This window comes from Hibiscus syriacus, unplaced genomic scaffold (assembly GCF_006381635.1).
Source record: "Hibiscus syriacus cultivar Baekdansim isolate YM2019G1 unplaced genomic scaffold, ASM638163v2 tig00110160_pilon, whole genome shotgun sequence".
NCBI lineage: Eukaryota > Viridiplantae > Streptophyta > Magnoliopsida > Malvales > Malvaceae > Hibiscus > Hibiscus syriacus.
Window position 1 is genome coordinate 196,397 of NW_024062608.1, and position 72,089 is coordinate 268,485.

A 72,089-nucleotide genomic window follows, 5' to 3' on the forward strand; every position below is an offset into this window, starting at 1 on the left:
ATATTTAGAAGGCATGTACTATTTGTAGACCATTTGTATTCAATCGTAACTTTGTTTTGTTTTAAACACTATATATTATTGGGTTGTATTTTTGGGACCTCTTCAGTATGTAAACTCTGATTATTTTTTATTCATATTATTATGGATGGTTTTTATATGATGTTTTACAATTAATTTTAAAGAAAATTTTGGGTTAGCCACTTCGGTGGTCCCGTGTGACACTTTAATCCTTCAATCTTCGTGTCGGACTGGATTAGGGTGTTACATGATGTTTCAATAATCCCCACCCTAAAAGTAATGCAATTTAGCCATTAGGGCCATTGACTTGTCTCTACTTGCTCTTCCTTCATGAATCCTTTATAATGCCCAATTTATGGTGATGGGGACTTGTTCCTTTTTCATCAACGCATTCCCATTCCCCCCCCCCAAAAAAAAAAAAACTTGTGTCGGGGTCAATTATTTTACCCCCATGGTTAATGGGCTTATAACTATTTAATTAAAAGGTTTAGACAACATGTTAATTATATTTATATTTGATATAAATAATGTATCGAGTTGTTATTATCTGATTTAACATATAACACCTCTTCTTGTTCATTCTTTAAATTATTTTTATATCTAAAAATTTCGAAACTTTCCCAAAGCATAATTTCTTTAGTATTTGGAGTTCTTTTAGAAGAGACCGATAATATATTTTTGTTCAAAATACTAATTAGTGATGTTGGGTAGTAAACTCACAATTACTAAATTTTGAAGATAATATTGATGGGAAGGATAATCACCAACCTGAACATAAATCATAAATAAATGTAAAAGAATTTATATATAATTTCTTTAAAATTGAAGCTAAACTCAATTGATCCATGTAACAATCTTCAAACATTAGTTTCAATAGATTTTTTTTAAGTTCAAATTCTAACACTCGCCCTTTTTGCTTGTGAGCCCTTTAACGTATATAAAAAGAAAAAGGCACCTCCCCTAGGGTTGGGAATCTTAATCAGCAATTTATATTACAATCCTTCAAAGTAATGTTTGGTGCAGGCTTTATTATCCCCAATAACCGCTCTCTGTTCACCAATGACACCCTCATCCATCATTCCTCAATTGCTTTTGTGCACTACCTTTGAATCAGTTCCCAATACAACCCTCTCCTACTTTTTAATATTTTTCCAAAAATCCAAATGTGGAACATTCATTAATAAGATTTTTATGGATTACACTTTAAGATTACTTGATAATATCATCTTTAAAATTTGTATATTTTTTTTTGAAACATGACATATTTTATTGTTTTCTCAATACTTATTAATAATAAACAATAACGTATCAAGTTTAACTATAGTTCATACCCTTTATTGTAAACAATAGTATTGCATGCATTAAGAATCAACATTCTAATGATAATCAAGACTTGGTGGAGAATGGAAATAAATAGGGAAGATGGAAATCGTGATGGTGAAGTTAAGGTTGAAAGGACAAGTGGGCATAAATACCATCGGAATGGGTGTGAGTGCATGCACCGCCCATTATAGTAAAATGCCAACATCATGCATATCAACCCTCCACTTAAGAAAACCTTTTTTCTCGCGTTTATTTCGTTATTTTGCCCATAATAATAATAATAATAATAAACTCCAAACTCATGGTTATTTTGAACAAAATCATCATTTTTAATCTGAATTCAAAAAATTTTTGGTATAATCACCAGTATCTGATCTATTGATCGATTAATTCGAATCAAGTACTACAGAGGTAAGGACAATCCTTCCAATCCAGTTTGCTACATTCATAATCGTTAAGATTTGAAACCCCTGATATTGTTTAAGAGATCTAATTTATCATCCTACTAAATCAACTTGTTTAAGGGTCACACTTGAACGTATATTATTCTTTTTAGTGTTTTTTTTTCTTCTCCGGAGAAGTTGTAAATGTTGCATTTTTTTGTCTCGGATTAAAGCAGAAAGGACGGAGATGCTTAATCCATTTCAGACCAATCAAAAATCCGTAGGGGTATTAATTCTTTCTTTAAAGTTGGGTTTACAGATTTGACTAAAAGGATCATTTGGAAACAAATGATTTATTCCCCAAAGCTTAGAATCCCAAAATCATGTCTGATTTGAAACTTTTTGGCAGTATTGTGTACAACTGTAGGCAATGTCTTATCATTATGTGAGAAATTAAAGATTAAACAACTAGTCAGAAAATTTAGGCTGAAATTGAGTGCAGAGAATTAAGTTGTGTGATGACAGAAAGTAGAGGCAGCTATGGCCCTCACAAGAAAACGAAGTTGAGGTTAGGGGAGGTAAATGGACCATTGATATGCACCGTATATAATATATTAAGGTGATTGGCTAGTGTTGAATTGAATTGTCGGTGTTTGAACCGACTGTGTTTGCAGCGCCGCATTGGGGGGGCTTGTTACTTGCTGTTACCATAGAAGAGACCACCACACTTCTTCTATTTTGCGTACCAAGCAACACCCCATCACGATTCGTTATTTTCACGAAAACAATTAAGTAGCACTAAAACACCATTTTTGTTTATTAAGTGGTGCTCTGTTAAAACCATCCATTCCGGCTGTTTTGGCTTCAACAACGATGAACTGAAAACCAAGGCACTTTTAACTTTCCCCACTCGTACAAATCAATCACGCCAACAGCCTGTTTTTTTCCTCCGGTTAAAAGGCTGGAGGGGGCACAAGCTAGAAATTTCACCTTACGAGGACCCCAAGCTCTACTTCAACTAAAACAACTGCCTATAAATTGAAATACCTTCGGCCAAAGCCCTCCATTTTGAGAAACTCTGGCACTCAACCTTAACTAACTAAACGCCTTTTCTTTGCATTCTTTTCTTCTTTTTTCCTTTTATTTTCTGCCTGCTTCAATGCTGATAGTGTATAGTTAAATTACTAGTTACAAACGTTATATGGAGTTGTTCTCCGTCGCTCGTTCAATCTAATTTAACCCCCGGTTGTGCTGTTGTTGATGTCATCGGAGCACAAACAGCTTCAACCAATAAACGCTTCAATACATTCGGGCATGAATCATGCCCAAAGTTACTGTTGGCTATGGTGACGGCACATCGTTGCTTCCCAACACACTTCTGCAAAAAATTAAAACAGTAGACATGGTGAGAAATGCATGACTTCAATTTTCGGTTTATTTTTCCGACAAGTTGAAATACCTTCTCCAAGATGGCATACGAAGCAGGACCATGGCAAGGGCCTTGCTGGTAACTTCCACAAGTTCCCAAAGGAGTTCCAAAGCTAGCAAATTTGATGGAAGAGATAGCCTGTTCTGAACTACAGTGCAGGTGAACCTTTGGTCTGGAACTCTTCCTTCTTCCCGTAGCTTTCAATCTGCCAGTTCGTGATATTCGGGTGATACTCAAAGATCTCGGCACAAACGGTGGACACGGATCTTTTCGCAAGTGAGATTTTCGACGGATCTCCTCCATCCTCCTCAAATAGAACCAACAGATTGTGTTGGTTTCAACCAAGACCGAGGCACATGGTACCTGAAAGGCTGAAATGTTATAATAAAAGGAAATGATGGAAAAAACGATGAACATATTTGTTACTTCGGTAATTGTTGTTTCATGCTTGCTGTATATCTTGGGTCCTAAGAGTAGTTACCATCTTTGGGTTGGCTGGCCACAACCAAGCTGACACTTTGGTGGTCGAAATGTCCCGGCATAACTGCAGCCACTGCAATCACCATGAGCATAAGCAGTCCAATATCTACCAATGCTCTGCCCATTAATCCATATTTGACCTTTTCCCATACTTTCCATGTCCAAAGCTAATGGCTCCCTCAGGTGCATTGAAATATGCCTGTGACATCGAAAGGATTTTTTTTAAAACTTTAAGATGCCACAACTTACAGTATAACTACTTGTTCCATTCATTCTTATTTACCTTATGCCACCTTAATGGCTTCGGTTTTTGTGTTGCCAATGATCCCTCCATCCACTTAATAGAAGAAATACCATTTGGCGAGACAAGATTCATGGCCTCTCCTTTAAGCTCAACCTGTTCAAAGCGACAGTCATGATTAAACATTTTTGCATGAATGATAAAGACATTAAAGATTGAGAGATCACTACTTGGTATGTCCATTTTTGCCAGGATAGGTTCCGTTTTCCTTGGTCGAGTCCATGTAGTGCAACTGGACCTAGGATTCCGGTGTTCCATGACTCAAAGTGCCCCCTACATTCTTCAATCACCGACAAAGAGTCAGGTTCCCGGCACAAAACACAATAACAATGCCATTACTTTTCTTTTCCAAATTTACATTTGCTCCAAATTATAAGATTAAAAGAAAAACGGTCATAAAAAATTTCAGGTTCTAAACTAATCGCCTCAGTTATATTCCAACTACAAGGCTCGAAACCTTTTCTAACCCCTAGCAAAGGTGTCACAGTGGTTACCAAATTAGTTATGATTTGGCTCTACAAAATAATAAAGGTCAGGTAGAGAAACTAACTGGTAAACCGACAGCAACACTCAGCAGTGCAAATCTGTTTGTTCCTGTATGCAGTGCAAATCTTTTTGTTCCTGTATGCAGATTGACCTTCCCGGTGAATGTAAATCTCCTGTTTTCCCTAGTTTCAAAGGCAGAACCTGTTAGCATCATGTTTACAATTTTTATCTCTGAAAAGAAAGGAAGACGATGAACCAAACAGGACTATGTAAATCTACCTGCTAGTTGTCCATTGATAAAAATGTGTACTGCATGACCTGTTGATTGAACAATGAGGGTGGCGAGTTCACCTCCATGAAGGAAAGATTCAGACGAACCAATGTCAACACTGTGACATATAAGGCATTTCAAAATTTTAGAATTGATAAGTGTCATAAATGTAAATTAAGAACAATAAAAAAGTGAATTGCTTTGAATATAGCCATGGGAACATCAGCCTCACCTAGTAGTGTACCATAAGCAATCACTTGCATCCCTTGTGACATTTATTTGCTCTAATAGACCATTAGCACTTATTGTTAAGCTGTCATCTAGTGCAGAAATATCTTCATCATAGCTTTCCCAAGATAACATATTAACACTTGTGGGCAACATCTGCATTTGTGATGTCTGGACTCCAAATTTGAAAAGGACGACGATGACTTATTGTCACTCAAGAAATCCTATAACTTTTAATACCAAGAATAAATCGTCCGCAAAGAATCTGCTTCAGTTACAATAATACCGAAACAGATCATGCAAATTCCAAACCCCTGTACCTTTGCAGTGTTAAAGACTGCATTCCTGCAATCAGGAAGGATGCTGATGGACCAAGGAGGCAAGTTATAGTGCATGTTGTTAAATAACACTCGTGCAGCAGATTTGGTATCATAGTTAGATAGGAAAGCTGCACAATCTCCGGATTCTAATGTGAACATATGAGCCTGGGAAATGCCTAGATTCAGTAAACTCTAAAGGCCCCACATATTCCGGAATTTGAGAAGAGAAAAAAAACCTGTTGCAAGTTTCCAAATGAAGTGACAATGGGGTCCGCTGCAACTAAAGCCCGCTCCCACATCTTAATAGCCTTGTGAAGCTCCTTTAGATGACCATACTTTGGCTGTCTAATCAAACCTGTAATGTTTTGTGCCGAGTAGTTAGAGATGCATTAACCTGGCTGACTAAAACCGTAGGCGGCCATAATATAAACTCAAGGTGACAGAAAATTGACTAAGATTGAATTAAAGGGGAGGCAATAGGAAGGAGTGTGTAATGGATATGAGACCAGTGTCTTACAATTCCATAATTCAATTAAAGGATTGACAGAAAGCCAGAAATAAGTATATATGTATAGATCAGCAGATACAAGCAAATAAGAACTGAATTTATATTGTTCAAACCATTTGGAGTGTTAGAAGTGCATATTTAGAAGAGCAGTCACAGGTCAAACAAACAAAAAACACCTAAAGCAGATATAAGAATTCTTTGGTATTATAACAGAACAAGCTACATGGAAAAATGCAAATAGCTCCTTTCTCACCATATTCATCTACTGGAGCATCATAATCATAACTGGTAGTGATGAAAGGACCTCCAGCCATACGACCAAAATTTGTGCCTCCGTGGTACTGTTTCACATTGTAAAAACAAGCAACACAGTTAACGATATTCCATTTTCCATTATATATTTCATGTGCTTTGAAAATATATGAACACAGATGGAAAATACAAGGAACCAACCACGTAATAATTACAAAGGATCCTCCTTTTTGAATGAATCGTGCATCAGCAAATGCCAGATCTTCAGCAGGCCTTTGGTGAAGTGAACCTCCAAACTCCGAGAACCTTTTGCATAAAAGGAGGCATAAAATGATTTGTCATTTCATAAAAGATTCTTCAAGGTTACAAAAATATAAGCACATGATAAACCTACCATCCACTCCATGCCTCGGTCCATATTGTTGGTTAGTAGGGTTTGTTGGGTTGGAATGCATCACAGTAGAAGCCACTGCATGTGTTTATCTAAGATAATTATACATGAAACTCCCTTAGTCATTCTCATTATACACTTCTAGCCGAATTGATTTACTACCGTTCAAGTTCAGTAAGACCATAGAGGAAGAAACTCAACAGGCTAAATATAGATATGAAGGCTATTTACTTACCACGGGACCTGGGGCATCATCTTCCTTGCACATCACCCAAGGGACCCCAGTTCCTGTTTCTACAGCCATTTTTGCTGCCCAATTAACATAATTAGAGCCAGCAGCCCCCAGTAATTTACTCTCTGCTCCATACTCATTCTCAATCCGAGCACATGCAAATCCAAAAGAGAGGGGGAAGTTTCATATTAGCAAAATGCATGGTTGCATAAATTGACATCTTAAGATATATAAAGATTTTTAGAAAAAAAATATGTATATAAAATAGGGTAAAAAAACAAAAACACCAACAACCAAAACATTTACCTGAGAGAGAATAATGGGGTCACCCTGTGACTCCAACAGGTTATTACTCTTCATCAGTCCAACAATCTTCTCAGTAAACCCTTGCATAGCTCTCTGTAAAAATGTACAATCAATCCTTATTTATCAATTTACTCTTTGGAAAAAAATGGCTAAAATACATGCTTAACAATTAATGGTTATTTATCTTCAAGTAGTTATGTTCTAATTTGCCATGCAGTTAGAACAAAGGAGATTAAAGCAATAATGAAGAACAACAGAAGGGAGGGATACCTTGAAAGGCTCATTGTCTGATCTGAAGCTGATGCCTGGCACAAATTTTAACCACACAGGGAACCCTCTGCATATAGTAAAAATGTTTAGAACAACCAGAAAAATATAAGTTCCCTAGATTATCCCAAACAGCAAAGAAGAGAAAGAAGTGAAATAAAGAAAAAGAGTTAAACGGAGATTTCGATCTAACCCGAAATTCCACTCTGCGCAAACATAAGGCCCAATGCGGAGATGAGCATAGAGACCTGCTCTCTGTAATGTCTTTATGAATCTCACAATGTCATATCTTCCTTCAAAACTGTACTGCAAAATCGTTTAAGAAAAAAGAAGAAATATTTAACAAATGTGAACCAAAAGTAAAAAAGTAAAGAGCGTAAAAATATAAACTTTACGTTATAGAGGAAAATGGAGGGGGAAATAAGAGTTACATTTCCAGGAGACGGTTCATGGACATTCCAGAAAACATAAGTCTCAATCACATCAAGTCCTCCATCTTTAGCTTTCTGTATCAGATCTTCCCAAATCTATACATACAAAAAAAAAGGAACCCCATTTTATTTTCTTCAAAATGAAAAGAAAATTCATAGACAAAAATGTTCTAAAAAATTCCAATAAAAACAGAAACTTTGGAAGACATCAGGAGTGCTTCTGGGATAGTGAATGGAGCCAGCGAAGAGGATTCTCCTCTGTCCATTAATCATTATGGCTTTCCTATCATAGGTAACACTGCTCTGAACCACTTGACTGCCCAAACACAGTGCTAACCAAAATGCAATTAAAAGCCCTGAAAATGGGCTCGTTTCCATGTTTCTCAACTGCTCACAACTCAACCAGAAAGCTTTCAACTAGAATGTGTGAAATGAGAAACTGTGAAATGAGAAACTAAAGAAAAGGTTTTGAGCTGGTTGGCTAGCGGCTGTGGTTTAGTGAGAGTGAAGTAGAGAACCCATTTTCACACAGAGCGAAGTGAGACTCTGAGCAGACACCTGTATAAATGAAAAAATATAAAAATAAATTTGTGTACAGTTTTTCAACTCACTGCTCACATGTGTTCATAGGGTGATTTTTCCAAAAAAATCACCGTTTTACAATATATTTTCCGATTAAGCATCGATCAGATTATATTTTCTTATCTAACACCCTTAACAGGAAAGTGCATCATCTGTATCGCGTTTTATGCTGATTTGGCGTCACGTAGGGTAAGGCGCGTCCCCTGAAACGTACCTTATGCTGACATGGATACACGTGAATATAACGCAGCTCCTGAGATGCGTCTTACACCACGTAAGATATAGCGCGGCCCGTGACCGTGCCTTGCCTTTATTGGGTCTTTTTCCTACGCTCAGCTCGTTGTTACATTATACGTGCAAAATAATATATAATAATGTATATAAAAGGAGTTAACTAAATTAATTTAAAACTAAAAAGGAAAAATAAATGAAGTGATACGAGTCACGCGCTGGTGAGTGGAATGGTGTTTTGTGTCAGTCACGTGAGTCTTTCACTCAATACCTTTCCGAAACAATTAAAACAAATTCAAGCTTATCAAAAGCTTCAATCTTTTAAACAAAAGCAAAAATGCCAAAAACAAAGTTCAAATCTTTGCTTCATCTCTTCATCTTCTTCTGGGAATTTTTAGCCTGTTTTTCCAGGCCTATAACTTACCCTCCGTAAACCAACTTGTTGTTCCCCTCCGACGCCGTTTCCATCCTCTCCTTCAAATCCAAGGCCGACCTCGACAACAAGCTGCTTTACGCACTCAACAAGCGCTTCGACTACTGCCAATGGCGCGGCGTCAAATGTGCCCAAAGCCGTGTCGTCCGCTATAACCTTCAAAATTCCGGCTTACGTGGTGTTTTTCCCTCCAACTCCCTCTACCGGCTCGACCAGCTTCGGCTCCTTAGTCTCCACAACAACTCCCTCTCCGGTCGGATCCCCAACTTATTTTCAAGCCAAAGGAGAAAGGCTTGTGATCTATGATTATCAACCCAATGGAAGCGTTTTTAATCTCGTTCATTGTATGAATTTTCTATTTATTTATTAAAAAAACACTTTGGTTATGGGTTTACTCGATGTAAGTGAGTAATGACTGAGTTTCACATTAATGTTGCAACTGCATTGTTAGAATGGGATAAACCTTAAAACGTTAAAAGATAAATCAAAATAGGGCCTTGCGCAGTGTGGGAAAAAAGGTAAGGCGTGCCCTAGAGGCCACGATATATCCTTACATGTCGTAAGGCGCGTCATAAGAGTCGCGCTATATTTTTATTGTCGTAAGGCGTGTCCCAGGGGGTCGCGTTATACCCTTACGTATCGTAAGGTGCGCCCAGGGATCGCGCTATACCCACGTGTATTCATATAAGCATAAGGCGCGTTTCAGGGTGCGCCTTACCACACGTGACGCCAAATCAGTATATAATGCGGTACAAGAAACGCGCTTTACTACTAAAGGTATTAGATCAAAAAATATAATCTGATCGATATTAAATCAATAAATATATCAATTACCGATGATTTTTCGAAAAAAACACAGTGTTCATGTTCATTTTTACAATACTTAAAAGGAAAGTGAGAGAAAAAGAATGACAAAAACAGTTAAAAAAAAGGGTATCCAATAATAAAAAGATGGAAGCTTTACGCTGTTGTTAGATGGAAGATTAAAAGCTTAAATCGGTGAGTGTTGCTCACGCGTTAACGGAATCCGCCATATTTAAATTAATCAGGTTTAGTGAAACGAAATTTTTCCAATCTGAGACACTATTTACCATAACGTATTAACGTTTACTATTAGGTCAGCTAAAATGTTTCCTTCCAGTGGTCAATAAATTGCATCACCGTTCCACTAAAATACCATCAAAGAGGCTTACATCAACACCACCATTGTCTAACGTATACCTAATTCCAAATTTATCCCACAAATGTACTAACAAAACCAACCGAGACCACACTTCCTATAGCACTATTGTTCGTGGTTTGACTCGTTAATATACTCTCTGACCTAGGTTAATATGGTCCTTAGGAATTGCTCCTGCTGCTGCCTGCTTTCTGTCTCTTGAGTCTCTTCCACCCCCTACTTTATGACTGTAAATATAATATATTCATGCAGGTACTGTACTATGAGTTCCATTTATTGTGATAAGATGACACTGAGTAGTATCACCAATTTTGTCTACTCCAAAAGTCAATCCTTAACATACATAGATGTAATATTTTTTTTTTTGGACAAAATACACAAATGATCTCTGTTTAAAGGGTATTTTTCTTTGAGTCTTCGTACTATTAAAATTATAAAACAATACTCAATTATAGGGTATTGTTTTGTTGAGTACTCGATTATTAAAAGTTATAAAATAATCATTTGACTATTAATATATTGCAAATTCATCTTTTTTATGTTAGAAAAAATAACGGTCATTTGAGTTGAACGTTAACCTACTGATTGGATACGATAAAATTATATTTTGATAATCTTTAAAGATATCGTCGTTGCTTTGAAGGACTGCCTCGATGATATAATATTTTAAGCGCTAGCTAGACGACATAATGTAAACAGAAAGTCAAACTACAAAATACATATCAAACAATGTTGAGATTATATTTTATCATATCCTAATAAATAAGTTAACGTTCAAATCAAATGATCGCCAATTTTTAACGAAAATGAAAATATTGGAACATATGAATAATTAATAACCATTTTGTAACTTTAATAGTTGGGAATTCAATAAAATAATGTCTCATAACTGAAAGATCATTTTATAACTTTTAATGATCAGAATATTTAACAAATTAGTTCCCTATAGTCAGGGACCATTCATGTACTTTACCCTATACTTTTACCTATCATTCCCGTCACAAATCGATATTTCTTTTAATGGGAAAATCTAAGCAATCACAAGTTAGTTTAAGGCTAAAAAATAGTAGAAATTGACACAACAAAAATGTAATAAAAATATAAAGAAATAGGTTGCGAAACTAGAAAAATTATAAATGTAGTAACATAATAGGTTACACCTAAAATGTTATAAAGATTAAAAATAAGTTATAAATAATAAATGTTATGATTATTATTAAAATTTTAGGTTGCGCTTAAAATATTATTAAAGTTTAAACTGATAAAGCATTTGATTTTCATACATAAGAAAATAAATTGAAAATATTATGAATATATATATATATAATACAGTTACACCTAAAAATAACATGATTTATTAAGAAATAAGTTACGATCTAAAATGTTAATATTTTATTAATAAAATAAATTACGTCCAAAAATATTATGATTCATTAATAAATAGGTTGCGATATAAAATGTTAATAAATTTAAATTTGTATACACAAAAATATTATGATTCATTAGAAAAACAAATTGTGATATGAAATGTTAATTTTTCAATTATAAAAAATTTAAAAGTATAATTACTTTACCAAAAGTGATAATATTTTTGAATTAAAAAATAAAAAATGATAAAATATCAATACTTTTACAAAAGTATCATTACTTTTAATTTTGAAAGTTAAAATATTTTTTAAAAAATTTAAATATATCGATATTTTTCTAAAAGTATCAATATTTTTTTATCAATACCTTTTTTTGTCCGAATGAAAAAAATAATATAATTTTAATAAAATATTTTATTTTATTAAAATTACTAAATTTTATTTGCAAAAACTAAAAATTCATGAGTCAATTTAAGGAAGAATCAACACATCACAACACCAAAAAATTTATACCTAATAAATAATCCTATATTTGAAAGTTGGAAACTGTAATCACTATTTTTTTTAGGCATTATATTATTATTATTACAAAGAAATACAGAAAAATATAAAATATAAAAAACAAAAACAAAAAATGAGACATAATCCCTTAATATCCGCCCGGTTATCTGCTGCTACCGCTGCCCTGACTGCTGCCGACACCTACTCCAGGCGCCTGGTCCGCCGAACAAGCCATGCTCCACGCCAAAGCAAGCACATGCAAAGCAAGAAAAAGAGATGTAATTTTGATTTTTTTTTCTTGTAGTATGGGTTCTATAAAACCCCCCAACGAAACACAAAAAAAATACCTTCCTCTTTCGTCTTTACAGAGAATACAATGTAAAAGAAGAGCTCTCCCCATATTTTACAAAAGCAATAGAAACCAGGCATTTTGAGATAAAAAAGGGGGAGAACATTACAAAAATTACACTTTTTGAAGGTAGTCTACTGTTTTTCTTACATGCACGTTTATGTTTCTTTCATTTTCTTTTGAAACAAAAATAACCCGAAAACCATAATCAAAACCTTTTTACCTGAGACGTACAGATCTTCTTCGGAGGTCCACAATGCTCAGACGAGGTTCCTTCACCTAGGAATGGCGGGTTTCTCTTTCATTCGGAGTCGGAATTTGATGAGTTGGAGGGTATTTTAGTTTCTAGTTTCGGTTTTTTTAGTAGGGATAGAAGAAGAAAATAGTGGTTTTGGGTGACGTTTGGTTTCTTCGGTCGAATCCAGTGGTGGTCGGAAGTTGAGCCAATGTGGAAGCACGGTGGTCGGCGTTTGAGTTGGAGGCCTTAGGGAGGCGGCCGTGAGTTTGGTGAGGGAGATAATGAGAGTTTTCGGGCGGCCTCTTTTATTTAGTCTAGATTTTTTAGCCAAAGAAGCAAACATTGGTACTTATACTAAGAAGTTTAGGTAAAACCACACATAGTTCCCCCTACTTTACCAGCGTTTTCCCGTTTTGGTCCCGTGATTGTGTTCTTTTTGTTTTAAATTTCGAATTGATTGTCTTGATTGTGATAGTTTCCCATTTTATGTTTAGTTTTAATTTGTTTGAGTTAATCTCGCTCGTGCCCTGCACATTTGCCTTTTGTTTACATTTTAGTAGCATGTGGTGTTCTTTTATTTCATTGCGAATATGTGTGTACCGATCTGGCTATTTTATCTTTGTCTCTTGAACCTGTTACGTAGATATAAAATTGAAATTTCATATTTTAAATCTTAATATTTTCCATGCTTGTTCCCGATAAGATAAAGCCTGATACGTCTCCTTTATATGAAATCTGCTTTCATTTATGTTAATATTTTATTTTCCTAATATCCTTTAATTTTGACTGCCCATTTCAATTTTGCTTTAATATTCATAACTTTCTTGTTTTCTTCTTCTTCTTAAGGATACACGTCATGCTTATTATGATTTCTTTCTTATATTACACGGAATATTATATATTATAATATATTATATATTATAATGGATTTATTATATTTTTAGTTGTTTAGTGTTTACCATTCTTAAATTTCTTCATAAGTTAATTTAAAGTTAATTGGTCCTGTTTTCCTTATTTTTCACAAAATTTCCCTTAATCTGATTGTCTACTCGTCATAATTAATATTCCTTAATTTATTCTCTATTTAAGTTTTTTTAGATTTTATTGGTTCATGTTTACTTCGTTTCTTTTTCGTCTCTTTCCCATTTAGTGTTTATCTTGTATTTTGTTAACTTTAATTAGAGTTTTTTTAAATTGACATAATTGATTAGATAAACAATTAGAGCCTACTTTTTAAGTTTAATTTCATCTTAGTCCTTTAATTAGGGGATGATTTGATTTGGACTTTCGCCTTAAATCAATTATCCGATTTTATATTTGGTTAATAAAAATAATAAATTAATATTAGAGACTCATTTTCAGGTTTAGTCCTCTAGGTTCCTTAATTTCATAATTTAACACTTCAGGTTAAGAGAAACCTTAATGAATTCACCTAGTAAAATTAGGTTTTAATCGATTGATTGATTGCACATGTTTTTAAAACCCAAGGCAATGTTCACTTATTAGGGAGTCAATAGTATATCTCCCACAAGCATGCTCATGGGTGACCACTGGTAATTCTCGAAGTAGGTCGGCATCCTTATCAATACCGCATCGTGATTTTCCTAAAATCTTGAGGCAATGTCCGGTTATTAGGCACAATAGTTGAACTCCTACATTCATGCCAAGGGTGAATATTATTGGCATCCATAGTTATTTCTAAATTAAATAAAACTTCAAACTCCAAATTTCCAAATTTTATATAAGGTAATCAACTGAGTACCAATTTCTTAGCACTATAGGGTGCTAACATTTCCCCATGCGCAACTGACTCTTGAACCTATTTTTTGGTTTTTACAGACCCCAAACTTGGTATTTTGATAAAAAAAATAAAATGTTTTATTAAATTACTCGGTTTCTTATGGTGTTCCAATCTCACCTTAAAAATTTGTGGTGACTCCCAACATTTTACAAAACTTTTTCAAAGAAAACCCTAAGTCGTACCAGTTTTCTCCCACCCGGGCGAAAAACGGTGTCGACATAAATTTTGAGTTTGAGATTTTATTTAATTTAAAATTCATTATGTATGCAAGGTTTTGAAAAAGGATGTCGATTTACTCCAGAAATTACCAGTGGTCACCCCTTGAGCATAATGCGCATGATACACTATTAACGCATTGATAAATGAACATTGCCTTGATGTTAAAGGCTTGATGCAATCAAACAATCAATTATTTAAACCTAATTATACTAGGTAATTAATTAAGACTTTCCTATCTTAAAGTGTCAAATTATAAAATTTAAAGAACCTAGATGTTTAAACCTAAAAATGTAGGCTCTAATATTAACCCTAATTAATTATTGAATCTAATAATTGAAATGGTCCATTGGGCATTAAGGAGATGGTCTGTAAATAAAAAATTTCCTAATTTTTAAAAAGTTCAGGGATTAAATCTAAAAGAAGTCTAAATTCAAAGATTTGATCTAAAAATATATCTATTTAGGGACTACACTGAAATACATCCGTTTAAGGTAAATATAACAATTTTAATAAACAAACAAATTAATTAATATAAATACTAAAAAGTTAAAAGAATTACAAATAAGGAAATAAATTTAAGAAAGAAAAGAAACAAAATATGTAAGGACCCCAAGCTCAAATCACGTAATTGGAAAGAAAAAAATCAAAATGTAACAAACAACTAAAGTTGCGGGAAATGTTTTTTTTAAATAACGTCAAATAATTTTAAGACAAATTTGGAAGTTACAAACAAATAAGTAAAGGACTGGGTCAATAATTTTGAATAAAAGATAAAATCTTAAGTCAAAATTAAATGAAAAAAGGTACTAAAATAAAATCATGAAATTATAAGTTGGATTCTTTTTTAGAAATAATTAAGTAAACAAGAAATACTTAGTTTAAAGATAATGTGAAACAAGTAAATAAAAATAAACAAACAAACAACATAAAAACATAATGGTCAAAATAAAAAGTAAATATAAACTAAGGACTAAATTAGAACAATGGAACATAATAAGGGCTAAGCATGCCATAATTCCACATAAACTAAAATGATGAACCAAAAATCAGTGACCAAATCAGATTAAACGCGAACATAGCAACAAAATCTAAATAAATTAAAAGTGTGGTACAAGTGACTGAACTGCAAAAACATGCAAAATTTTGAGGGATCAAAATGCAATTTTACCCTTCTCTAACATGGACAATTAGGGACCAAAGTCCAAATTTGCGCTAAAAGTCGAGTGGCTTGAAGGTTGTTATCTCACGCACTCCTAAACGACGCGTTTCCTTGTGTCTATAAAAGGCTGAAATTAAACCAAAAAAATCTTTTCACACTTATATTAAAAAAAATGAGAGAATGCTCTCCCATTTCCATAAATCGACGAGGGCTTCATTGTCGGCCACCACGTTGTCGCCTCTGACTACTGCGTTTGTCATCGTCTTTGGTGGTCGTCGAAGCCCAAAATACCTAGATCAACTCGTTCTGACATCGAGAATACAGATCTAAACTTAGTTTTGCATGAATCGACTGATAACTCCTCAAAAAGGGACGAGGTAGTTCTAACTTCTACCTCATTGATCTCTTCCTTTAGTTATTGGATCAAGCTGATTCTGACATATATTGCTCATTTCTTTAATATGCTTCTTCTCACTGTTCGAATTGACCGAAGAAGCTCCTCAACAAATACAAGGAGTTACTATCACTATTTCAAAAGCATAAATACTCTTAATATCCCTAGAGACATGTATACTCATAAACTTTTACGGACTCTGACATGCATGCCCTATGAATATCTAAACGCTCTGATACCACTAAATGTAACACCCTAGACCAGTACGACACACAATCGACCGATCAAAATGCCACATGAAACCAGTGGAGTGGCTTACCAAAATTTTTCTTTTAGTTTCTTCATTTTAAAAAAAATGATCATTTGTAAATACTCAAGCTAAGAAATCAACCATAAATTTTAATAAAATAGTTTACAATCAGGAGATCCCAAATAATATTTCAAATTATACATGACATCTTTTAAAATATGTTAAGACTCAAATATACAAAACGAGATTTACAAATATACATGCCCTCTAAGATGAACTTGAGACATACTCTGCACTAGCCTGGTCTAGTTCACTACTGGTAAAAATGTCATTTGATTTCTTCTCAACCTAACATGCGTAAGAAAACAAATTCCAAACGCTAAGCTAACAAGCCCAATGCTACACTAACAACTAAGCCATACTAAAAGTGTCCATGTCATGCACAAGCTAACTGATAATACTGAAATAGTGAGTATAATCGTATATTGAACTCTCTACTCTATGGTAGACATCATCATGGTGCGGTTGAGGATTCTGCATCTCGGAGCTTACACACACACCTCTAGCGTAACGAAGATTGGGCCCAGAATTTCTACATCGGACACAACACCCTCGCCTACTCTTCGCGAGTGTTGAGCCTCGACCCTATTTAGTTGGTTTAAAGTGCCTCGCGCACTACCTAAGGATATCTGGACTGGTTCTATACTTTGACACCATAACCTTAGTAAAGGAGCTCAGGTGTCCTGATCGTTTTCCGAACATCAATCAAGGCTAGTTTTATGTCGCCATAATTTTTCTCATTTCTAATTGTATTTAGCAATATTTCATTCTCACTTATCGTTTTATTAGAAATTTTTCAATTAGAAGCATACTATAAGTCCACGATCATCCGTGTACCCTTCTTGGCCTATTTGGCCAAAATCAGTCAAAGGTTTCAAAACCTACCTACTGTAGAGGTTTAGAAACCTCAATATATTTTTTAAGCTCTAGGCAGGGTGTTTCGAAACCTACTGTATAGGTTTTGAAACCTTTGCCTAAAATTACATTATGGACAGAAGGTTTCGAAACTAACCATAGAGAGTTTCGAAACCTCTTCTACAACTTCAAATTTTTACTAGTTTAAACACTTCCAAACCCTCACAAAACCATTCCAACATTTCCAATTTACCCACATAAGTTTATACTTATGATCATACATTCTTCAACGAGTAAAAACATAAATAAAAGGAGTTGTACATGTGTTACCTTTGCCACATAAATAAATATCTTACAAAACTCGTTTAAATGTGTTTACTACCTTTAAATGTGTTTACAACTCGTTTAAACACTTCCACCCTCACAAAATCATTCCAACATTTATAATGGATCCACATGTTATTTTAATGTGTTACTTATGATACATACTTATGATTTCGAGCTTCATGAGAAACTATCCACAAATGTAAAATCACACATCCAAATTCAATCCGAAGGTTTATAGAAGGGAAGATCAACAAGATTTCAAATAAGCGTCATCTTGATCAGTAGTGGCATTGTCAAATGGAACCTTGAGAAAACATAAATAAAGGAACGGACAAACGACTTAAGGAAAAACATGCCACAAAGACATAGATAAATATGTAACAAAGGCAAAATTATTCTTATTAAAAAACAAAAGAAAAAACAAAGAGAAAAGAGAACACGCGGTCGGCAACCAACATCAAAACCAGTGTCTCCGTCGACTAAAGAAAATCAAGGAAGAAAAATTTGATATGACCTATAAAATATGATACAAAATCAAAGGGAAAAAAGCAGCGACTATATATATTTTATTTCTTAGTATATATATATATATACACTGTATAAGTGTGCATGTTAATTCATGGTGAGAATGAATTAAATTAAATATTAGAAAAAAAAAACGTTTAAACTGATTTTAAGATAATATTGTGAGGAATTATCAAATAAGCTAATATTCACATTGTAACTCTCCGAAACCCGAGTTAGTAGTTCAGGTCAACCCGAGATCCATAAACCAAATCAAAGAACCCAATAAAATATTTAGACTTAGCAAATATAGGAGTGGTCTTGTGTTGCGCCCAAGGAATAAGGGTGATTTTTTTATTTTATAGTCGAAGGGGCTAAAAGTGCAATCTACCCATTTTTATTTGAAAGTTGAACACTCCCCCTTATTTTATGGTGTTTACGTGAACCACTCCCCAAATATCCCATCAAACCTCCTCCTTCTTCCTTTCATCATTTTCTCTTCATCTTCCCTTCCAGTAAGATTTCCAAGCATTGCAAATCTAGTTTGGCTAATTCAAGGTAAGATAAGATTATTAATCCTCATTCTTTTGGCTTCAATTTAAGCTACACATTGTAAGATTTTAACCATAGTTGCCAAAATAGGTTTTTGAGGGGTTTATGAGAATCTTTAGATTCTAACCCGTTTTTAGTAAGATTCAAGTTGTATAAGTATTTTAAACCCAAACAAGAATCTAGCTAAGTTGTAATCTCTTTTCTTAATTTTGTTTAGTGAAAGAAGTGGGTGAAAGTTCAAAAGCTAAGGGAATGGAGAAAACACCACTTGAGTGAGTTGGGAGCTTTGTCATTAGCAAGAAACTCAAGGTGACCACACTTACAACTCTTCTATACTCGTTAGAGGGTCATTGAAGTGTATAAATTTAGATTAAAGCTTGGTGAGCATGTTAATGGTAGATTTTATGTTTCATGTTAAAAAGCATGTTTAAAGCATTATTTATGACCCTAATTGATCACATAAAACACTGTGAACATTTGGGAACCTCTAGGTAGCAATATGAGTGAATTTAAGTGCCACAATACGGCAATTTTGAGGGAAGGCATCAATACTAGAGGGATCAGTACCGATACAGTTCTTGCTTAGGCCTAAATTTGTAAAGTTTATGAGTGCAATATCGATACCCCTTGAAGGAGTATTACTAAGGGTTTGGTATCGAGACCCATATTCCAGTATGCCATTTTGGTATCAGTGCTCTAGGGAGTATCGATACTCATGGTCCAAGTATCGCTACTCCTAAATGAGTATCAATATCTTCCCTTTTTATTCAATAGAGTTTTGTGTTGGGTATCGATACCTCAGGTAGGGTATCGATACTTAAGTGGGGATAGCGATACTGTAAGGCTAGTATCGATATCAAGCGTAAGTTTAAGGCCTTAAAAAAGAGAAGTTGTAGAGGCAATTGAGGTTTCCCAAAAAGCTTTAATTACTCTCAAATAAGATTACAAGTGGAAACAATAATAATACTTAATTACATATAGAAACGAGATCAATTAGGATGACATAAAACTAGTATTGCTTGATGCTCAGGAAAACGATTCAGACACCCGAGTTCCCTTAGAAGTATTAAGGGTTTTTAAAATATAGATTAAGTCTAGATATCCTTAGGTAGTCCGCAATACACTTTAAATTGACTAGCTAGGGCGCAAGGTTCAACACTCGCAAGGAGTGGCCTAGTCAAGGGTGTTGTGTCTGATGTAAAGATTTCGAGCCTCATCCTCGGTAACTAGAGGGTGCGTGAGCTCCGAGGTACAAAAATCCTCAATAGCACCATGATGTCTACCATAGAGTAAAGAGTGAGTATATCACTATTTTTTTATCAGTTGTTTGGACATTTTAAATGAACCCCTTTTAGTATGCTTTAGACGTTAGTACGACACTGAGTTAGCTAGCTCAATGTTTGCAATTTGTTTCCTAATACAAATTCATAGGTTGAGTAGTTGAAGAGTTTTATGCAGAGTAGATCCATACCAACATTCAGGGCAGTATGTCTCGGTTTTCTTAGAGGACATGTATTTGTAACCTTATTTGTAACAATCGAATTGTAACTTGTTTTAAACGAATGGTCTGTATATTTGTCGAAATTATTTTGGGAGCTTCCGAATGTAAAATGATTTATATAAATGTTGTCATTTATTTTATCTTGAACAATTTATAATTGGATATTTCTATTGAGCATATTAAAGAAATATTTCGGTTAGCCACTCCGGTATTTTCACCTGACACTCTTGTCGGTCGACTGTGATTCGTATTGGTGTAGGGTGTTACACACATCAACATATCAATCATTAAAGTGAATATAAAGATATTTAAACCTAATTAAAATATATCTTTATATTCAGATGTTTATATATAATTAATAAATCTCAATTCAAAGGCATACCATAAAACGTCTGCATTATTATGCACTAAAGCCTCATGCATTATTTGCATTTTAAAAACCACCAAAGGCCATTTGTTTCAATAGCTTTACTAAATCAGTCGGGTTTCTATCATCATAGTACCATCTTTTCACAAACCGAAGTCCTACCAGATCTAATAGCCGCGCTTGAAATCATTTAGACATCATATTTTGAGTTCTACTTTAGCAGCAATATAGAATGTAGTTTAACTTGTGCATTATCATATCAAAGCAGCATCGTTAGAAATTAAACTAATATTACCAGTTACCGGTTGCTCAGTAACCTTCAAATTTTGAACAGCAATGAATTCGTTTCTAAATTATCAGAAAAATAGAGTGCTACAAAATGAGGCGTTAGCACTGACTGGAAAATATTAAATCAAATATATAAATAAAGAATTGATTAATCGTGTCGTGGTATTAACCACTGCCTTAGAAGCGAATTCACCCCGATGTGTATAATCACTACAATGGACGAATGGCCTCCCAAGTTTAGCACACCTCTCTAAATTCCATACACCAGAAAGAAAGATGGAGTGGACTTGATGATACTACTTTCTCAACTCAAGGCAACACTCTAAAGCAAACATGCTTTTGGGATATATCTAAATGGATGAAATTGCCCACTATTTATAGGATAAATAGTAAGGGTAAAATTGTCATTTCAAAATTAAACATAGAATTAAATGACATTTAAAATAGATTACAATTTGAGCATTACCAAGATCAACGACATGTATTTAAATCGATTCAAGGACAATTTCCCGTTTAATTTTTCATCGGAAGCTTAAAACATTATTGAAACAATGAAGAAAAGATTTTCTATAGTTAATTTACTCTTGGCTTTGCTGGTTCTCCATGTAGTTGGAGTACATGGATTTCCCTCTTATGATCTAGAATCTGAATTTCCTCAAGATTTTGAAGATTCCAAAATTTCCATGGGAACCCATTTTATTCCGGAGTCGAATTTTGAAGAAACTTCTTTGCCTTTAGAATTACAACTTCGTCCAGAAAATTTTGTATATGAAGTTGAATCTCCCGATGAACATTTTGAAGCCCAACAAGTTGCTTAAGAAACAAACGTCTACCAAGGAAGAAGATCGCCTCCTTCATCTCCAAACAGTCATCAAATCCGGAAGACACTTGTAAATTCAAGTGTTCGACAATATGCGGAAAAAAGAATCCATATTCTTCGCAACTTGTGCAAAAAATTCTGTAAATCAAAATGTTCACTGCGTTATTCACAGGTCATTGTGTAGATTCCATGCCCGGGAACTTCAAATCCGGTAAACAGCTCTTTTTTGTTTTGGTATCAAATATCTTATCTGTTGATTTCTGAATTCTTATAAGAGATCTCATGATTTTTTTTTTGGTGCAGATAAGGAGAAAGCAGCTGAATATGAGAATAACTGTTACAACAAGTGCCTAAAGCTTTAGATTTTTAATGGTTTTTGAAATTCTGTCCAAGAATAAAAAATCTCATCAGATTTCTCAATTTGACCTAAAAATCACCCTATTAAAAAAATATTACCTATCAAACACTTTTTCCTATTATGTCCCGATCTAACATCTTTTTTCAGGAGAGAGTAGAAAGTGCACGGCAAGACACCCCTTAGTCGGGGGAGGGAAAGCACATCGCAGGAAACACGACTTCGATGGGTTTTATGAATGGTACGTCCTAGGGAACGTGCCTCCCTTGAATAGCGCATTGTATGGAACACGCTTCCCATGTCCGGTTTAGGGTTTTACATTAAAGTGATTTTATGATTTTGTAATGGTTTGTAATTGGTTTTAGGGTTTTAGGATTTTTAGTGGTTTAGGGTGTTATATTTGTATGGTTTAGGGTTTAAAGAAGTTTAGGGTTAAAATTAATTGTATGTTAGAATGTTTGTGTTTTAAAGTAGGGTATGGTTAAAGTTGATTGTATGTTAGATTGTAAGAAATAAACGTTAAACATTTAATTGGAAAATTATATAGATAGACGAAAGGGTCATCTTGTAAAAAACAAGCTGAAATCACATTAATTGAAACTAAAAGAAAATAAAAAAACATAAGTTGAAACATTAGAAAATATGATTACATTAATGGTGGTCAACGGTTACGTGATGATGAAAGAGATAGACAATTTCTCCTATTGTGGACGGAATTTCTGCAATGACCACATCTTAAGTTTTGTCTTGACATCACTCGAATATTCATATCGCAATGAATTCGAGTGGATTTTGGACGACCTAGCTTCTTTAATAACTCTGGATCTGTTATAATTAAAAGTCAAATTTGAACCTTATTTGGGTCTCTGTCATTACCTATGGGGGAAACTCATATTCATATACCTTGAATACTTGTGAAAGTTCATATACAGGATCCACATAACACTTATAGTCTTAACGAGACAATGAGCAATATGCTATGACATGGGAGCATGATACTTCAAAGCTTGAAAAAAATCACAGTCATAGCATTTATCTCGTAGATTAACTCTGAAAGAGTTAGATTCAATCCATTATAGAAGTCGTGACATTTCTGTGACCTAAAATAATTATTGGGTGCGAGAAAAGCTTATTACATGCATGTTGTTTGATGTTGCAACCTTTTGCTACATATCTGCTACTAATATGGGTGATAAACATGACTGTTTTGTATCCAAGTAAGAGCTTGTCCCCCGTGCTGGGCAAAATGTTAACCCAAACAAAAATATGTTGTTTTAGCCAAAGTAGTTATAGGTAAATGACGAACCCCCTTTAAGTTGAATTGATTGCCTCAACCAAGTTGGTTGTCATATGTCCATATCAATAACCACGATCGTATGTGTTTGTGCACTTTTCTTTGTTGACTGATGTAATTGTTTCCATGTTCATTTTTCCTCGCAATTCTTGAAGCATAACCTCAAACGTTTAAGGTGAGTGTTTTTAACCTAAGCAAAATGAAGTTGTTAGTATAAAAAAATGAAATGAGTGAGAAATGAAATTGAGAAAAATGTAACACCCATGCGTATAATTAATTGTCGTTCATCTTCTTCTATATGTCATGATAGTTTCCAGTGTTGGATAAAGAGACGATGTTAGAAGTGAAGGAGTTTCCACATTTGACCCAAAGAGTTCATTGTTGCTTTGATCTCAGCTCTTTGGTCTGAAATGATACAAATGCGTTCCCTCGTGATAACATGTAACCGTATATTTCTAAGGAAAAATCCCAAGACTCTGTATCTTCCCCATCAACAAGGGCAAAGGCAACAGGAAGAATGTTACGATTACCATCTTGGACAACTGTCAATAAATAAAACTTTCTTGTATTTTCCATACAAGAATGTACCATCAATTTGAACAATAGGTTTATATTATTTTACTGAATTAATGCATTATGGGTAAGTCCAAAAACACAGTAGAATTGACATCGATCTCGAAGATATCATCATTATGGTAGGCATAACGAGTTTCAAACTCAACTATTGTCCCAGGGATTCAGTCGTTGAACCAGGTTAAACCAACTGGGCAGTTTGTTGTAGATGAATCATATTCGTTGTGTAGTTTTATAATGACATTCTGCTTGCCTTTCATGCTTTTTTGTAGGAAACGATGTACCCATATTAAAATTGTATTGCATAAATCAACACTGCAATTGGTATGTGTGAGCTTACTCTGACCAAGGGCATGATGGTTTGGCAAATCACGTTGGATTCCAAGTTTGGATGGTCCTGGTTGATCCCCTGTGCATAGCATGTATGGGACCGCTGTATTTTGTTAGTTTCCATCTTTCGGTTTTCTTTTCTTTGAAACACGAACTATCCAATTGCAGCAGTTATAACAAACATATTTTTGTGGATCCCATCTTCCTCCTCCTCATCATCATCGTCCTCATTCTTCCTCATTGCCACCATCACTCTCAACAATATTGTCTCGATAAGGTTAATAATGATATATGACCTCTATAGAATAAAGACCCTAGAGGGTGTATGACTGACGATCCCACCACTCGCTGATAACTACAAAAATTTTGAAAAATTAGACATCGATGTATGTGACGCATATTGTGGTTGAGGTGTTTTTGGTGGAGGACCACCCGTAACATAATTCGCGTAGGAACTAAATGATGGATCCATAAGCATAGTCGAAAAAATATTCGCCAGTGGGGTGTTATAAAACCCTGTGGGCTCTGTGTGTAACCAAATGATGGGTGGCATCTGAAACCGACATATATGACATCTGGACTTACAAATGTGGCATTTGAACCAGTTATGGTGGCGTATAAAACAGTGGTGTCCCTATGTGAATTAGAGGGCTAGGTATGTAAACCGATGTGTTGGTTGATGGTGTGATGGTTACGATGGAATAACTAAGGATCACCCGAAAGCACCTGCTCTTCGTCCTGTAATGGGGGGACAATGATGTTGTGACGTTGAATGTTTTGTCAACGACGATGAATTGCCCCTCGTGTTTCCTCTGAAAGTAAGAATTATTTCCCGTTTACGTTGAACTATTCAATATAACCATCTAAAACCAGCAAACCAGTTTCAGTTATATTGTTGATGGGGCAAGCGTTGATGTCAGTTCTCCCACATCGCCAACCAGTCTCTATGCTTCACCAACCAACTTACCCCTTTCTTGCCCAATCTAACAAATTATGCATATTGTCAAGGTTCTTTCTGGTTTTGGAATAAATTGTGTAAACCTAAGCTGACGAAACACACGATCAATTGGATGCCACTCAACAATAGCATAACAAATAAGGGGCACAACAGCAACTCATACATCCAATATCCCACTAAGGTTAGATGGGATGCAAACCCTCAATTCATAATCCAAATATGGTAACCATTTGAACTAAAACAAAAATATAGATTTCTTATAAAATTAAAATGAAATTCAAATTATATAAATACAATTACACCAGCTTTTTGGTCAATAAGTATATATCTTGTAATTATGATGGGATATCACGATGATTTTTCCTATTACTTGACTACTTATTTAATATATATATATACGTCATTCTATAATAATCAAAAACAAAAATAATTTTTTCTATTGATACCATGAAAACAACATAAAAACATAGGGCTCATTACAATAGGCACAAAACAAACATGTGGTACCATGCCAACGATTGGAGAAAAATGAGACAACCGCCAATAGCATTCTTCTTATAATTCGTAGCCCGACACATTTCTCTAAACAAAAATGCAACACTTCATACCCCCAACTCAACGTGTCGGCTACTTCAAAATTGATCAGGTGCCTCAACCACATACAATGTATATGGTTATGAGATTTGTCAGGCATCTATACCTCCAATGAATTAGTATATATGTAAGGGCAAATGCTTTTGCCTCCTTCGAACAATTTTCACGCAACTTTAAATTCACTTTTCAGCCACCCTAATGTTATTCGGCCACCGTTGAAATTGGGCGGACAATTCCAAGATACTCCCTGCATAAACCCCTCAATCATCATCTGTCACACCACAAATGGTAATTCTATCGACCGGGAGCCCCAGTTGCATTAAAACATCCTTTAGCGTAATGGTATACTCCCCATATGATAAATGAAACGTGTGTGTCTCTGGCCTCCATTTCTCAATTAGTGCAGAAATCAGGCGGGTTCAAGTTTTCAACCTCCTTCAATTTTGCTAAATAACTAAATCCAGCCATAGACAAATATGGTATATACGCCTCGGTGTTTCCATCTTCTTGTTGCGAATAAAAACTTCTAATATACAATCATTTTCCCAAAAACTAAATTCTAACCATTAAAATTTGAACTACTGTTTCAAATTATTTAAAAATTAAAAATAAATTCTAACAATTTAAATAATATATAATCGATTCATATATTCATAAATTTAAAAATATATAATTTTGTATTCTTATCGTATCAAAAAATGACTCGAAATATGGTTAGCATCTAATCGCAACAACATGCCTTCCAATTTTTAACTGTAATTATAAATATTAACTAAATAAGTTTTTAATTAATAATAATAAATAATAAATACTAAAATAATAATAATATAATAACTAATTAATTACTTAAATAATAAAAATTTTAATGAATAAAATAATAAATTATAAAAACAATTATACCTTACTATATTGAAAATAGATAAGAATGAGAGATATTTAGGTGTGATTTATGTTAGTTGAGGGAGGGGGTTTATATAGGCAGCCGGTAAAGAAATAGGCAAGAAAATTTGGCAAGAAATCGGGGCGAGAGAGGGAAGGCGCGCCCTATGAGATTCGCCTTCCAGGTTTGTTAGAAAACCCCAGTAAGGTGCGCCCCTAGGGATGCGCCTTCTAGAGGTATCAGTAGTTTATTGGCTGTCAGCGATTTTCGACTAAGACGCTTCCTACTAACTGCGCTTTACTCTTAAAGCGCGTTTCATCGAATGCGCCTCCTTCTCTCAGGAGTTAGATCAGACAATATTTACGAAACAATAACTGACAGGTAATATTTTATTTGTATAGTATTTTTTGGTCAAATTACCATATTTATATTCCGTTGATTTATAATATATATGGGATTTATGAACTAAAAATATTATTATACTGTCACTACTACTTTGTTTTAATGAACTTGACGGTAAGTATAAAATAAAAATATAATATATATAATAACTAGATAATGGAAAAACACAAAATAGATACACTGTCAAAATAAGTAGTTTATTCTATATAGCTTATCAATTTTATTCACAATAGATGATTTTTTTACCTTTTTTACAATATAATTAAAAAAAATAAAGCATACCATTTATTATTGAATTTTATTCTTTTTCTTATTTCACTCATTTTATTTTTGATTTTTTTAATTTACTCACTGAATTTTTAAATTGTTCCTGTTTTGATTACTATAAATTATTTTATAGTTATTATATGACATGTTTTATATTATTAAATATAAAAATAATTTAAAATAAATAATAAACACTATTTTATTACTATTAAATTTAAAATAATTTAAAATAACCATTGTCCCTTCTCGTTATCGTCGATCATCATTTAGGTTTAATTTTATTTTAAATTATTTTTATATTAAATAATAATAAAAACATCATGCAATATCCAAATAATAATAAAATAATTCAAAGTGACCAAACATAAACAATTTAAAAGTTTAATGAGTAAATTTAAAAAATTAAAAGTACAATAAATAAAATATGAGAAAGAATAAAGTTCAGTGATTAATGGTATAGTTTATCCTTAAAAAAGGTAAAATAAAAGCTAAACCCAGTGAAAGTAAGATTTTGGGTTCCCCAAATAGGCAAACAGAAATTATTGAAAAAAAAAGATAAATAGAAGTTTATTTGGGATCTATAATATTTTTACAGTGTTCATTATATGTTGCAAACGAGTCATTCGGATTGGATCATTTCGAGTCAAGTAATTTCAGGTCTAGATTAAATTTGGTTTAATTTTGTTTGGACTGGTTCGGATATAGTTTGGGTGTACGATGAATCAGGTTGGGTCGGGTGATTATTGGATCGGGTTCTTTCTGGTTAGGATCAATATCAAATCTGTTGATTTTTGGGTCGGATTAATACCAAATTGGTTAGATTTCGGGTCGAGTCAATATTGGATCAGTTGATTTTCGGTTTAGATCAACTTTTAAATCAGGTTAATTCGGGTTGAATTGGTTATGAGTCTAATCAAAATCAAGTATATATAAAAAAATTGATATATACTTGTAAAATATGTTTTCTTATTTGTTAATTTTATTTATGTTTAATTTCAATTCTCAATCGTTCAATATTTTTAATTAAACTATTATTTAAAGATGATAAATCGATGATTTGACAAATATGATCATATAATACGTGTAGAATTTGTTATCAAAATTTTATATTATCTCGTATGAAAGTTATAATGAGAACTATTTAATAAATAAATAATTTTTAATAAATAATTTATTTCTAATTTTCAATGTAATTTTTTTATTAAATTATAAAAAAATAATAATAACTTTATTTGTTAAGTTTTAGTCGTAACATAAGTAAACTTTATATTATTTTTATTATAAGTCTAAAATTATTTCATTTGTTTTAATTGTTTTCTATTATTTTTATTATAAATTTAATATTTTTATAACAAGTATGATAAATAAACTTTATTTTTAATAATTTCAATCTTACAATTAGATTCTTACTTTTATATTCCTCTTAAATTTTCTATTATTTATTATAAATCTAAATTTTAATAAATTATCAATTTTATTTAAATTAATTTTTATTGAAATAACTTTATCGTTTAATAACTTTTATCAATTCAATCTTCGGGTTGCTTTCGAGTCGGGTTAAATTCGGTTCGGGTTGCTTTGGTTCGAGTTAATTTCAATTTCGATTTGGGTCATTTCGGTTGATTGATTTCGATTTAGCTAAATTTTGGATTGGGTGTGGTTCGAGTTGGGTATGAGTCGGTTATTAGATCAAATTTGATTATCATGTTCGGGTTAATATCGGGTAAATCGGTTCGGGTTAAGTTTGCCAGGTCTAGTGTTCATGGAACTCGTTATGTCGAGGTAATGAGTTTCAAAAAAATATTATTCAAACTCACATCAAGGTGATAAATTTTAATAAAATAAATTTCTTAAAAATTTATTACATCAGGAAAATAAATTTGAATAAAAAATATTTTTTATTAAAACTTTTATTTTAACTTGACGATTTCAAGCACTGTAACAAATATAATACATTCTTAAATAAATTCTATACGCAACTGATTAATTATACTGTTTGCCGTATTGGAAGGGGAAAAAACTTTTTGCAAGCCCACTGAAATAGCATGAAGTTCTTGTTGTGGGTCTATCGAATACTGTGTTGTAGTCTTTTAGGCTGTTCCATTGATGTTCATAACCAGTTAACCACAACTATATTATTCTCGCACTTCTTGCATTAGGATCATATTCATTAATCCTAAAGCCAAATGCTTTTCAAACCGAAATCAACGCCGACCTACCGTTCTTGGTTAATTTTCTTCCAGAACTCTAAACGAAATCTCAGGGTAAAATCCAGTCATTGTTCTGGCAAATATGATGAAGAAAATGAGAAAAACCAAGAAATTCGAAACCCTAAAGAGAACCAGCAAGACCATTTGTATTGTATAAGAGCAAAGGCCAACATCCTCACCAACACACGGATTCTCGACGCTATTGTTGAAAGGTCGACATAAGACCTACTGACACCGTCTTAGAAATCGGACCCGGCACCGGAACCTTACTGTCAAGCTCCTTGAGGCTGCTGAAAAGGTTTTCGCAGTCGAAATTGATAGAAGAATGGTGGATTCTCAACAAACGGGTTGCTGGTAAAGGGTTGCAAGATAGGCTCCATGTATGTTTAGAAATTTACATGTTCGATGAAATGCCTAAGAGAACCGGAAGTAGTGTTAAGCCTTGTTGGTGTTTAACTTTTTTTTTTACCTTTTTTCTTATTACGTATAAAAATGAAATGTCTGTTTGCAGGTTATATGTAAAGATGCAATGAAGGCGGAGTTTCCTCGATTCGATCTTGTTGTAGCCAACATTCCATATGGGATATCGTCCCCCCTTATAGCTAAATTGATTTATGGAGGAAACCTCTTTAGGAGTGCTACATTGCTTCTTCAAAAGGAGTTTGCACGTCGGTTACTAGCTAAGCCTGGCGACTCGGAGTCCAACAGATTGGCTGTGAATGTGAAGTTGGTGGCTGATGTTGAATTCGTAATGGATGTAAGCAAAAGGGAGTTTCTTCCTTGCCCTAAAGTGGATTCCTCTGTTGTAATAATCCGACCCAAAATAGAAATCCCCAATGTTAACCTTAACGAGTGGTGTGCCTTCACAAGGTCATGTTTTAGCAAGAAGAATAAGACCCTAGGTGCCACGTTTAAGCAGAAGAAGAAGGTGATACAGCTGCTGAAATTGGCTGAAACAACGAGCTCAAATAGAGAAATGCTCTAATCGGCCATAATTATGAATGTAATGAATATTATGATGGTAACAATGAAGAAAAAGATACCCATTGGGAGGATAGCCTTTCATCCTCTAGCTCTGATCTGGAAATGAATTTGTTCAAGGAGAAAATTGTCGGGATTTTGAGAAAAAGTGGATTTGAAGACAAGAGGCCTTCAAAGCTGTCTAATGAGGAGTTGTTGCATTTACTATCTTTGTTTAATTTTATTTTCATGACCATGTTTAAACCAATGATTCAAATAATGCAATTGTTGATTTTGAGCTGCTTATGTTTCATAGCAGCTCTATTATCTTTATTCTCCGTGTTGCTATTGCTTCCATGATTATAAGCCTTAATCAGGAATTTATCACCTCTGATGGATGAGACCTGACAAAATTAGTGTTCACACCATCAATCAGATTTTTGAGCTCGGAGAATCTTTAAAAGTTGCTCTACCCTTTGTAAAACAGATTTAATGAACTCTTGCACACACTTAATAAGCATTAAAGGATTAAAATGGTACCGAAAAGATGGCACAAATAGCATTCAATGATTGTGAAAGTCTACGTTTTCTTTCCTATTTATCCCTTTTCGACTGCCAAGCAATTGAAACCAGAAAGCTCCCTCTTAGCATGTGGCCAGATTCACTTAAAAGTGCAGCCGCTTTTTTGTAAATTAACATGTCTGCCGAGTCTTGTATCTTCATTCAAGTGACTCTTTAGTATTGTCAATGTCACTACATGTTTATACAAGACAGAATACTCATACTTTGATCAGTTAGCTGTTCTCCAATTTAATCAACCCTTGTTGTCAGCTAGAATTTCAAAATCCAAATTATTTCTTAGGTTTTTCTAGTGCTGTTAATCAAGAAGGCAATACCCTGCTTAAGATGATTTGACATCGTGGTGACAATATTATTTGAGACGGTACCACAAATATTATCAAACTGGGAACAGAAGGAAACAATATGAATTGAAGAAATTAGGCATTTAGTTTAGATTCCAAGATCTCCACTTGCATTCAATAGTTAAGGAACAAAGAAAAGGGCCCCAAGGACCTCTATTGCTATTAAAAAAAGATGGTGACATGATAACTAACACCACAATACACCAGTCCCATCTTTATGAAAAGATCATGCTTAGATGCAGTTGTACAATTCCATTCCCATGGCTCCTTTTTTGATGTGGGGATAAAACTTCCAAAGTTTGTCTGATTATTCTATCTAATTGAAACTATATATATAAATTATTAGATTCTTTTGTATAGTGTTTCATGGACGGACCAAACTACTTTAAGTTTCATAAAGGGGTGACCTTGATTGGCAGCTTCTTCTTCATCTTAACAGTCGGGAAGTAGACGATTTCATCCTCCTGAGCAACACATCTGTAAGAAGTTTTGACATACGGTAAGAGACTGCAATCTGGATATAATATAAAGGTGGGCTTCCAATGACACCCATCCACCAGGGCATGGTGACTGGTGACTAAACATCAAAATTTTAGCCTCTCTTACTTCCATGGGACCATGTCCCATTGCTTCACTGGGAAATTTCAATCATGAAGAACAATGGTATTTGATTAAAATTACCTGTAAGTGGTGACAAGATGGTGAAGGAAGATTGAAATTTCAAGCCTTGATAGCTCTAAACCAGGGCAAAGCCTCTGCCCACCTCCAAATGGTGTAAAGCTATTGTTTAACAGAAGCTCCAAGTTTCTGAAAAACAAAAAAATTAAACTCTTAATATAAGTTTTTTTGATGAATCAAATTTGCTCTGCAACTATTTAAACTAACCTCCCCATCTCCATGGATCAAATGATATGGATTTTCATAAATTTCATCGTCCATGTGAAACAGAAAAAAAGATGCCCAGGACACACCATCCCTTTGGTATTAAATAACCTGCAAAAACAATTTTCTTAAATGATTTTTTTTACGTTTTTCCATATTTATGCAGATTCGAGTTCAAAGCAACACTACAAAGAAAACCTTATATCTATATCTTTAAGTGCTTTCCACAAACCATTGATGATATTTGACAGTCTAAGGGTTTCACTTATCACCTAACAAAAGAAAAAAACCACAAAAAAAATTCAAGTAAATGTTTGCTTTTTGCCGTAGAAACCTTAAGAGCATCTTCTCTAGAACTTGAGACTCACATTTTGAGTGAAAGGCAATGACCAGTAGTCAGTCCAACTGTAATCTTCACCAGAATCCTTCTTTTGCTTCTTTAGTTCCATGTTCTCCTCCTGCAGAAATCAACATCAAAAGTCACTATACATCAGGGTTTTTAAAAAACGCTCCGCAACCGTGATTTCGGCCACGATATAACGAATTCACCACCGAGTTAACGCGACGGCTCAATAGCGTCCACGACGACCGCAACGGTAAATCCGAAATAACCGTAAATGCAACCGCGATTTGAAACTCTGCTATACATAAAAACTCCTCTAATTTTGCTTCAAAAAGAAAGATTACAGAAAAGGCTGGCTTTTTCAATGAAGAAACCAAAAACTAATGCCAATGGATCGCTTTTACTGTTCTTCATGAAGTATAAAGGGTATGGTACAGACTGCAACTATCAAGCATCTTTAGTTCTTTTATCTTCACATTTTTCTCTTAATTCCTTAAATTAAAAGATCGCCCCCATGGTGTTTCTTCTTCATTTACTTTCTCCAGTAGAGATCTTATCATGAAACCAAACCAAACCGACATTCAATTTTTTTGTACTTATTATGAAGTTTCCATGTCTTGTCCAACACAGTTAAGTTCTAATCTGTATTGTCTTCTTTAGAGATAAATGCAGAAAACCTCTTAATAAACAACATGATTTCTGGTACTTTCTTTTTGTATAGAAAAACTCGAGTGATTCTTAGGGTTTTTTTTTTCTATATCAAATTTCACTTCAGAAATTATGATCCCAAAAGTACAAATGGTAATGTCAAGATAAGGGTCCATTGAAACTGACAAAGGAAAAGGAAAAGTAAAAAGGGAGTTACAGTACTCTCTCTTACAGTTACAGGCCAAAGTATGGTCTATTTTATGACAGAATTTGGGGCCCTCCATACGCACAATCTGTCTTACACGTGCATGTTTGTACACGTAGTCGTGTGTCTAATGCAGAAAAAAATATGGGAACCATGAAAAAAAACCTTTGCATTTTCAAGAAAAAAAAGTCAAATATTGTGGCTTTGGGGCATCCCCACTTTTGCAGATGAAATCAAAATAATCCTAGCCGTTGGATGAAGGAATAAAAAGGTCATATTTATGTATGAATTATATACGTACCATCAACTGGTGGAGGGCAACAGAGCAGTCACTGAGGAATTTGACAGCTAGGGTCATCGCCATGGGCACAGTCTCTTCTCCAGGGATCATCATCTCTATTATGTTCCCACTGATGAAATCCAACGGCAGGGATTGCTTCTCGCTTGCTTCTTCACTGTCTCGTAACAGCACGTCCACTGCATCCTTGGGCATTTCCTTTTCGTCCGTTTTCTCCATAGCCGATTTCCTCTCCTCCACTATCTTTTTCACCATTTTCAGTAACCTTTCTTTGGCCTACAACGAACAAATAAGAACCAAACCTACTAAAAAAATTATCAACGAGGCGAAATACAAAAAAAACGCTAAATAGATATCTATTCACCTTCAGAGATTTATATAGTCTTGTTCCTGGTAATTTGATGGGCAAACAAATCAAGCCTTTGATGAATTCTTCGAATTCTCTCTTCAGAAAGTCCAAATCTTCACCAGGACCAACACTCATCAAAACATTCACCAGAACCTCAAATGTTATCTGACATTTCCATGAACCATAGTCAAAATATACATGAGTATATGTTTGGGAGGATTAATTATATATGTTTGAAGAACGAACCTTTTTGGTTTCTTCTTGAACATGTAACATCTGCATGTGTTGCCAAGAACCCAGGGTTAATCTGACACAGTTTTCAATGTGCCTTGTGATACGGGCTTTAAGCTGTGGGGTTCTCAAGAAACCTCCAATGAGTGCATGGAGTCGCTTCTGGAGATTACCATTCATTTGAAGTATGGAATGTTCGCCAAGCAACTCTCGGATCGATTTGGGATAAGCAGAGACAAAGGTGTTGCCATGGTTCTGCAAAACCGCCTTGTTTACATCGGGATCTGTGGACACAATGATGGGTGTTCCCAATAAGTGTGTTTTGAACACCTTCCCATACCTGAACGAAAAAAAAAACAACCAAGCATAAGCAAAGATAGTAAAGGATTGAAGATTGCAGTTGCAGCAATTTGAAACTTGGTTTTGTATTGCTTTTGTTTTGTTGTTCTAGGTTTCATTGACTAAAGCCACCCAGAGTCCAAAATTGGAAAAGAAAATGGAGGGTTTTCACTGAAAGCTGAAAACAATGGAGAATAGCAGCCGGGGATCACTGCCTGCAACAAGCAATGGAGCTTCCACCACTATGGCAATTGCCCATAGTTCGTACTTACTTAAAAGCTTTAATGGCTTCCGCCACCTTCCTTTTTCAAGCTATGGATGCAATCGTAGCAGGTATCTGTCGTTGCTCCTTAATGAAGAATTTCCTTTTGGGACTGTGCCATTTAATGAAAAAAACAGTTTTTTTTTGTATGACATGATATTTCATCTTTTCCAATTGTTTTTCCTTAATTAAATGTTATCTATATTCTTTTATGTATCTGAATTACAAGTAAATTATACTGATATATAAAAGGGGTAGATTATTTTCATTGGACCGTGTAGAAATATAGAAAGCTACTCCTACTACTACATGTTAAATTGCAAAAAAAAAAAAAAAAACTCAAGTAATAATTTTTAAAAAAGATAATAAATAATAAATGGTTACCCCACAAGGCTGCATGCTACATTATTTGATCTGATAGATAAGGGAAATTCTTTTTATATATAATAATATGTAATAAATAATAAATGGTTACATTATTTTCATTGGACGTCGATGGAGTGGTGATTTTGCATCTGTCTAGGGTTTTCCACCATCAATGAAAAATAATTCATAAAAAATAGTGTTGTAAACGCATGATTTTGAGAAAGATGAAAACTGAGATGGGAGATGGGAGATGGGAAAATTTTTGAAAGAGAAAAGACAATTAGCAAAGAAGACAATACCACAAACAAAGAGAAGAGAGAGAAAACTTACAGAAGCTTGCGTTTGTCCATGAAACTGACAGGTCGAGAGGTGTAACCAGAAGCTATGAAGTCGAGAGTTTCACCGATCAAAGGCCAACCCAAGCTCCCTTTGGGCACCCCCCAGTCACTCTTCTTTTCCAGATTTTCTTTCTTCTTCGTCTTCGTCTTCATCTTCATCAACAAAATACCCATCACCATCAGCAACAATCCCATGCCCCATTCCATCTTCTCTAACCCTAACTCCAGCCAAGCTTATTTTGAGAGTACCCTTTTCTGTGAAACTAGTTATATATACACGATGAAGATGTTTAGAAGACAGAGAGAAATAGATATGAATTATACTTGGCAAGTCAGTAATAATCTTTTGGAAATCGGATCGGATCGATCGTTCAATCGAATCGTTACTTAGTCCGATTCAATCTAAATCGGTTGAACCGTTATTAGTGAACCGGCTAGAATCGTTGAACCGTTCGAATCGGACCGGTTGAAAATCGAAAAAAACCGTGATTTTTTTTTTTTTTAAATTAAACCAAACAACGTCGTTTGTTAAACGAGCCAAGTTGAACTCGAGTATTACTGAGTTCGACTTGAACTTGAAAACTTTAAAAGTAAGCTTAACTCAACTCAAACTCGCAAGTTAAAAATTATCAAGTTCAACTCAAACTCAAAATATAATATTGAAACTTTAACTCAAAAAGGCTTAAACTAAAAAAAAAAATTAGAAACTCGATTGAAGCTTAAAATTTGAGCTTAATTGAAGTGAAAGAATAGTTCACTCAATGCTCACCAAAAGACTCTATGATTTTGAATGCCAAATTACCTCTATTATTTATAGAAGTTAGTTGTGATGCACTTCTATGTTTCTTAGCAATGTGATATTGTTTTGTTCTCATATTTTTATTCTTTAGACTTTTGGGATGCTCTTCTATGTTTCTTAGCCATGTGAGATAGTTTTAAAAAAAATTAAACCAAACAATATCATTTTGTTATGATTTTTTAACTCAAATTTATTTTTTAATTATAGTTATATAATTATATTTATTATTTAATATGTTTTACCTTAAATATTATGTGTAGTTAATTTGAATCATTTTGTTTCACTTGATTTATGGTTTTAACTTATATATGTTATGACTGTTTGAATATGACTTTGATATAAAAATTATTTTTTATTAAATATTTTTGGTATTTTTAATTAATTTTTTAAATAATTATTACGTCGTCCGGTTCTTTCGACCGATCGAATTGATTCGATCGGTTGAATTAGTGAATCGGTAGCATGATCGATTTACTAACCGGTTCGGTTCTGAAAACTGTGGTAATAACGGGGGTTGGAGGAGAAAAGGAAAAGAAAGATCTAGAGGGGTTGCACCTATCATTAAATAAATTGGCCATATTGGATGCACCAAAAATGCTACATGCTTGTTCATTGTCTTCTCTTCATTTAGATATAGATATATGTACCCATCCCTGCTGCCCTTTGGCTCACATAATATATCCTATATCTATCTACGAGTGGGGTACCCTTAAAATCCATTTGTTGTTGCCCTTGTTATTCTTCATGCTTAATTCTTTTATGGTATCTTTGTTGTGTACTGTTAAAGAGCTCGCTTAGTTTTCTTATCTGTACAGTTCATCTTCTTAATCATTCAAAATCCAAACTTAGACCTCTCATTAAATTCATACTCGTCTTCTTCTCAACGTTGACACTCGTTACCAAAAAGTTGACAGAGAAAAAAATAAAGGTTAAATGAAGCCCATTGGGCCTCACCACCCACGCACTTGTTATCTCCCTCCATCTACAATTTTTTACACGACGAAGTCGTTTGTATTTTAATTTAAGAAGGCAATAGGAAGAAGAAGAAGAAGAAAGTGTGGTCCGATGTGGTGCATGTGAACCATGTGGGGGGTGGTTCTGCCGTTCTGCAATCGAGGCTGGCAAATAGGGGAGAGCTAACGTGCGGTGTATGGCTTCACCCACTTTAAACTACCGACGGATATTACTAACCATGTCTTAAAAGCACTCCATGACATCACATGACAGCCTTTGAGGTAGATATATGTCGTCTTTGAGGCTCAAAGAACAGCTAAGTTATAGCAACAGCAATAGAGCAGTAGGGCCTATGGATCTCTGGTGTATGATACATCAACTGTCGAAATTGAATGCAATGCAGGAACATAAGAAATAATAGCTCAGCCTTATTTGATTGGCTTTTTTACCCCCTAATAATTACTTGTCACACACTATTTCTTTTAATATTATCCTTTAATACATTTTGCAAAACGCGAATAAATATATGTGCTTTCGCATGGTTATGTTCGAACTGAAGCCACGTAAATAAAGACATTGTTAGGTATGGCTAATAAATATACCAGTAAAGAGGACAGGAGATGGAGCGGAGTGAGCGAAGCGAACATCAATTGTCCTTACAAAGAAAGTCTCGTTGTGGGGTTACGAATTATGTGGGTTGAGGGTGCGGGGGCGTAGCCCCCGCAGTACGGTACAGGGTTGATTTTGTAATTATGTACCAGAGTTTTCTATTATAAATAGAGATGTAACCTAGACCTAAAAGATCATTGAATAAAATTCTAGCGCCGCCTAGGCACCGAGGACGTAAGCACATTGCCGAACCTCGTAAAATTCTCGTGTTCTTTCATTTTCTTTACCCGTTTTCGTCAACAGACATGAATGACGATTCGTATATTTTATGGTTTTGTCTAAGTTGGAGTCACGTAAGATAAGGTGTGGATGGTATTTTTGACATGTACGTAAAGCGTGAATAATGATTCGCGTCTTTCATTGTACACGTTAAATTATTGATACTCTATTATTACTCGAGCAACTTGTCTTTTAAATCCTTCCCCTCCTTATAAATAAGAATCTCCACTAAATGCAAACGTCACCACACCAAAATTATTTGTTTGTTTTTGTTTTTACAATTCATTTTATTTTTCTTGTAAGGTAAAACTATTTTTTTAATTTTATTATATTTATTTTATATATGATTATTTGAATAAATTTTATTGTACTAATTATTTTTTATTATTTTTTACGATTGTAAAATTAAAAAGTGTGATCATGCCTCGAGACATTTTTGCATATACGGTAACAATATGAAATTATGTTATTTAAATTATTGTGAAATTTTTTAATTTTTTTGATTCATTTATATTTTAATTCATATATTATTTATTTAATTATACATATTTCAACTATTGTTTTTGTAGATATAAGACTTTCAATCTTTCAAACTCTCAAAATGATGCGTACTTCAGCTATTGTTTATTATGATGGAGAAATTCAGGAAGATGAAATTGACGTCGTCTTTGTATCAAATCATTCTGTCAGAATATCTTTCAAGAGAAACATCACTCTTGAGGAGCTGATAACGAAAATTTCAAGGAATGTTCATGTTGGAAGTACTAGAAGATTGTAATCACTTCAGTACTTATTTCCAACTACAGTATTTCTGTTAACTTATACAACGTTCGAACTCTCCAAAAATGATGATGTTGCTATGATGGTTAATTCTCAAAATCAATATTTAGACGCTGATACACAAATGTATGCAATATTTGTTGAAGTGAGTATTGTTCCCACTATGGGCTGGCTCAACAAGATGATCAAGTTGACAACCTAACTCCAATAATGTGTAATGATTTTAACTCGTTGATGGAAAATCCACATCATGGTGTGATCCCATCAAGTTCAATGAGGAGACATTCATCATCAACTTGTTACGATCTGTACCGAGGTGGCTCTACAAGCAATCCGTATGACAACATCGCGTTCAGTTCAAGGGTAAGACATTCATCTGCTTTGACCTAAATATGGAGATGCACTCGACGCAACAATCTATGTAGTATCCATTTGACACGATACCTTCAAGTTCCAAGTAGATACATTCAACTGCGAGCTTCTTCGACCTCAATGTCGAGATGCCTTCAAGATCAAGGGAAGACATTCAATTACCAGCTTGTTCGACCTAAATGTTGAAATCGTAGATGACAACTGTCGTTTTGATGTCAAAATTAATTCTTTCTTCTCAATTAATAAAAAAAATTAATGTAGTAAAAGAGAAATAAGGGTCGATCCCACAGAGACTAAGGAAACTTCCTGATTTATTCGTGCTTTATTTAATATTTGAGCCAAGAAGTGGATGGAGTATAATTTGAGTAATGGTGAGGATTTATAGATGAAGTGAAATAAAATAGAAGAAAGAAAAATAAAAAGATTTCAAATAAGAGTAAAAAGAAATTTAAAAAGAGTTTTTAAAAAAATCAATATGGTAAAATCAACATTAGGCTTTCACTTTGACTTAATTTCCTTCGGATCATTGAATTAGATTTTTCCCTTTGGGATTCACATCGGTTAACTTTGTCTACAAGGGCAATCCTCGTGACTCTTCTTTATATACCGAATACCCAAGGCAATCTTTGATTCCAACTTTGGAAATTGATTTGATCAACATCAATTGTCGTAGATCAATAACTGTTTAAGTTCGTGAAGACCGACTCAGATTGTTGTTTCTATAACTACTAATTCTGATCTCAATTCCCTCTTAGCAAGTCAATCTTACCAAGTGTGTTCCCAAGAAGTTGAATATGCTTTCAATAAGCCGATCATTCCTCCTGCACATTTAATCGCAACAACATCTTGACTAATGTCAATATTTGATTTTGAAAACTGTTTTGATTTTGAAAATAAACGTAAAGATTGAGAGAGGTATTCCAAAGCTATTCAAGTGATTTTCAATTCTCACGTTGGAATTGAGTAATCGCTTTAGCCCTTGGCTTAAAAGAAAATTAAAGAAAACGAAAATAAAATAAAGAATTTTTATTAAACTAAAGAAAAAATGATTCCATTAGGCTTACCCCAAGGGGTATTTATATCATTCTAAAAATCCTAAAAAGCTAAGAAAAGATAATTCCTAAAAACAAGAGATAATTCTTAAAGTTAATTCTTAAAATATTTAAACTAAAATCCTAAAAACATGATTTTAATTGGAATTCGAATTTCAAAAACGTGAAAGACTCATTCGTTCTTCTAGAAGCGCTGATTGGATCTTCTGGAAGGTACTGACTCATTGCCTCATCAGATACATCATGCCAAGAGTCATGCCCACTAATCCGACAATGAATCTAAAAAAAAAAAAATTGCACAATTTCGTTGTTCTTAGCATAATTTCTAGAATTCAATGTCCTGCATTGAAAATGAATGAAAATGCCCAAGTTAACAACTAAAATTATCTAATCAATGAGTAATCAATGTCCTCACTTATCTAATGTTTGTCCTCAAGCATTTCTCAATCAACATGTCAAAATCAATAGTTGTCATTCTATAACTCACATCATACTTAATCATCCAATGAACCAAACTCAAGACAATAAATTGAAATTAGAAAACAATCAAGCATGTGGCAAAGATATGAAATAAGTTAAATCAAAACAAGACATTTGATAGCTCATTAATCTCATGATGTAAGACTTAATACCCTCACAAAGGATTCACTCATCCCGCTTAAGTGTTTAAGGACAAAGAAACGCTCAAGCCATAAAAAGTTAAAGCATTACCATAAGCTTGTGATTAAATCCAATCTCCACCACTTTAAATTGAATAAGATACAAAAGTCAATAGGTCTTTAATATAGGTTGTAACGTGGCTAAGGTATATGTAGGGAAAAAAGCTGAAAAAAGGTTTAAAATGCCAAAACAATAGATCAAAATAATTAGAAACAATCCACGAACCAACATGAAGCACAATGAAAAATAAAACAAGGAAAAAGAATAGATGAAAGACAATTGAAACAATCGATTTTTCCTTCTTTTTCTTTTCACTCGAACAAAGGGTATGTTTTTTCTTCTTTTTTTTCTGTAATTCGAAATAGTGAATAATATACTATTTTTTTTACAATTTTTTTTCTAATTTCCTTTTTCCTTTTCATTTTTTTTCTTCGTGGGACAAGAATAATACAAGATCTCAAGTCTCGATAATGGTGTGAAAAGAGAGGGAAAAAAAGAATTCGAGTTTAATTTGGTGAGTTGAAAATCAAACAAAGGGAAATAAACTCAAATGTGATTTACTAAGGGATAAATTAAAGGGTAGGCTTTTTGGGTAATGAATGAGTTAATCCTAAATGCCTCTATCATACTAAAATCATCAAATTCAAACATGTAGTCTCAACTAGTATTCCACCACAAGTTCTAGGATGCTAAAAATGAGTTTGGTACACACAAAGAAACAAATAGCAATAATGAAACATGTATGCTCAATAGGCTCAAAGCTCACAAAAATGGCTCAATGTATCAAGTCTAGCATCAATTTAGCCAATAAACCATGGAATGTAAAAAATTTCATAAAAAATTTGCTAACTATGCCAATTAACTATCATGTATCCAATGATCACCTCAAAGCAAGATTAAAGAATTCATCGGAAAAATATTAAAGTAATCAAATAAATACAATAATAGGCAACAAACGACTCAACATATCAAGATCAAAATATCTTAAGTTCAATCATTCGACAAGTGAGACAAAATTCAACATGTAAACCCACCCCCTAACTTAAACCGTTTTGTCTCAAAACGTAAATTAAAATATAAAGCAAAAGAGATGGAAAATGATACTCCCCAATCTAGTAGCGACAGTGGTCGTGACTGCGTTGAGATGAATTGTTGTAACTTAGAATGTCCGATTGAGAAACCACCAGAAGATATATTAAAATTTTCTGCAAAACAAAAATTAAGAAAAAATAGACCATTCCAAGATTTTATTCTAAAGGAAGTAGACTCAAGAAAATAACTCAATCAATCTTTATCATTTTCTCTTTTTTTCTTTTTTTTTCTCTCATTGTTCGAACCAACATTGTACTGCTATTTTTTACTGTTCGAACCAAAATTGTATTGTTGTTTTTTCACTGTTCAAACCAAAATTGTACTACTATTTTTTTACTGTTCGAATAGTGCACTATTTTTTCTGCTCATTCAATATATGTACTATATATTTTTACACTATTCTGTTCGAACTTTTCTGCACAGTTTGAATCAAATCTTTTTTCTGCACTGTTTTTTCTGCACTACATTGTTCGAATTTTTCTACACAGTTCGAACCAAATCTATTTTTTTGCACGGTTTTTTTGCACTGCATTGTTTGAATCTAATGTGTATTTTTCATACATTGTTCGAACCAAATCAGTTTTTTTTGCACTGTTCGAATAATATTTTCGAAATTTTGCTTCCTTTTTTTCAGGAATGATTCTTCATTTGTTCGCTGCCACACGATCTCTTCACGCCTTAGGGTCGGGTTTTCACCATTTTTGTAACAGCCTCAATACCGGGTTATTGACTAAATTGTAAAACTTTAGAATTTGGTGTCTAAAGCAGAATAATTGAATAGTATTGTAATTTGGTATAGGGTTAAATTGCAAGGAAGATGGAATTGAAGGATAACATAGTTATTTGCATGGAAAATAATTAAAGAAGAGATATATATTAGCTACACGTGGAAGAGAAGAAATCAAAACACAAGGTTCTAGAGTTCTCTTCTTCTTTTCTTTCTCCACACGTGAAGGGGTCAAAACAAAGGTGAGATTTCTCATTAGCTAATTGTTTGCTGAAATTTAAGTTTTGTTTTGATCATTATATACTAATTAAGCTTAAGGAAAGCTTAAGTTACTTTAAAACAACAAGATGAAGGGTGTGTAGGAAGAATTCAAGGTTAGAAGTTCTTGAATGAAATTTTGAAATAAAGTTCATAATGAGAATTTGAAGTTGAATTTGACTTGTCACCAACTTGATTAAGGAATATGAAGTGTTAAAATTAGATTTAGAACATGTTGGAATTTGAGTGAGATTCTTGAATTTATGTGGAGGATTGAATTTTAAAGTTTAAGAGATATTGAATGGGTATAAATTAGTTTAAGTAGGTGTATGCAAGTTAGAGATATTAAAGAAGGTGAAATATGAAGAATTGGGTTGAAAAGAGAGTGAATTTCGTGCTTAAACTGGAATTTTTGGGTTGTGTGCATCGGTACATCTTCAATGTGTACCGATGTACTCTCAAATAAATAAACATCGAATGCCATTAGTGCATCGATTCATAGGGAGTGCATCGATACACTCCCTTAAAATGAAAACATCGAATGTGATTTGTGTACCGATACGTGGATAGTGCATCGATGCACACGTTAAGGGATGAAAATAACCTTTCTTTTAGAGTATGAAGTGATAGTTTGTAATATATCAATTAGTATACTGATATGTATCAATGTATTACTATGTAGATTTAGAGCGTAATCCTGTTCCGGAACAATCGAATGATTATGATCGAGTCAAATCAAATAAGGCTAAGGTAAGTGCATATTTTAGATAAAGTTTTATAGAGACAAGACTTTTGATAAGTCTATATCTTATTGTTGAATCCATGATCTCTTATTTTTGTACATGCATATATATACAATTATGTGTAAATGAATGGTATTATCAAAGGATAATGCTAAGTGATATATGAAAAGATAAAGTGATCATATGTGTGCATTTGAAGTGAATTATGTATTATATGAAAAGTGATAAAAGAGATATGAAAATGAGAAATGTATTCATATTTAAGCCCATGTTATTTAATATGAGAGCAGTAGGTATAATTGGCATGCCAAAAGTTGAGGGATTATCAGTGGTCCTTTGAGACATAGTGGTCTTTCGGGATAAATATTCAGTGCTCCTAGTGGGATTTTATTCGAGCTGTGGTGACAACATTGTGCACAACCTCAGTTTACTCGCGTACCTTCTGTTCTTAATAATGTACATGGGCATCCAAAGATAAACTAAAGGAAATTCTTATGAAACATAATTGTTTAATCATGCATATCATACTCATATGTCATAGTGTGGTATCTACATGTGCATTGCAATGTCCTAATGGATTAATAGTAGTGTATGATCATGATATTATTGTTATATGTTTATTTTATGGCTCGCTAAGTTTGTGACTTAGCGTGTAAGTGATTTCCACATAGGTACCAAGAATCCAAAAGAGCAGAAATAGGGGCGGCAAGAACAACATCATTTCTAGAAGATCAGATCAGAAGTAACTGATAAGTATGTATTTTGTTGTGTATAGAGTGTTGGCATGTAAGTAATGTGTTAGTTACGAATGCTCTAATCAATTTTGTTTTGTTTTGGTTAACCTATGTAAAGTAACAATGTTATTTCGATGAAAGTTTAAAATTTCTTTGGTTTTCTTTAAGATTCAAAGTTTGAAAGGTCAATGTGACACCTCATACTCGTATCCGGGTCGGGTACGGGTTGGGGGTGTTACAATTTTTTCGCTACCAGTTTGAACAATTATTGATTATATCTAGCTTAAAATTCAAGTCAGAATAACAGGTACCTTAAAATTCAAAGAAAAATAAAAAATAAAAATAAATAAAAAATAAAATTGAAAATAAAATTGAAAATATAAAATTTAACAAACAAAACAATAAAATAAAAAAATGGTTCGCCTCCCATAAAGAGCTATTTTTAACGTCGTTAGCTCGACGACCTGATTCAGACTACAGATTCTCAGATAGTTGCTTCCTCTACTTCTTGGTCTTAAATTAAAAACAAAGAAAGAAAGAAATCAGTAACTCATCGTTAGTTCCTGGCCACAGCGCCAATTTGACAACTATCGTTTTGATGTCAAAATAAATTCATTCTTCTCAATTAATAAATAAAGGAAATTTAACGTAGTAAAAGAGAAGTAAGGGTCGATCCCACATAGAATAAGGAAACTTCTTGATTTATTCGTGCTTTATTTAATGTTTGAGTCAGAGCCTCTTAGCAAGTCAATCTTACCAAGTGTGTTCCCAAGAAGTCAAATGTGCTTTTAATAAGTTGATCCTAATGTGCTTTTAATAAGTTGATCCTTCCTCCTACACATTTAATTGCAGCAACATCTTGACCAAAGTCAATTTTTGATTTTGAAAACTATTTTAATTCCAAAGTTATTCAATTGCTTTTCAATTCTCACGTTGGAATTGAGTCATCGCTTTAGCCCTTGGCTTGAAAGAAAATTAAAGAAAATGATTTTTTTTATTAAACTAAAGAAATGATGATTCCATTAGGCTTACCCTAAGGGGCTGTTTGGTTGAAGGAATGTGAGATTGTCATAGGAATGAAATCCATATTCCCATGTTTGGTTGGCCGAAAATCTCATTCACTGTAATATTTTATTACCAATAGTATATTTTTTGAGGTATATTACCGGGAATGTCATTACCTCCATTTCCTTAGGAATTGTTGGATTACCAGCGTTTTGGACTAAAATGCCCTTAATTTTTTTTCTTCAAAAATATCCTTCTTCTGTCATTGAATAGTAAAAATTATACGAAGGTTAAATTACAAATTTATCCTTAAACTATTTTAGATTTACAAAAAAAGTCTATAATTAAAATTTTATATGAAGTTCAGGGGTTAAAATAAAATTTTACCCTTTCATTAAACCTTTTTATATTTTCAATTTTGTAAATATATATATATATAAATTTTATGAATTTAATTTTTTTAAAGATAATATATAAATATTTTCCAACTTGTTAAAAAAATAAATATATAATAGGACAATTTGGTCAAATATACATTCCAATAATCTTTTATTCCTTTAACCAATCACGGTAATCTTACATTCCTGCTAAACTAACCAAACACAAAATATAACATTCCCAGTAATCCTATTCCCTGGTAATCTTATATTCCCACTGGTAATATTATATTCCGTGAACCAAACGCACCCTAAGGGGTATTTATATCTTTTTAAAAATCCTAAAAGCTAAGAAAAGATAATTCCTAAAAACAAGAGATAATTCCTAAAGATAATTCATAAAATATTTAAACTAAAATCCTAAAAACATGAGTTTAACTTGAATTCAATTTTTAAAAACACAGAAGACCCATTCGTCCTTATAGAAGCGCTGAATGGACCTTCTGGAAGGTGCTGACTTATCACCTCATCTGATGCGTCATGCCCACTAATCCGACCATGAATCTAGAAAATAAAAAAATTGCACGTTTTCATTGTTCTTAGGATAATTTCTAGAATTTAGTGTCCTGCATCAAAAATGAATAAATGCCCAAGTTAACAACTAAAATTATCTAATCAAGGAGTAATTAATCTTAAAATAATGTATAATTTAAACACTAATCAGTGGAGGAACCCTCATCTCCACCAGAAGAACCTCTTTGTGAGCCAAGTGCGGATGGTGCTGAGACTGGACTATTCGTTCAGCCAGAATCACCACAGTTCAACATAGACTCCGATGATGGTGATGTAGATAAAGTTTCCACAAATATGGTACACACCGAACCTTCAACACACATGTATGAAGCTGACTATGGTGTAATATACGGGCCAAAATTTACGGATATGCCTAATATCAATGACTACGAATTTAATGCACCAGTCAATGATGGCGAGTTATATAAAGGAATGGAGTTTTCATGCAAAGAAGAAGCGATAATGCAATTAAGAATTACAATATTCGTAATTTGTTCAGTCTAGAGTCAACCGTTCCACCACCGAAAAGTATATCTTCCACTGTGGTCAACGTGATAATGGATACAATTGGATAGTTTGCATACCAAAGAAGAAGAGGAAAAATAATATATAGGAACTAACAGTATATATGGTCCTCATACATACTGTGCTGGAGGGATCAACCAAGATCATCCCAACTCAGACTTTGACATTATCTGCCAAGCCATCATGCCCATGGTAAAAGCAAGCTACCATATAGCTATTGCGGTGTTGATTTCAATTATATAGTCACAATATGGGTATACTATCTCATACAGGAAAGCATGGAAGGCAAAACACAATGTCATTAAAAAACTTTACGTCGAATGGGATGTATCTCATAATGAATTACCAAGTTGGTTTAGGGTAGTGAGCAAATTGAATCCTGGGATAATTGTCGACTTCGAAACTTTCTATACATACCAAAATGATCGAGTGTTTTGCAATCAATGACAATTCTACCCTTTTTATAGACTTATTGACAGTGCATTAATGCTATGAAATACTGTAAGCCCATGGTCCAAATTGATGGGACATTCTTATATGTAAAATACAAGCAAGTTTTACTATTGACAATTGTCCAAGATGATAATCGCAATATTCATCTAGTTGCTTTTACCCTTGTTAAAGGAGAAGATATAGATTCTTGGGTTTTTTCCTCATAAACTTACGCTTACATATTGTCACGAGGGGAAACATCTGTGTCATTTCAGATCGTGGAGCTGGGATCAAAGCAACAATGGATTCTTTTGGTCCAATGTGGCAACCACCCTTTTTCCAACATCGGTACTATATCTGACACATTGCTGCTAATAATCATGGAAAGTTTAAGAAGAATGATGAGCGTCAATTACTTGTTTGCATGTGTATTTCAAAATGATGCTTTTTATTTCTCAATTATTTTCATTTTTTATGAAACTTAATAGTAATTTCTATATTTGATGCTCAGGTTACAAACTATTACTTAAAACATTTGAGTCAATGCTTCAAGATTTGTGAGGAAAGAATGAGGAAGGATAATTACATCAATCTCATCAACAAAGAAATGTGGAAAATGCATATGATGGTGGATATCGATATGGACACATGATAACCAATTTGGCTGAGATTATCAATTTGACTTTAGAGGGGGGCACGCCATTTACCAGTAACGACTTTGGTTAAAAACAAGATATTTTCATTTGGAAGTACTTTTTGCCAAGCTCCAAGGACAAGCTCAAACCTGGATGCAAAACGATCATATCTATCACCCAAGATTAATTACATAACTACAATAAAGAATTGTTACATCAAATGGAAAGTCTGTAACAATCTTCTCTAGAACCCATGAATTATTTCGTGTCACATAGATGACGCGACCTCTTCAAGGGATTCAAGCTAACTTATTCAGAGTTAATCTTCGAGATAGATGGTGTGACTGTGGGGTTTTTCAAGCTCTAAAGTATCATGCTCTCATATCATAGCAGCTAACTTTCATACCCGTTAAGACTATAACCGTCTTATGGACCCTGATAAGTGCTTATTTTAGTTAATATTTTACTTTTAAATTACTCTTTAATTATTGATTTTTGTGGCTTATTTGTTCATTTTATTTCATTTTCTGAACAGGACGTAAGATTCTGGAAATTGCACAAAAAGGACATAATTCTACAGATTTTTTATTTTCGAAATCAAAGCTGGCTGGAATACGGATTTGGATTAAACTCAAGTTTAGGATAATATTTAAACATTATATTTTATCTTTGTATTTTAGTTTAAATAGGTTTTAGTATTTTAATTAAGTTTTAGGATATATTTTTTATTTTGTTTAGGTATTTTAGTTAAATAGGTTTTAATATTTTAATTATGATTTAGAATATTATATTATTTTTAGGTATTTTAGTTTAAATTGTTTTATGTGTTTTAATTAGGATTTAAGATGTTTTAGCTTGTTTTCAGGAACTTGAAGGCTATAAATACCCTCTAAGGGTGAGCCTAGAAACATATCTCTCTCATTTGAGAATAAAATCTTCTTTTTCTCTCTAGCTTTCTCTCTATTTTTCACATACTTTTCTATTATGCTAAGTATGACTTTGGTTATGCTTAGCTAATTTTATTTCAAGCTAAAGGCTAAAGCGAAGGCTCAATTCCAAACGTGAGAATTGTAAGGTACTTAAATCGCTTTGGATTTTCTCTCTATTTTCTAAGCTCACTTTTCAAATCAAAACGATTTAGACATTGATCCGGATATTGTTCTCGTTAAATTTTGAAGAAGGATTTGCTGAAGCATATTCAACTTCCCGAGAACACATTTAGCAAAATTGTGTGCTAAGAGGAAACTAAGATCGGAATCAGTTGTTATTGAAATGACACAATCCGAGTTGGCAGCGAAGAATTGTCCTTGTAAGCTGACGTGAATCTTAAAGTAAAAATATGTTTCGATGATCCTAGGAATCTAAGACAAAGCTGAAGTCTGAGGTTGCTTTCACAATAAGTTTCCCTTTATCTCAATCTCTTTAATTTGTTTATTAATTATTTTTCTTTTATTTAATTCTTATTTTTATTTTAAAAACAACTTTTAAAAATCCCCTTTTATATTTATTACTATTAATATTTATTATTATATTATTTTTCCATTTATTTATTTATTTTATTTTAATATATCTTTTCAACTTCATCTGGAATTCTATCTTCTTCTAAAATCAAGAAAGAGTTTTACTAAATCACAAAAACCAAAGTCCCTGTGGATCGACCCTGCTTCTCTATACTGCCTTTTTCTTTTTTTTATTACGAAGGCATGAATTATTTTGATAGCAAAATGACGGTTATCAAATTAGACCGTTGCCGGGGACTAACGACAAGTACTGATTTATTTTTCTAGTTTTTGATTTATGACCAGAAGAAACTCAGGTGAATTAATAAATCTAGATCCGGAGATCGAAGCACGAGCACAAAGAATCCATGCACAAACGCTTCGAGAAAAGAGAAAAATACAAGAAGAACAAGAGCAGAAATCAGAAACATAATCAAATCCAGACTCTGAAGCAGACGCAAACAACATTCTGATGGTAATTCAAACGATCTAAGAGCTAGCCACAACTCTTGTCACTCAGACGCCATTATGTATCAATTTTCCTAGTGGCGGGAATCCGTTTCAACTAATGACAGGACTCATTCATATTCTTCCCACTTTCCACGGCTTTCTCATTGAAGATCCTGTACAAACACTTGTTGGAATTCCACATGGTTTGCACTAGCATGAAACCACAGGGAGTTACCGAAGATCAAATTAAATTGAGAGCTTTCCCTTTCTCTTTAGCCGACTTGGCTAAAGATTGGTTATTTTATTTACCTCCCAATTCAGTTAATTCATGGTCTGACATGAATTGAATTTTTATTGACAGGTTCTTTCCAGCGGCTAAAGCAAGCGAGTTACGAAGGAACATTCTTTACATTCAACAAAAGAGAGAATGATGTCTTTTTGACTATTGGGAGCGGTTTAAAAAGATTTGCGCATGTTGTCCACAACACGTATTAAGTGAACAAACATTACTTCAATACTTTTATGAATGCCTTTTGCCAATGGAAATGAAAATGGTGGATGCCGCCAGTGGAGGAGCATTAGTCAACATGACCCCAACAACAACAAGGGAATTGATTTCAACCATGGCAACCAACTCTCAACAGTTTTCAAGTGAACCCAGCCGACGGGTTCACGAGATAAGTTATTTTTCCCTTGAGAATAAGTTAGACAAATTAACTGAAAAAGTTAATTCACTTGTTGCAAGAAAATCTGGAGCAACAAGAGCATATGGGATATGCACAAAGCTAGACCATCCGACGGATTGTTGCTCACTGATACAAGAAGGAGGCAATGTAGAAATCAATGCCATAAGGAACTTTCCAGGTCCTCCACAAAGATAATACAACCCATACAATAATGCTTACAATCCAGGATGACGAGACCACCCAAACTTCAGCTATAGGGCAAATCAAAGATCAACATATCAACCAAGGCCTCATCCTCAACAGTAAACGCAAAACTCATCATTGGAGGAACTCATAGGAAAGTTATCAATTTCACAAGAAAAGATGATTGCATCCCAGGAAAAATTCCATAGCCGAACCGAAACACATCTTCAAGAGTTAGATAACCAAGTAAGCCGACTAGCTCAAACTATGGGAAAATTGGAATCATAAGGAAGACTATCTTCTCAAACGGAGTTAAATCTGAGAGAGAATATTAATGACATCACACTCAGAAGTGGAAAGATTATCTCACCCGAAGTTCCAATAGAAAAAGTCTCACATCAGAAAGAACAAGAGGACACGTCACCTTCAGAAATATAAGGTACATCTGAATCACATCAATCTCTTTCTTCTCATGAAATCATGCCACCACACTTCCCATCAAGGTTGATGAAGCATGATAAAAGATCTAAAGAAAATGAGATCTTAGTGATGTTCCAAAAAAGTTCAAGTCAACATATCTCTTCTTGAAGTAATTCGACAAGTACCAAGGTATGCTCGATTCTTAAAAGAACTTTGCACTACAAAGAGGAAATTAATGGGGCACGAAAAGGTAAATTTTGGAGAACACGTCTCTGTAATTTTTCAATGAAAGCTCCCACCAAAGATGAAGATCAAGTTATGTTCGCTATACCTTACAAAATATGTGATTTTAAAATTAAATGTGCAATGTGTGACTTAGGAGCTTCAATTAATGTTATGATATTTTCTATATATAAAATGATTACTAACGAACCTTTAAAGGAAACAGGAATAACCATACATTTGGCTGATCGATCTGTGATATATCCTGTGGGAGTAATGGAAAACGTCTTGGTAAAGGTCGATGTATTATTCTTTCCTGTAGATTTCTATGTCATTGACATGGAACATGATAGGTCGGATTCTTATTCAGAGGTACTCTTAGGTCGACCCATCCGAAGCACAGCACATACAAAGATCGATGTTAGAAGTAGTATACTAACAATGGAATTTGATGGTGAGATTGTTGAATTTGATGTTTACAAAGCAATTAAATGCCCTGATCATGTTGAAAGAATTAATTCTGTTGATGTTATAGATCATTCAATTGATGAATATATTGAAAATAATCTTTACATGGATCCTGAACCTTGCCACGAAGAGGAAGAAAGAGAGTTTGAAAATATTCATGCAATCAATTCTGATTTATTTTCACTTTCCTCTAAAACTAAAAATTTACCTTTTATTTTGCAGGCACCTGAGATAGAATTGAAACAAATGTCAAAACACTTAAAGAATGCCTTTTTAGGAGAAAATGCTACTTAACCGGTTATTTCGAATAAGTTGTCAAAGCTAAAAAAGATCCGAAGAATAACCTATGAGAATGTCGAATTCTACAAAGAGAAAAGAAAAGAATTATACGATCATAGAATTTCTCTTAAGTTCTTAGTTGGAAAAAGTGTATGAAGTGGAGAAAGTATTTCTCTCAAAACCTATAGTCTAAATCAGGTCGTTGAGCTAACGACGTTAAACAAAAGTGCTTCATGGGAGGCAACTCATTTCTTTTTATTTTCATTTTAATTATTTCATTCCATTTATTTTTAATTTTATTTTATTTTTCTCTGAACAGATTAGAATTCCGATCGAATATTTCTTATCTTTGCCCGGACTCGTCTCGACAGGACCATGGTCGCGGTCGCCACTAGATTGGGGAGTATTATTTTTCCCTCTCTTTGATTTTAAATTTGATATATGTTTTATGACAAAATAGAATAAGTGAGGAGGGTGGATAAACATGTGTCAAAATTTTCCTTGACTTTTTTAATTGTTTGAAATTGAGTTATTCTGATGTTGATATGTTGGGATCGTTGGTTGTTAGTCTTGAATTTCGCTTTATACTCTTGCTTCATTTTGGATTATGACCATGTTTTTGATCGAATTTAATTTGCATGATTGGTGATTGATATAACTAGTGAATTTTTTTGTTGAGTATTGATATTTCATGCTTTTGTCGATAGAGATGAACTTGACTCAATGCATATAAACGTTTTTTGTGAGATTTGAGCCTAATGAGCATACATTTTCTTTCTTGCTCATTGTTTGACTTGTGTGTACCGAACTAATTATGATATTCTAGAACTTGTAATCATAATGCATATTGAGACTACATGTTGAACGTAATGTTTTAATGTGATAGGGGTACTTAGGATAAACCCACTCTTCCTAAAAAGCCTACCCGTTTATATATCCACTAGTGAACCACATTTGAGCATATTTCACTTTCTTTATTTTACACCTTATAATTAAACCAAAACCTTTCTTTTTATTTTTCCTTTGTTTTCACACCCTTGCCAAGACTTGAGATCTTGTATCATTGTTGTTCCACGAAAAAAAATTCAATGTTTCAAAAAAACCTAATAAAAACAAGTTGCCAGTTTCGAACAATAGAAAAAGAAGAAGAAACAAAAAAGACCCTTTGTTAAAAAAACAAAACAAAGAAGGAAAAACTGATCACTTCAATTGTCTTTCATCTATTCTTTTTCCTTGTTTTGTTCTTCATTGTGCTTCATGTTAATTCATGGATTGTTCTTAATTATTTTGATCTCTTGTTTTTATTTTAAACCTTTCTTTTCGGCCTTTTCTGTACCCTCACCTAAGCCCCGTTACACCTTGTTTAAAGACACCTTGATTATTACATTATGTTCATTTTTCGTAGTGGAGACTTGATTGGATTCCAAGCCTATGGTAATATTTTGGTTAGTTTCGGTTTGAGCTATTTCATTTACCCCAAATACTTTGAGTGGGATATGTGAATCATTATGAGGTATTGAGTCATGTTTCATTAAAATTGGCAATTAATTGGGATATCTTGCTTACTTTAAATTTTCTTTGTTATGTATTTGCTTGATTGTAACTTGAATTTGGAAAATGTCATGGACTTAATTCGATTGGAAGTTTGAGGAATTTTAAGGCTATAAATGCGCTCTAAGGGTGAGCCTAGAAACATATCTCTCTCATTTGAGCATAAAATCTTCTTTTTCTCTCAAGCTTTCTCTCTATTTTTCGCATACTTTTGATAACCGTCGTTTTGCTATCAAAATAATTCCTGGCTTCTTAATAAAAAAAAGGAAAAGGTAGTATAGAGAAGCAGGGTCGATCCACAGGGACTATAGTTTTTGTGATTTAGTAAAACTCTTTCTTGATTTTAGAAGAAGATAGAATTCCAGATGAAGTTGAAAAACATTAAAATAAAATAAAAAATAAAAAAGGAAAATAATATAATAATAAATATTAATAGTAATAAATATAAAAGGGAATTTTAAAAGTTATTTTTAAAATAAAAATAAGAATAAAATAAAATAAAAATAATTAAATAAACAAATTAAAGAGATTGAGATAAAGGGAAACTTATTGTGAAAGCAGCCTCAGACTTCAGCTTTGTCTCAGATTCCTCGGATCATGAAACAAAATTTACTTCAAGATTCACGTCATCTTACAAGAAAATAAAAAAAGGAAAAGGTAGTATAGAGAAGCAGGGTCGATCCACAGGGACTATAGTTTTTGTGATTTAGTAAAACTCTTTCTTGATTTTAGAAGAAGATAGAATTCCAGATGAAGTTGAAAAACATTAAAATAAAATAAAAAATAAAAAAGGAAAATAATATAATAATAAATATTAATAGTAATAAATATAAAAGGGGATTTTTAAAAGTTATTTTTAAAATAAAAATAAGAATAAAATAAAATAAAAATAATTAAATAAACAAATTAAAGAGATTGAGATAAAGGGAAACTTATTGTGAAAGCAGCCTCAAACTTCAGCTTTGTCTCAGATTCCTCGGATCATTGAAACAAAATTTTACTTCAAGATTCACGTCATCTTACAAGAACAATTCTTCACTGTCAACTCGGATTGTGTCGTTTCAATAACAACTGATTCCGATTTCAGTTTCCTCTTAGCAAACAATTTTGCTAAGTGTGTTCTCGGGAAGTTGAATATGCTTTAATAAGCAAATCCTTCTTCAAACGTTAGCGAGAACAATATCCGGACCAATGTCTAAATCATTTTGATTTAAAAAGTAAGCTTAGAAAACAAAGAGAAAATCCGAAGCGATTTAAATACCTTACAATTCTCATATTTGGAATTGAGCCTTCGCTTTAGCTTTTGCTTGAAAGAAAATTAGCTAAGCATGACCAAAGTCAACTTACCTAATAGAAAAGTATGCAAAAAATAGAGAAAGCTAGAGAAAAAGAAGATTTTATTCTCAAATGAGAGAGATGTTTCTAGGCTCACCCTTAGAGGGTATTTATAGCCTTCAAATTCCTAAAAACAAGCTAAAACATCTTAATTCTAATTAAAACACTAAAACTATTTAAACTAAATACCTAAAAATATATATTCTAAATCCTAATTAAAATACTAAAACCTATTAACTAAATACCTAAACAAATATAAAATAAAAATAATATCCTAAAACTTAATTAAAATACTAAACCTATTTAAACTAAAATACAAAGATAAAATATAATGTTTAAAATATTATCCTAAACTCGAGTTTAATCCAAATCCGAATTCCAACCAGCTTTGATTCCGAAAATAAAAAATCTGCATAATTGTGTCATTTTTGTGCAATTTCTAGAATCTTACGTCCTGTACAAAAAATGAATTAAAATGAACAAATAAGCCATAAAAATCAATGATTAAAGAGTAATTTAAAAGTAAAATATTAACTAAAATAAGAACTTATCAAATTTCTCCGTCACTTATTTAATGCTTTTCCTCAAGCATTCTTCAATTAACATATCAAAATCATAAGTTTTATCTTAATTTCAACTTATTTCTCAAACTTCCAATCGAACTAAGTCCATGACATTTGCTGAATTCAAGTTACAATCAAGCAAAGGCATAACCAAGAAAATTTAAAGTAAGCAGGGTATCCCAATTAATTGCCAATTTCAATGAAGCATGACTCAATACATCACAAATATTCACACATACCGCTCAAAGTATTGGGTTAAACTCGAGTTTAATCCAAATCCGAATTCCAACCAGCTTTGATTCCGAAAATAAAAAATCTGCATAATTGTGTCATTTTTGTGCAATTTCTAGAATCTTACGTCCTGTACAAAAAATGAATTAAAATGAACAAATAAGCCACAAAATCAATGATTAAAGAGTAATTTAAAAGTAAAATATTAACTAAAATAAGCACTTATCAAATTTCTCCGTCACTTATTTAATGCTTTTCCTCAAGCATTCTTCAATTAACATATCAAAATCATAAGTTGTTATCTTTAATTTCAACTTATTTCTCAAACTTCCAATCGAACTAAGTCCATGACATTTGCTGAATTCAAGTTACAATCAAGCAAAGGCATAACCAAGAAAATTTAAAGTAAGCAGGGTATCCCAATTAATTGCCAATTTCAATGAAGCATGACTCAATACATCACAAATATTCACACATAACCGCTCAAAGTATTTGGGGTAAATGAAATCGTTCAAACCGAAACTAACCAAAATATTACCATAGGCTTGGAATCCAATCAAGTCTCCATTACAAAAAATGAACATAATATAATAATCAAGGGGTCTTTAAACAAGGTGTAGTGGGGCTTAGGTTAGGGTAGGGAAAAGGTAGAAAAGAAAGGTTTAAAATACCGAAACAAGAGATCAAAATGATTAAGAACAATCCACGAACTAACATGAAGCGCAATGAAGAACAAAACAAGGAAAAAGAATAGATGAAAGACAATTGAAGCGATCAATTTTTCCTTCATTTTTTTGTTTTTTTTCCGAACAAAGTCTTTTTTTCCTTTTTTTTGTTGTTGTTCAAAACAATGAACAACTTTTTTTTTCAATTGTTTTCGTTGAACAACAATGATACAAGATCTCAAGTCTCTGTAAGGGTGTGAAAAGAGAGGAAAAATAAAAAGAAAGGCTTCGGGTTTAATTATGAGGTGTAAAACAAAGAAAGGAAAATAGACTCAAACATGTTCACTAGTGGATATATAAACGGATAGGCTTTTTGGGAAAAATGGTTTTATCCTAGGTGCCCCTATCACATTAAAACATTAAGTTCAACATGTAGTCTCGATATGCATTGTGATTACAAGTTCTAGAATATCCTAATTAGTTCGGTACACACAAGTCAAACAATGAGCAAGAAAGAAAATGTATGCTCGTTAGACTCAAATCTCACAAGAAAAATTTATATACATTGAGTCAAGTTCATTTCTATCGACAAAAGCATGAGATATAAATACTTAACAAAAATTCACTAGCTATATCAATCACCAATCATGCAAATTAATTTCGATAAAAACATGGTCATAATCCAAAATGAAGCAAGAGTATAAAGCGAAATTCATGACTAGCAACCAACGATCCCAACATATGATCATCAGAATAACTTAATTTCAAACAATTAAACAAGTCAAGAAAAAATTTGACACATGCTTATCCTTCCTCCTCAAGAATACTCCCCAATCTAGTGGTGATCGTGACCATGGTCATGTCCAGACGAGTTCGAGCGAAGGTAAGAAATATTTGATCAAAATTCGAATCTGTTTAGAGAAAAATAAAATAAAATTAAGCATCTGATAAAATAAAATAAAATAAATGGAATGAAATGAAATAAATAAAATGAAAATAAAACAAAAATAAAACGAAATGGGTTGCCTCCCATCAAGCGCTTTTGTTTATCGTCGTTAGCTCGACGACCTGATTTTTCAAAGCATGGGTTTCTCTAAATTGATTTCTTCGATTAGACCAACTGTAACATCCCAAATCAGGGTCAATGACTAAATTCAAACTTTGAAAGTTTTGTGTTCAATTTAGAAATGAAATTAAAAGTCTCTGGATTTAAATAAAGAATTTTAATATTTGATTAAATAGCAAAGATAGATGAACTAAAGGGGCAAAATGGTCTTTTCATGGGAAAGATTTTTATCTTCCCTTTTTGAGTATTATATAAACGTGGGAAATATGAGAGAGTTCCAGACTTCTCTTCTTCATTCTCTACTTTTCCACCATGAAGCCATAAGCAAAGGTAAGTTTCTTCATTAGTTGATTATTTGTTCAACTAAAGGTTTGGTTATGATTATTGGATGATAATTAAGCTTAAGGAAAGCTTAAATCATCTTAAAAACAAAGGATGGTGGAATTAGGAGAGATTAAAGATTTTGAGTTTTTGAATGAAATCTTGAAATAAAGTTGATAAGTTGAATTTTAAGTTGAATTTGACTTGTAAATAGTTGAATTAAGAGATTTGGAGTGATAGAAAGGAATTTAAAACATGTTGAAATTTGAGTATAATTCTTGAATTTCATTAAGAGGAGAGGATTTTAAGAATTAAGATGGATTAAATGAGTACAAATGGGCATAAGTATGTGTATTTGAGTTTAGTATATAGAAGAGGTTGAAATATGAAGTGTTTAAGATGAAATGAAGTAAATTTCGTGTTGAAAATATGATTTCTGGGCAAGGGGAATTGATACCCATTCAAGGGAATCGGTACCCATTCAATGGGGAATCGATACCCCTCAAACGAACCAGAAATTCCAGAATCTCATGGGGGAACCGATTCCCCCATAGGAGGGAACCGATTCCCCCCTAAAGGAAAATTGTGAATATGGGTTTAATAAGTTCGTTTAAGTTACTAGTATCCAATTACAAGGTGTAGGTATCTAATGATTGCCTCAAAATGTACATTTATGTAGATTCTGAGCATAAAGCAATTCCAGAACATTTGGCAAGTAAGATCGATCAAGGGAAAGATAAGAGATTAGAATTGACTAGTGAGGCCAAGGTGAGTGCATACTAGTGATATGTAGTGTTTAATTGAAATAAGACTTGCGATGAGTTTATTTCCTAGAGTAATATGCATGAAGTCATGTACATGATTATGTGTTGTTATAATTATATGTAATTATCTGTATTACATTGATTGTATGTATGCATGACTAAAGATAATGATATGCTTTGTATATGCTATATGATTTATGTAAAACTTTATTATGTAATAATGGAAAAACATGGAATAAGTTATGATAGAGTCATAAGAAATGAAATGAACATGAGAGAATAAGATAATCAAGTATAAGTCATATGATATGGTATAAATGATTATACGAGAAATGTTAGGAGTCTCTACGAGGATAGTATAATTTCGAGGGCATAAACATAAATAAGGATACATAAGTTATATAGGGAAGATTGATAAATTAAAGGAAACTATGGTTTATGTATTAAAGTGAAGAGCTACAAAGTTTTATTAAAGAGTATTGTGGAAGTCATGAGAAATTGAACTAAATAAATAGATGGTTTATGTGAGTGGAAAAGGAAAATGATATAAAATAAGTGGAAATGATTTATAAGATAGAATGAGACTAATTGAACCTGTAATATAAACTTTATAAAGGAGTACTTGGGTAAAATCATTATATGATAAAATTATAGAGTATTACTATACAAATTATATTTAAATATGATATATGAGAATATGAGTAAGTTTATAGGTTATTGATAGGACATATAAGAATATATAAATGTATGATGATATGAAAAAGGGAACAAAGTTTAATGATGTTGAGCCCTATGAGTAGAAGTTATGTGATTATAAGTAAAATGATTATATGATCACAAGATATGATACATGATATGAGATATATGAAAGAGAAAATATATGTTATATGAAATATTATATGACTATGCGATTATATGAAAATGTTCTACGCGTAAGTGAACCATGTGTTTATATGTATATAGGATATGTGATTTATATGACGATGAGCTATGTGAAAGAACTACATGATTATGTGTATATGTGAATGTATGTTAACATAAATATTAATGCCCATGTTATGTGTCATGAGAGCTAGGGGTATAGTTGGCATGCCAAGAGTCGAGGGTCTACGCGGTCCTTCGGGACATATATGTATTCTTTGGAACATGTGTGAAGTTTGGTGAGACACATACTTGATCCTTGGCATATGTATATGATTCTTAAGGAATGATATGTGGTCATTCGGGACATATATGTATTCTTTGGAACATGTGTGAAGTTTGGTGAGACACATACTTGATCCCTAGTATATGTATATGATTCTTAAGGAATGATATGTGGTCCTTATGAACATTATTATATGGCACTACGGTGTAATTATATGCGGCACTCCAGTGGAATTCTACGTGGCACTTCGGTGCAATTATACGAGCTGTGGTGACAGCATAGTGCACAACCTCTAGAGACTCACATATCTATAGTTCTCACATGTGTACATGGGCTTTGAAAAGAGAACATAATTTGATATAATGATATGTGTATTTCTCGTGACATGGTAGAAGTGCATATATGTCATGGTGATATGAGATACTATGCGTTTATGTATTATATGATTATAGAAATTAGTAGTGTATTGTGGCATATTAAAATATATATAATATGTTTATATTCATTATATGCTCATATGACGGAATTGAAGTAATGACAAGGGAATTAGTAAGGATAACAGGTGGTGATATGAGAACAATGTATGTGATATATGTATATGATTTGTGATATGAATTGCATGATATGATATATGTGTGATAGGGGTTATGGTATCTGTTACATAATATACATGAATATATGTTGATGTATATGTAAATGAGTTGTATAATTTGATAGCATAAAACAGTCATGCATGATTAGTGGGTATGAATTCCATTAGATGTATTTTTCTTTATGCCTCACTAAGTCATCGACTTATCATGTGAGTGTTTCACACGCATGTTACAGAAAGTGAATATAGAAGCTGTGAGGAGCAATACATGTCATCATCTCCCTTACAAGATTTCAGATCAGAAAATAGATGAGTTAAATGATTTTTGTTATTTTGAATATAGTTGGCATTTACTAATTGATTGAGTTAAATATGCTCTGATCGATTTTGGTTATTGTGGTCAAATTATATAACTAAACTGCTTTTACTTTAATGAAAGTTTTAAATTTTCTTTGAATTTTGTCAAGAGTCAGAGTTTGAAAAGTCAAGGTGACACCTCAGACTCGTATACGGGTCGGGTACGGGTTGGGGTGTTACATTTAATGGTATCATAGCTAAGGTTTAGCCGATTCTCGGCATAAACCGAAGTCCAAAGTGTCATAAAATGTGTACATGCCAACATAGAGTGAAAAATTTCTGATCTGATAGTGTAAGGAGCATGTTGTCTTGCTAATAGAATAAGAATAGTTTAATACAGTAGAAATCCGATCGTGATAATTTTGAAGTAAGTGAAAGGTGATATTCCTGACTGTGATAGCTATTCACCTGACCTGGCCAGGCAGGATGAAGAGCGGACACCTCAGGAAATACCTAGTAAGATCAAAAGTTAATTTCAGAAAGCTGAAATCATATCTGAATAATGGTAGAAAGTTTTTTATTGTTTTGAATCGGAAACAAGATATTTAGTAGTTTTGTTATTATGTGGATAAGATAGAATATGGTGAACAAGTGTCACTATAAGATTATTATAAAAAAGATCAAAGGATGTGGTGAGTATTTGTATAAGAATTCAAGAATAGATGCATCAGTGACAAGTGTATAAGAGATATGGAGATAGAGTTTATGAATTTAAGACAAAGGGATAATATTGTGTATAAGCAAGAGTGTGGCTATAATAAGGGTTTGCATTCTAGATGAAAAGAGTTAGCGTTGACTAACCAGATTATGTGATGGAAAATGTATGTGAATTATAAGATTTTTGAGATATTGTCAGAACAGAAAAACTAAAGACGAGGTGGATCTGGATACAATTGTATATTTGGATCATAATAAATGTGGATTTGATAAGTTAAGTAAACTATTGCTGAGATAATTCTGACTGGAATGAATTTATATGAATGGTTCGATGAAGGTTTATGCTTTAAATTGGAATAATTGGTGGTGACTAACATAATTATGTGATGGTAAGTGTATCAAAGGTAAAGGATTAGAAGATGATGTCAGGGTAAATTAATTAAGTAGGGTGTGAATTGTGACACGATTATGTATTTTGATCACGGAAATGTAAGGTAATAGAGGATACAAGAGAATAATATTGTATACGGATAAGAGTGTGGGTTGGATAAGTGAGTAAATTGCACTGATTGGATTTCAACTGAGAAGATGAATATGATTAGTTTGATTAGGGCTTATGCCCTAAATTGGAAAAGTTATGACTGATTAATTGTAATAGTATGGATAATAAAGTTCTAAGATTTGAAGAAAATATAAAGTTAAGTTAATCAAGTATGATGTGGATTTGGATATGGTTTTGATCATATAAATATGATGTGGGCAAGGAAATAAGTATTGGTATGTTTAAAAAGGAGCTTTGAGGAAGAAAATACAAGTACAAGAGATGGTAAAGAATGAGGTTCTGTATAAGTAAAGCGGATTATCAAAGTTATAAAGATGCGATGAAGATCAGTAATCAGGGATAAGTATAAATGATATGAAAAGAGTATGAGAGCCTGAAGAAAAGATGTGATTTATGTTATAAGGAAATTTTGATTTTGGAAGGAATGAAAGAATAAAGGGATAGGAAAAGAGAAAGATGGAGGTTAAACGATCAAGTAAGACAAGAGGTATATTGAGATATAAGTTATAAGTTGATATTGAAATAATACAATTTTCAATTATTAGAAGAACGAGAATGGGTGATTATTCTTTGAACAAATGCATAAGGGTTATATGAAAAGATTGGGTGTATAATAATACTTACAAGGATTAAGAAATGAGCAAAAGCTTGATTTATGTGCAAAGCACATAGAGAATGATGAAAAAGATCAATTGATCCATAATAGTGAGGATTAAGGATTTGGGGATTGCTATCTATATAATGAATAATATTATATGGACTTATAAAGATGTGGACATATATGAAGAATTGAGTATGGGAAAATGGTAGGTTGTAGCGGTGGCAGGAAATATTAAGGGAAGCAATATGAAAATATTAGAAGATGTGATATTATAAAGGCATGCAGTGAAAATTCGAGGACGAATTTTCTTTAAAGGAGGGAAGATTTGTAACATCCCAAATCAGAGTCAGTGACTAAATTGCAAACTTTGAAAGTTTTGTGTTCAATTTAGAAATGAATTTAAAAGTCTCGGGATTTAAGTAAAGAATTTTAATATTGGATTAAATAGCAAAGATAGATGAACTAAAGGGGCAAAATGGTCTTTTCATGGGAAAGATTTTTATCTTCCCTTTTTGAGTATTATATAAACGTGGGAAATATGAGAGAGTTCCAAACTTCTCTTCTTCATTCTCTTATTTTCCACCATGAAGCCATAAGCAAAGGTAAGTTTCTTCATTAGTTGATTATTTGTTCAACTAAAGGTTTGGTTATGATTATTGGATGATAATTAAGCTTAAGGAAAGCTTAAATCATCTTAAAAACAAAGGATGATGGAATTAGGAGAGATTAAAGATTTTGGGTTTTTGAATGAAATCTTGAAATAAAGTTGATAAGTTGAATTTTAAGTTAAATTTGACTTGTCAATAGTTGAATTAAGAGATTTGGAGTGATAGAAAGGAATTTAGAACATGTTGAAATTTGAGTATAATTCTTGAATTTCATTAAGAGGAGAGGATTTTGAGAATTAAGATGGATTAAATAAGTACAAATGGGCTTAAGTATGTGTGTTTGAGTTTAGTATATTGAAGAGTTTGAAATATGAAGTGTTTAAGATGAAATGAAGTAAATTTCGTGCTGAAAATATGATTTCTGGGCAAGGGGAATCGGTACCCATTCAAGGGAATCGATACCCCTCAAACGAACCAGAAATTCCAGAATCTCATGGGGGAACCGATTCCCCCACAGGAGGGAACCGATTCCCCCTAAAGGAAAAATTATGAATATGGGTTTAATAAGTTCGTTTAAGTTACTAGTATCCAATTACAAGGTGTAGGTATCTAATGATTGCCTCAAAATGTACATTTATGTAGATTCTGCGCGTAAAGCAATTCCAGAACATTTGGCAAGTAAGATCAATCAAGGGAAAGATAAGAGAATGTAATTGACTAGTGAGGCCAATGTGAGTGCATACTAGTGATATGTAGTGTTTAATGGAAATAAGACTTGCGATGAGTCTATTTCCTAGAGTAATATGCATGAAGTCATGGACATGATTATGTGTTGTTATAATTATATGTAATTATCTGTATTACATTGATTGTATGTATGCATGACTAAAGATAATGATATGCTTTGTATATGCTATATGATTTATGTAAAACTTTATTATGTAATAATGGAAAAACATGGAATAAGTTATATGATAGAGTCATAAGAAATGAAATGAACATGAGAGAATAAGATAATCAAGTATAAGTCATATGATATGGTATAAGTGATTATACGAGAAATGTTAGGAGACTCTACGAGGATAGTATAATTTCGAGGGCATAAACATAAATAAGGATACATAAGTTATATAGGGAAGATTGATAAATTAAAGGAAACTATAGTTTATGTATTAAAGTGAAGAGCTACAAAGTTTTATTAAAGAGTATTGTGGAAGTCATGAGAAATTGAACTAAATAAATAGATGGTTTATGTGAGTGGAAAAGGAAAATGATATAAAATAAGTGGAAATGATTTATAAGATAGAATGAGACTAATTGAACCTGTAATATAAACTTTATAAAGGAATACTTGGGTAAAATCATTATATGATACAATTCTAGAGTATTACTATACAAATTATATTAAAATATGATATATGAGAATATGAATAAGTTTATAGGTTATTGATAGGACATATAAGAATATATAAATGTATGATGATATGAAAAAGGGAACTAAGTTTAATGATGTTGAACCCTATGAGTAGAAGTTATGTGATTATAAGTAACATGATTATATGATCACAAGATATGATACATGATATGAGATATATGAAAGCGGAAATATATGTTATATGAAATATTATATGACTATGCGATTATATGAAAATGTTCTACGCGTAAGTGAACCATGTGTTTATATGTATATGGGATATGTGATTTATATGACGATGAGCTATGTGAAAGAACTACATGATTATGTGTATATGTGAATGTATGTTAACATAAATATTAATGCCCATGTTATGTGTCATGAGAGCTAGGGGTATAGTTGGCATGCCAAGAGTCGAGGGTCTACGCGGTCCTTCGGGACATATATGTATTCTTTGGAACATGTGTGAAGTCTGGTGAGACACATACTTGATCCTTGGTATATGTATATGATTCTTAAGGAATGATATGTGGTCCTTCGGGACATATATGTATTCTTTGGAACATGTGTGAAGTCTGGTGAGACACATACTTGATCCCTAGTATATGTATATGATTCTTAAGGAATGATATGTGGTCCTTATGGACATTATTATATGGCACTACGGTGCAATTCTATGCGGTACTCCGGTGCAATTCTACGTGGCACTTCGGTGCAATTATACGAGCTGTGGTGACAACATAGTTCACAAACTCTATAGACTCACATATCTATAGTTCTCACATGTGTACATGGGATTTGAAAAGAGAACATAATTTGATATAATGATATGTGTATTTCTCGTGACATGGTAGAAATGTATATATATCATGGTGATATGAGATGCTATGCGTTTATGTATTATATGATTATAGAAATTAGTAATGTATTGTGGCATATTAAAATATATATAATATGTTTATATTCATTATATGCTCATATGACGAAATTGAAGTAATGAAAAGGGAATTAGTAAGGATAAACAGGTTGGTGATATAAGAACAATGTATGTGCTATATGTATATGATGTGTGATATGAATTGCATGATATGATATATGTGTGATAGGGGTTATGGTATCTGTTACATAATATACATGAATATATGTTGATGTATATGTAAATGAGTTTTATAATTTGATAGCATAAAACAGTCATGCATGATTAGTGGGTATGAATTCCATTAGATGTGTTTTTCTTTATGCCTCACTAAGTCATCGACTTAGCGTGTGAGTGTTTCACACGCAGGTTACAGAAAGTGAATATAGAAGCTGTGAGGAGCAATACAGGTCAACATCTCCCTTACAAGATTTTAGATCAGAAAATAGATGAGTTAAATGATTTTTGTTTTTTTGAATATAGTTGGCATGTACTAATTGATTGAGTTAAATATGCTCTGATCGATTTTGGTTATTGTGGTCAAATTATGTAACTAAACTGCTTTTACTTTAATGAAAGTTTTAAATTTTCTTTGAATTTTGTCAAGAGTCAGAGTTTGAAAAGTCAAGGTGACACCTCGGACTCGTATCCGGGTCAGGTACGGGTTGGGGGTGTTACACCAACCGGAGCATTTTCATAATATGGCTTCAATATTTGACCATTAACTTTAAATCGTACTCATGAGTTATCTTCAATTTAAACAGCACCGTGAGGAAATGCTTGAGTAACTGTAAACGGTCCGAGCCATTTTGATTTGAGTTTTCCTGCAAAAAGTTTAAATTTGGAGTTAAATACTAAAACATTTTAACCAACAGAAAAATTTTTAAAAGAAATTCTACTATCGTGAAATTCTTTTGTTTTTTCTTTATATATCCGAGCATTATCATAGGCATTTCTTCGGATTTCCTCAAGTTCCTGAATGTGTAATTTCCGAGCTTCACCAATTGCATCCTTGTCCATGTTACATTGTTTAACGACCCAATAAGCCCGATGTTCTAACTCGATTGGTAAATGGCATGGTTTACCGAAAACAAGCTGGTATGTTGACATCCCAATGGGACCTTTATAAGCAGTTCGATATGCCCAAAGTGCATCGGTTAATTTTAAACTCCAATCCTTTCAGTCAGATTTAACAATTTTCTCAAGAATTGTTTTAATTTCTCGATTTGATACTTTTGTTTGTCCATTTGTTTGTGGATGGTAAGCGGTAGCAATTCTTTGAGTTACTCCAAATTTCTTCATTAGCGACTCGATTACTCGGTTGATGAAATATGTTCCTCTGTCGCTTATTATAGCCTGTGGCGTGCCAAACCTAGAAAAATATTTTTCAAAAAATTAACTGTAGTTTTAGCATCATTATTCCGAGTGACTTTAGCTTCCACCCATTTAGAAACATAATCCACAACTAAAATAATATAAGTATTTCTAAATGACGAAGTAAAAGGACCCATATAGTAGATTCCCTAAACATAAAAAATTTCACAATCTTGTATAGAATTAAGCGGTATTTCATTCCTATGGCTTAAATTACCTGTACGTTGGCATCTTTCACAAGTTTTACAAAATAGATAAGAATCCTGAAAGATGTTAGGCCAATAGAAACCACATTCAAGAATTTTATAAGCTGTATGTTTTGGCCCAAAATGACCACCGCAAGAGTAAGAATGACAAAATTGTAAAATTGAGTTTACATCACTTTCGGCAATACATTGTCGAATTACCTGATCCGAGTAGTGCTTCCATAAATAAGGATAGTCCCAAATATAGTATCGGGATTCTCTCTTAATTCGATTGATTTCAGCTCTCGGCAAATCTAATGGTACCTTACCTGTGGCCAAATAATTAAGCATGTCTGCAAACCATGGAGTTATGCTTTGCGCCACCATCAGTTTTTCTTCAGGAAATTCTTCTCTAAGTGGAGTTTCGGATGTGAAAAGGGGAATTCGACTCAAGTGATTTGCTACCAGATTTTCGCATCCCTTTTTGTCTTTGATTTCCAAGTTAATCCTATAAAAACATGATCTACCGGATAAGCCTCGGTTTTGCTTCATTTTTGCTCATCAAATACCTTATAGATGCATGATCAGAAAAAATAGTAATTTTAGTACCAAACAAATATGATCTAAATTTTTCTAAAGAAAAAAGTTATTTTTTCTGTACTCGAATAATTTTTCTGAGCCGATTCCAAAGTTTGGGACGCGTAGGCTATGACATGTGGCTCTTTCCCTATTTTTTGGCCGATAACGGCTCCAACGCTAGTGTCCAATGTGTCACACATAAGTTCAAAGGGATGATTCCGATCTGGCGGCTGAACAATTGGAGCTGAAATAAGCTTTTCCTTTAATGAATCGAAAGCCTCCTTCCATTTTGAATTAAAGTCAAAGTCTTGATCCTTTTGAAGTAGATTGCATAATGGTTGTGCTATCTTTTAAAAGTCCTTAATAAACCTGTGGTAAAATCCTGCATGGCCAAGAAAAGAACAAAATTCCCTCACAATTATGGGGTAAGGAAGTGAGCATATAACATATGTTTTAGCTTTATCAACCGTAATCCCTTTTGAGAAAACAATATGACCTCAAATTAACCCTTTATCAACCATAAAATGACATTTTTCATAGTTTAAAACAAGGTTATATTCTAAGCATCTTTTAAGCACATTAGTTAAATTATCAAGACATTCATTAAAAGAGTTATCATAAACCGTGAAGTAATCCATAAAGACTTTGGTGCCCTTCTCCACATAGTCAGAAAATATACTTAACATGCATCTTTGGAAGGTGGTCAGTGTGTTACAAAGTCCAAAGAGCATTCTTCTATATGTAAATGTACCAAAGGGACAAGTAAAAGTCATTTTTTCTTGATCCTATAGCGCCACTGGGATTTGGAAAAAACCTAAAAAACCATAAAGGAAACAATAATGAGTTTTCCCAGCTAATCTTTCAATCATTTGATCTATTAAAAGAAGAGGAAAATAATCTTTTCGAGTAAGAGAGTTCAACTTCCTGTAATCAATACAAACTCACCATCCATTTTTGAACTCTTGTTGGCACTAACTCCCCTTCTTGATTTTCAACCACTGTGACTCCCATTTTCTTGGGAACCACATGAATCAGACTTACCCAATTACTATCCGAAATAGGATAGATTACATCAACATCAAGGAGTTTATGAATTTCTTTCTTTACTACTTCCATCATCGGTGGATTTAATCAGCGTTATCCTTCACGTGATGGCTTTGCTCCTTCTTCGACTTTGATCTTGTGCATGCAAGTCGAGGGACTTAATCCTTTAATGTCGGCAATGGTCCATCCTATGGTTCTTTGTGAGAGCGCAATACCACTACCATAGCTTCCTTTTCTCCTTCGGATAATTTACTTGAGATGATCATTAGTAAAGTTTCATTTTCATCCAAAAAAACATATTTCAAATGCTCCGATAATTACTTTAATTCTACCACAGGTGCCTACAAAACAGAAGGAAAAATTTTAGTTTTAGAGGAAGATAAAGATAAATCAGCATTGATTGAATTAATATTTTCAAACTCCCTTTCTTCCTCTTCGTGGCAAAGTTCAGGATCATTAAAAAGATCATAAGAAAAATTAGATTCAATATATTATCAATTAAAGGATCTATAACATCAACATAATTAATTCTTTCAACATGATCAGGGCATTTTATTGCTTTGTAAACATCAAATTCAACGATCTCACCATCAAATTCCATTGTTAATATACCACTTCTAACATCGATCTTTGTATGTGCTGTGCTTAGGAAGGGTCAGCCTAAGAGTATCTCGGAATAAGAATCCAACCTATCATGTTCCATGTCAATGACATAGAAATCTACAGGAAAGAATAATACATCGACCTTTACCAAGACATTTTCCAATACTCACACTGGATAGATCACAGATCGATCAACCAACTGTATGGTTATTCCTGTTTCCTTCAAAGGCTCGTTAGTAATCATTTTATATATAGAAAATGACAAAACATTAATTGAAGCTCCTAAGTCACACATTGCATGTTTAATTTTAAAATCACATATTTTGCAAGGTATAGCGAACATACCTTGATCCTTCATCTTTGGTGGGAGCTTTCGTTGAAAAATTGCAGAGACATGTTCTCCCAAATTTACCTTTTCGTGCCCCATTAATTTCCTCTTTGTAGTATAAAGTTCTTTTAAACATTGAGCATACCTTGGTATTTTTCGAATTACTTCAAGTAGAGGTATGTTGGCTTGAACTTTTTGGAACACCTTTCAGATCTCATTTTCTTCAGTTCTTTTATCACGCTTCATCAACCTTGTTGGGAAGGGTGGTGGCGTGATTTCAATAGAAGAAAGAGAAGGATATGAGTCAGATGTACCTTGTATTTCTGAAGGTGGTTTTCCTCTTGTTCTTCCTGATGTGTGACTTTTTCTGTTGGAACTTCGGGTGAGATAACTTTTCCACTTCGGAGTGTGATAGAACTAACATTTTTTCTTAGATTTAACTCCGTTTGAGAAGGTAGTCTTCCTTGTGATTCCAATTTTCCCATAGTTTGAGCTAGTCGGCTTACTTGGTTATCTAACTCTTGAAGATGTGTTTCGGTCTGGCTTTGGGATTTTTCCTGGGATGCAACGAACTTTTCTTGTGAAATTGCTTACTTCCCTATGAGTTCCTCCAATGATGGTATTTGAGTTGCTCCATATTTTCCTGCAACAAGTGAATTAACTACTACAGTTAATTTATCTAACTTATTTTTAAGGGAAAATATACTTATCTTGTGAACCCGTCTGCTGGGTTCACTTGAAAACTGTTGAGAGTTAGCTGCCATGGTTGAAATCAATTTCCTTGATGTTGTTGGGTTCATGTTGATTAATGCTCCTCTATTGGCGGCATCCACCATTTTCATCTCCATTGAATGGAAAGAATGCTCATTCTCAACTCGCTTGCTTTAGCCACTGGAAAGAACCTGTTAAGAAAAATTTGATTCATGTCAGCCCATGAATTAACTGAATTTGGAGGTAAATAAAATAACCAATCTTTAGCCAATTCGGCTAAATAGAAAAGGAAAGCTCTCAATTTAATTTGATCATCGGTAACTCCCTGTGGTTTCATGCTAGTGTAAACCATGTTGAATTCCAACAAGTGTTTGTACGGATCTTCAGTGGGAAAGTCGTGGAAGGTGGGAAAAAGATGAATAAGTCCCGTGTTTAATTGAAACGGAGTCCCTCCACTAGGAAAATTGATGCATAATGGCATCTGAGTGACAGGAGCTGTGGCTAGTTCTCGGATCGTTTGTTTTGTTTCTGCCATCAGAATGTTGTATGTGTCTGCTTCAATCTCCGGATCTAGATATACTAATTCACCTAGGTTTCTTCTAGTCATAAATCAAAAACTAGAAAAATAAATCAGTACTTATCGTTAGTCCCCGGCAACGGTGCCAATTTGATAACCGTCGTTTTGCTATCAAAATAATTCCTGGCTTCTTTAATAAATAAAAAGGAAAAGGTAGTATAGAGAATCAGGGTCGATCCGCAGGGACTGTGGTATTTCTAATTTAATAAAACTCTTTCATGATTTTAGAAAAAGATAGAATTTCAGTTGAAGTTGAAAAGATATATTAAAATAAAATAAATAATAAAAAAGAAAAATAATATAATAATAAATATTAATAGTAATAAATACAAAGGGGGATTTTTAAAAGTTATTTTTAAAATAAAAATAAGAATTAAATAAAATAAAAGAAAAACAATTAAATAAACAAATTAAAGAGATTGAGATAAAGGGAAACTTATTGTGAAAGCAACCTCAGACTTCAGCTTTGTCTCAAATTCCTCGGATCATCGAAACAGATTTTTACTTCAAGATCCACGTTAGCTTACACGGACAATTCTTCGCTGCCAACTCGGATTGTGTCTGTCGAAACGATTTTTAACCGGTGGGGGAGCGAGATTTTGAAAACCACATCATTTTTAATTATTCTCTTAAGATTACAATTTTTAATTAAAAACAATGTGATTTTAGAAAACCTCTCGTTTCGAAAATTTGAGAATTCATTCATGATAAAAACACAGATTCGAAGAGTCGCCACCAATCTTTGATTAGGATGTGATTGGACACCCAAAAATGTTTTGTCGTTTTAAATAAAAATTAATTTTAATTAAAAACAACAAATTTAGGTCCGCTTTACCAAAAATGAGTTCGGGAGTCGGTTACACGTGGGGAAAGATTAGCACCCCCACAATGCCCTAAATCGGTACCCTGTCGAT

General features: G+C 33.1%; 1 protein-coding gene and 2 pseudogenes across 1 annotated transcript; 1 reads left to right on the forward strand and 2 right to left on the reverse strand.

Moving 5' to 3' along the window:
* Positions 1-2,864: 2,864 nt before the first annotated feature.
* Positions 2,865-8,201, reverse strand: LOC120216359 (annotated as a pseudogene).
* A 21,148-nt stretch (positions 8,202-29,349) lies between these two features.
* On the forward strand, positions 29,350-30,690 carry LOC120216361 (annotated as a pseudogene).
* Positions 30,691-31,668: 978 nt separating this feature from the next.
* On the reverse strand, positions 31,669-35,951 carry LOC120216360 (3-epi-6-deoxocathasterone 23-monooxygenase CYP90C1-like). The gene is made up of 7 exons (XM_039213804.1): positions 35,604-35,951; positions 34,322-34,646; positions 34,091-34,240; positions 33,730-34,002; positions 32,601-32,690; positions 32,032-32,504; positions 31,669-31,827 (listed from the first exon to the last, which is right to left on the reverse strand). The coding sequence occupies exons 1-6, from the start codon at positions 35,816-35,818 to the stop codon at positions 32,418-32,420; spliced, it is 1,140 nt and encodes a 379-aa protein (XP_039069735.1). The 5' UTR covers positions 35,819-35,951; the 3' UTR covers positions 31,669-31,827; positions 32,032-32,417.
* Between the last annotated feature and the right edge of the window lie 36,138 nt (positions 35,952-72,089).

Bases quoted from the DNA above. Each gene is read 5' to 3' on its own strand.
- LOC120216360 (XM_039213804.1), bottom strand. From the start codon at position 35,818: ATGGAATGGGGCATGGGATTGTTGCTGATGGTGATGGGTATTTTGTTG. The intron at 32,691-33,729 runs GTACGTATATAA...TGATTTCTGCAG, and splicing joins TTGCCCTCCACCAGTTGATG to GAGGAGAACATGGAACTAAA. The intron at 32,505-32,600 runs GTGAGTCTCAAG...TTCTTTTGTTAG, and splicing joins CATTGCCTTTCACTCAAAAT to GTGATAAGTGAAACCCTTAG.